This window comes from Panicum virgatum, chromosome 4K (genome assembly GCF_016808335.1).
Source record: "Panicum virgatum strain AP13 chromosome 4K, P.virgatum_v5, whole genome shotgun sequence".
Taxonomy (NCBI): domain Eukaryota; kingdom Viridiplantae; phylum Streptophyta; class Magnoliopsida; order Poales; family Poaceae; genus Panicum; species Panicum virgatum.
In genome coordinates, this window is record NC_053139.1 from 26,859,001 (window position 1) to 26,928,639 (window position 69,639).

General features: G+C 45.3%; 6 protein-coding genes and 2 long non-coding RNA genes across 10 annotated transcripts; 5 read left to right on the forward strand and 3 right to left on the reverse strand.

Annotated features, from left to right (window-relative positions):
* Positions 1 to 3,775: 3,775 nt before the first annotated feature.
* Positions 3,776 to 10,650, reverse strand: LOC120703569 (cyclin-T1-3-like). Of its 3 annotated transcripts, XM_039987687.1 has the most exons (8): positions 10,428 to 10,634; positions 9,741 to 9,790; positions 8,362 to 8,623; positions 6,993 to 7,074; positions 6,021 to 6,155; positions 5,558 to 5,733; positions 5,326 to 5,477; positions 3,776 to 4,815 (listed from the first exon to the last, which is right to left on the reverse strand). In XM_039987687.1, exons 3-8 carry the CDS (start codon positions 8,598 to 8,600, stop codon positions 4,115 to 4,117), a joined length of 1,485 nt encoding a protein of 494 aa, XP_039843621.1. In that variant the 5' UTR covers positions 8,601 to 8,623; positions 9,741 to 9,790; positions 10,428 to 10,634; the 3' UTR covers positions 3,776 to 4,114. The 3 variants fall into 3 exon arrangements, with proteins under 3 accessions (XP_039843621.1, XP_039843620.1, XP_039843622.1); XM_039987686.1 differs by lacking the exon at positions 9,741 to 9,790 and having other exon boundaries at positions 10,428 to 10,650; XM_039987688.1 differs by lacking the exon at positions 9,741 to 9,790 and having other exon boundaries at positions 3,794 to 4,815; positions 8,362 to 8,618.
* Positions 10,651 to 10,855: 205 nt separating this feature from the next.
* LOC120703567 (probable glucan 1,3-beta-glucosidase A) lies at positions 10,856 to 15,576 on the forward strand. Its single transcript, XM_039987685.1, has 10 exons — positions 10,856 to 11,216; positions 11,820 to 11,926; positions 12,015 to 12,134; positions 12,839 to 13,021; positions 13,141 to 13,299; positions 13,399 to 13,568; positions 13,684 to 13,836; positions 14,044 to 14,396; positions 14,630 to 14,809; positions 15,238 to 15,576. Exons 1-10 carry the CDS (start codon positions 11,147 to 11,149, stop codon positions 15,321 to 15,323), a joined length of 1,581 nt encoding a protein of 526 aa, XP_039843619.1. The 5' UTR covers positions 10,856 to 11,146; the 3' UTR covers positions 15,324 to 15,576.
* Positions 15,577 to 22,686: 7,110 nt separating this feature from the next.
* LOC120703570 (RING-H2 finger protein ATL32-like) lies at positions 22,687 to 24,566 on the forward strand. Its single transcript, XM_039987689.1, has one exon. The coding sequence runs from the start codon at positions 22,771 to 22,773 to the stop codon at positions 24,115 to 24,117; it is 1,347 nt and encodes a 448-aa protein (XP_039843623.1). The 5' UTR covers positions 22,687 to 22,770; the 3' UTR covers positions 24,118 to 24,566.
* Positions 24,567 to 26,136: 1,570 nt separating this feature from the next.
* On the forward strand, positions 26,137 to 27,777 carry LOC120703571. The gene is made up of 3 exons (XR_005687080.1): positions 26,137 to 26,497; positions 26,605 to 26,644; positions 27,061 to 27,777. It is a non-coding gene; the product is annotated as an uncharacterized LOC120703571 (long non-coding RNA).
* A 1,101-nt stretch (positions 27,778 to 28,878) lies between these two features.
* Positions 28,879 to 31,829, reverse strand: LOC120703572 (GEM-like protein 1). Its single transcript, XM_039987690.1, has 4 exons — positions 31,499 to 31,829; positions 31,301 to 31,402; positions 29,916 to 30,187; positions 28,879 to 29,402 (listed from the first exon to the last, which is right to left on the reverse strand). Exons 1-4 carry the CDS (start codon positions 31,812 to 31,814, stop codon positions 29,214 to 29,216), a joined length of 879 nt encoding a protein of 292 aa, XP_039843624.1. The 5' UTR covers positions 31,815 to 31,829; the 3' UTR covers positions 28,879 to 29,213.
* A 6,890-nt stretch (positions 31,830 to 38,719) lies between these two features.
* LOC120702054 (proline-rich protein 2-like) lies at positions 38,720 to 42,567 on the forward strand. The gene is made up of 2 exons (XM_039985828.1): positions 38,720 to 39,070; positions 42,262 to 42,567. Exons 1-2 carry the CDS (start codon positions 38,720 to 38,722, stop codon positions 42,565 to 42,567), a joined length of 657 nt encoding a protein of 218 aa, XP_039841762.1.
* Positions 42,568 to 53,804: 11,237 nt separating this feature from the next.
* LOC120703573 (cyclin-D3-1-like) lies at positions 53,805 to 56,281 on the reverse strand. Its single transcript, XM_039987691.1, has 6 exons — positions 55,703 to 56,281; positions 55,430 to 55,516; positions 55,234 to 55,332; positions 54,945 to 55,146; positions 54,726 to 54,847; positions 53,805 to 54,538 (listed from the first exon to the last, which is right to left on the reverse strand). Exons 1-6 carry the CDS (start codon positions 56,006 to 56,008, stop codon positions 54,314 to 54,316), a joined length of 1,041 nt encoding a protein of 346 aa, XP_039843625.1. The 5' UTR covers positions 56,009 to 56,281; the 3' UTR covers positions 53,805 to 54,313.
* Positions 56,282 to 66,869: 10,588 nt separating this feature from the next.
* On the forward strand, positions 66,870 to 69,335 carry LOC120703574. Its single transcript, XR_005687081.1, has 2 exons — positions 66,870 to 68,356; positions 69,047 to 69,335. It is a non-coding gene; the product is annotated as an uncharacterized LOC120703574 (long non-coding RNA).
* Positions 69,336 to 69,639: the final 304 nt, after the last annotated feature.

Consider the following 69,639-nt stretch of genomic DNA (forward strand, 5'->3'; position numbering starts at 1 on the left):
TGTTTGTAGTCCTCGTCAGTTTATTAGGACTTTGGGCGCCTTCTTACTTGACACAATCACGCGTATTCAAATGCAATAATCTTCTCATAATTGGTGAAAAGTTGAGCTCCGTCGGGTACGGCCCGCGCCGATGGGCGTGAGAAACAGACCACAGCTCACCAAGAGAGCCGCCACCAAGTGGGACCCGTCGCCAAGAGAGTCTAGTCGGGACACCGCACTATTTGACGGGGTGAAACCATCGAGATCCGGACCACACACATGGTGAAACCATCCTACACGGGGACTTCATAGGATAGAGAAGATTGTTAGCCGCCGCGACTAGGCTTTTTGTGCCTCCGTTGGCCTGCGGAGTGGTCTCGCCTGTGTCGATGTCCCAGTTCAACCGAACAAGTGTTGTCTCATGAGACAGTTGTGTGGCTTGCGTCGACGTCCCAATCTAATCAGCCTGAGTTGTTTGTGTTGTGTTGTGTTGAGTTCCGCACGTGTTGATGCTCCAATCCAACCCGTCGGTGTTGTTCTCGTGTATTTTTTTTTTATTTTCTCCTAGTTATGGCCTCTCAGCGACATAACCTTGTATTTTTTCCCCCGCTATATCAATAGAAACACACTTGTCGCGTGTTTTTCGTTCAAAGAAAAAAAAGTTGAGCTCCAGTGCTGGAACTCCACAATAGTTAAATAGTAATGCTTTCCTAATATTGCTTTTATCATATAAACTAGTACAGGGTTCTGGGTTTAGCAAAGTGTTAAAATGTCACCATCACAGTTGCGAAAACAAAACAAGCAAGCCGTGTAAATACAAAATGACAAGCATCTATCACCAACCACCCCCACTCGCGCAGTACAGGACGACATACAAATGAATCCAAAGAAACAAATAACAACCTCAAGTCCTCGTTCACCACTGGTGCCCCATCACCCACTCGTGCCCCATTTCAACATCACCACGCACTTCATCAGCGCATAGCATTGTGAATGCAAGGCCGTGGTACTAATCGCCACGTTCGATCTAGCTAATTAACAACAGTTAAGGACTCACAGCACCAGTCAAAGCAAAAGGTCAAAACATTAGCTTGCCGCCTGTCGTTAGCGAAAACTACTAAACCAGCCAACAATGTTTTTCTCTCACACCAAACCAGCATCAGCCAGCAGCTACTAGCCAGCCAGCAGTACTTTTCTCTCACAACAAATCAGCACCAGCCACCAGTCACAGCACAATAAACGCGAACAGAGTGTAAACTACTAGGCCAACTTTGGTAGTGTGGCCGTAGTAAACCAAGTCGTCGATCAGCTAACAAAAACTATGGAAAAGATGCCGCCGGCCGGCAGCACAGGGTTTGCCATTGGCACCATTCGGAAAACCCAAAGAAAGACCAGTAGTCAAATTCACTTGTCTTTGCCATTGGCGCTATACACGGGCGCACCGCTGCTATAGCCTCATTGTGTGTAGGCTTCTAGCCTTCTAGGGTAGCATCTCGTGTGGTAGTGACCCCACCTGCGAGCAAAGAGAGAGAAGGTTAGTAGGCTCAGCTCTAGACCGTTACTAGGCTTCTAGACCGTTGTTCTGTTCAAGCTCCTGCGTGCTCTAACCTTCACAGTTGGATTTGATGGCACGACGGCGACACAAAATCACAGCGAACAGTGGCGGCCGGGCCACACACGCACACGCACACCCAACCCAAGCGCTGCTGCTTCATTTTTTTTTTGAGAGTTCCCCGCTGCTGCTTCATGGCTTTCCAAGCCCAGATCGGGCAGGGGAGGCTGCCGGCTTTTTTTTATTTTTATATTAAAAAAACAAAATTTCAAAAATATATGCTGAATAGGGAAAATTTCAAAAAACAGGCACCCTGTTGCCCCTCGCCCATTAGGGGGGCGACAGGATCTAAATGTAAAAAAATTGCATTTAGGTTCTGGCGCCCAGAGCGCATTAAACAGTAAACTTGTAAAATCGATATAAAATTAAAGAAAAATAAAAAAAATACAAACTCAACTGTTATGGATTCTATGAAACAAGATCTACAACTTTTGTTACATAAAGTTTTTCATTTAATCAATGTATCTTACTCTATTTTAAATACCAGTTTAATGCACTTTTATTTAAATCTCAAGATCCATCCTTTGGATGCATGTCATCTTTGGCCAGAGTGTTGCATATGGTGAGCATAGGCTTGTACAAAATTGGTAGGCCCAGAAAACATTTCTAAAATAAATTTTTAAATTAGATCTTGCAATATATCTAGTTTAAATGGGTTATTTATCCATGCTGCTATAATGAGTTTTAGAAGTCATAACTTTTACAGTACCATTATTTTATTTCTTAAGAGCTATAAAAATTTTTGGTAAATTTTAGATAAGCACAACTAGATCAAATTAATTATTTCATATTTTTCTAGGTACAAGAACTATTTTTCTTGATTTAGTGCATTTACCTTAGTCATAATTCATTTGGTCCAGTTGTGCTTATCTAAAATTTACCAAACTTTTTATATAGCTCTTAGGAAATAAAATAAGACTACTGTAAAAGTTATGGCTCCTAAAACTCAGTATAACAGCATGGATAAATAACTCATTTAAACTAGATATATTGCAAGATCTAATTTAAAAACTTATGCTAGAAGTGTTTTTTGGGCCTACCAATTTTATACAAGCCTATACTCACCACATGCAACACTCTGGCCAAAGATGATATGCATCCAAAGGATGGATCTTGAGATTTAAATAAAAATGCATTAAATTGGTATTTAAATTAGAGCAAGATACATTTATCAAATGAAAAAAATTTATGTAACAAAAGTTGTAGATCTTATTTCATAGAATCCAAAACAGTTGAGTTTGTATTTTTATGATTTATATACGATTTTATATCGATTTTACAAGTTCATTGTTTAATGCGCCCTGGGCGTCAGGACCTAAATGTAATTTTTTTATATTTAGGGCCTGTCGCCAACTGGATGGGCGACAGGCACCCATTTTTGAAAATTTCCCTATTCGGCATATATTTTTGAAATTTTGTTTTTTTAATATAAAAATGAAAAAAAAGCGAGGCTGGCAGGGCATTTGGCAGATTCGCCCGGCCCAAACGCACGGTACCGAGACGAACTCAACTCGCATCCCATCACGGCCCGGATCGTCGCCGTCGGAGAGACAAGTGACCAAACGCCTCGCCTCGCCTAGCCGTGTTGCGTCTTCTCCTCTTCTTGTTTCTCCAGGGACCGGATGGAGGTGACCCGTCCGTCACCGGCAGCACGCTCATGCCGCACATCTCCGCCGCCGTCGATGCCACAGTGCAGCAGCAGCAGCAGGATCGAGTTCTCGGCTGGTGAAATGGGGCACGAGCGGCAGGACTGTGGGCACTGGGGTCCGGGCCGGTCTCGTCTGCCGACCGGTTCCATCGCCGGCCGTGTCACGTCTCCCAGTCGAGTGCCCAACAGTGAGCAGGCCGGCACGAGGCTGCGAGGGATTGAGATCCGCTGCAGTTGGGGTGGCTGACTTTGAGCCACTGCATGTGGGGCCCACTAGCGCTGGGGCCCGCTGGCAGTGACCCAATGTCAGCAGCCCCAACGTCAGCTGATCCGGTTCCGGCTGCGAGCAAGTTACAGACAGGTTCGTCTCCGTGTAGGCACCCCCCGCCATCTGTCTTCACAGCCGTTTGGCTTTACTTCCCGCTTAATCTCTGGAGAAAAAAAGCTGCAAATAAGCTATGCAAAACAGCAAAAACTCGGAGCACACAGCCCTATTACCAGAATTTAAGTGCACATTCCCATTAGCAGCATTGAAGTACAGACTAAAGACGAAATTCTTTTTCAAGGCAGAATCGGGCTTCCGAGGATGATCCTGATATCAACAATACAGTAATAGGGAGCATCTGGTTTGTTATCGGATGTCTCCAAACATACAACAATCTGTTTGCTATATAGACTACCCCCTCGGGGAGCTCTTACATCAATCTCTTACATCATGTACCACATTTCAAATCTCCCAGCATACCGAATGAGCTTGATGCTTATTCGACGCCCGTGACAGAAAAATAGGTTCTACATCAGACATCATATATAGCCTGAAGCCACGTGCAATACACTACAAACAACAAATTCCCCCGAGGGGGAGGGTCCAAGTCTCACGGCCTTAGCCTTTTAATGTCCCTTTCACCACGGTCGTAGTTCCGGTGCTCATGGACGTCATTCCTCCTCCGATTGTCAAGGGTTGGGGAATGGTGTTCTTGGCTATCAGTGGACAGCTCGCCCTCTTCAGTAGTTCCCATCACGCGGGCGGCCTTCTGCTGGTCCTCCCGGTGTGCAGAAGGATGGGACCAACTCTGCCTTCTCTCCTGCTTGACCTTTTCACCCTCAGCAGCCAACTCCACACCATGCTCCAGCTCCCTCTCAATAAGGTCATCATCATCCATCATGTCAACCTTTCTAGAAACATCACCTTTGGATTTCCTCCGCTTCTCCAGGGCTGCTTTCACCTTATCCTTGTCTATCTTCTTCATCGCGTCCATCATTGAGGACGACATTTTGGGACCGTCGTTGCTATTAACAGCACCATCCCTTGCGTCATTCTGTGGTGTCCTCTGGTTTGAGTTTTGCTTCTCTGGATCAGGGTGGTCATAGCCACGGTGGCCTGGCATGTTTTGCTGGCCCTGTCTGGATGCTTGATGGTGTTCATGGGCAGTAGGTGCACCAACACTTCCTGGAGCTTTCCCAGACGCACGGTGATTAGCAACACTAGCGGGGCTCCTATCCGTATCATTTCCTTGCGATGGTGGTGGCGCAACATTACTTTGCTCGTAGAGCTCCAAAATTTGGTTGCTAATCTCTGAAAAAAGAAATATCATAAATAAATAGTGTTAGCACTCCTTGACAACATGAGCATCAAAAGGTTAACATTTCAAGAAAGAGTCTGGAAGAGGCATTGATGGTGGCAAACAACCATAATAGTTCAAACAAGTGACAAGGTCTAACAAGACAGTTCTACCAAAAGATATCGCTAGCAAAAATATATCCAGTTTGATACTAGTAGTGGTTATCCAAATCCAGGTGCATTCCACTACATGTCATATCCTTGTCTATTCCAGAACACAATATGCTCAACAAGCCAGGAGACTCCCTTGCAGCGGCATAGCACGCAAAATTGTCTTCACCTAACCTAGCTCCACAATCATTTTGAATACCAGATTCCGGTGCTTCTATGAGATCTCAAGATAGCTAGCCAGCAGCAACAAAGGCTGCAACTTACGATGTTACAAAATACGAGCCCTTATCAAAAACGAATACCCTGTTAGTGCAGTGCAGGTATTCCCTACACACTTTGCATCCAGAGACAAACCTTCCAAATGCCGTGGGGTAACATCAAACTCTTGCCACCAGACTTTCTCGCCATCTGATGGAAGCTTGACTTTGAGAAATTTCGCAGCCAGGAAGATTGCACCGGCCGCAATATGGTGGGGCTTAAATTGCAGGCAAAGCGAAGTGCGGAGCCTGTACACCACTTTTAAGGCGTAGTAAATAGGCATATTTGAGGATTACTCTTTGTAACAAAAAGAGTAATTTTAGCATACCCATCATTGACAAAGTTCCAGGCAACTTGAGCAAGTGCATTTTGAGCAATCTTGAATTTCTTTATTGCTTCAACCAAGGGCTTATACGGATGGTGGATATTCAAGTCAAAACCAAGTGTTACAAGAACAACACGCTCCCCAAGTAAAATAAGTTCCTTCTGTTGTTCATATACTTCCTGAACAAAACAAAGCACAGGCAACCTCAATTTGGTTATGCAAGAGTAATTAGCAAACAAAACTGAATCAAGCAGACCAGTCCGATTTTATAAAAAGAATTATCATGATTAAGAAGAAATGGCTTCTGGGCAAGTGTTTGCGGGTAAAATTAATTATATCACTGCCAGTTGCAAAAAATGAGATTACTAATTACCTAAAAAAGGCGTACCCAGTGCGAAAAAGATTGCTAATTGCCTAAAAACAAAAATATCAAGTTGAATGCTATCAATCAATTCAACTATCTCACCTTCTGCTTGATTCGCTGAACCGCAGCAGGATCCTTTTTGTGAATGATCTCATAAGAAAGGAGTATGACATCCCTAAGAGGTCTGGGGGTTTCTTCAACTTTTCCCGCCAAGAACATACAAACTGTTGCAATTGTCTGCACGACATAATGAACATACATATCATAAGTTTTTTAAATTAACTGTTGACGGGAAAACATTAGCCCTAGCAAGTAAGAAATGTGGTACTACAAATAGAAAGGATGTATTGTACAACAACAACAATAACTCCGCCTATGTTGACTGGAAGACTCTCTCCTAAGTCGTCTCAGCATAGCCGGTCCCAAGCCCGGGTAAAGGAGGAGGGTTGCGTTAGGTTTTGGCAAACCAGCATAAAAAATAGCCACTCTAATGGATTTGAAAGGATGTATTGTCAACCAACTTAATTTTGATATGCATATCAGGAAACAATTTTGGTCACATAATAAAACAGAACTCAAATAGGTTGATATCTTAAACACTATGCATTAACCTATACATTAAAGACACGCAATTATATTAAAACCCATAAATTCATATCATAAGCCAGAGATTCATATTACAAGCCACAGGATGCGACTGTGCCAGTTACCCTATACTCCACAGGGCATCCTCATGCTACATGCATATGCACACAGAGATCAGTCCATGGAATATCAGCAAAGGTGAAGGTATTGTAACCTACCACAAACTATAGCAAGTAAATATATGATCTACATGCTACGAAAAAAAATCATCTTTATGTCTTCAACAAATGGGTGGTAACAGAACAGAACACACAGACAAGTTACCACATGCTATGATAGCCCAGGCTACATTTAGGCAAAGTGATTGATAGGTAAAAGCAAAATAACTTGTTGACCACTGAGTATCAGTATACAATTGTGCAAAAAACACAATGAAATAAAATGTTCCACAAACAGTACAAGCCCATGTATATTTTCAATAAGACTTACCCGCCTATCATTTTTTGCATGAGATTGACGAAGGAAAAAACGATGACAGAACACTATAGCTGTAGCAATCGTAACTTGAGGCCTACATTAAAAAGCATTTTGCTGTCAGAAGGGAAAAGTGTATAAACCACATAATTCATAAACCACAGCAAATAGAACAGATAGTACTCCCTCTGGTCCAAAACATAGGTTGTTTTAGATTTGTGCTAAGTCAAACTTTTCTAACTTCGACCATATTTATAGAAAATTATATTAACATCTACAGCACCAAATAAATGCAGTAACCAAATAAATGTTATAGATGTTGATGCATTTTTCTATAAACTTGATCGAAGTTAGAGAAGTTTAACTTGGGACAAAACTAAAAAAGACTTACATTTTGAAATGGAGTACATGATTAAATAAGAGAACTAGTACTCATTATGATTTGCTGAAGTATTAGTGGAAACCAGACAAGCTCACTCAATGCGATGGGAGAACAAATGATTAAATTGCTACTTGATTAGCCGACGTCACAAAATGTTTGGTTGCCTGCCTCTAGAAAGCCATTTTACGTAACATAAAATCTTTAGCTTCTGTTCCTTCTAAAGAAAACTCAACCTGCAGGGGGGTAAGAGTAATGCTAAGAGAAGACTTTCTAATGCAGATCATGAAAACCCCTGAACCCCTGCCCACCCTTACATCAGCACAGTAGATCATATATTTAACAGCATTAGGTAGATCTTGTATATTCAGAAAAATATTTGTAAACCTAATATTCTAACCAAAGTTTGCGAAAACATTAAATCTTGAATCTTCGCAACAAATGTCGTATCTATACAGAAAGGGCATCACCTAGGTGACATAATGCATCTTTTATGGCTGTGGGCCATGCTTGGTACGCAGTTAGGCCCCAATTCATGCAGCATTTTAAGCCGCTTAAGGATCAGATGATATTTTTCGTTGGGATTCTATCTTATCTATTTGATTATCATGATGCTAAGAGCCAATAAAATAAGGGCCCCGTTATTGCTAAAGGAAAGCAAGCAAGTATTTCCTCTTAATCCATATTTTCTACCTGCAACCAACCAGTCTAACCTACCAATCCAACCCACACCTCTAGCTATTTTTCTCAAAATGTCAGTCCAATCCAGAGGTTAAAAAAATGTTTCGTATACAAGCACTGCCGTGTAATTATCATTCATACTGCAGATGATAAGCACTAGTAGTTCTTCAGACAGAAGCAAATGCTTAATAGGAAAAGAAAAGGCCGCACTAGATAACAGGCCAAACAAACATGAAAAGAGTAATTTAAATATTACAGATGAAATGGCTGTTATCTTTTCAGGAATACAAGCAATGGCAATTTTTGTGGTAGATGCAAACTTACACTTGAAGCCTCATTCCCAAATCCTGCAGAAAAACGCAGTACGTCTTGCGAAGATGAGACTCCTTCTTCAGATCAATGCCATCTTTCCTGGAAAGGGAATTTTCTTCTATTTCTTTTCTACTAAAATACCATGAATTACCAAGTTTGCCGCCTTCTGCATTTCTGCTATACGGAATTCTATATGGGCTATTTTCTACAATTCCATGATGTGAAGAGTCACTTGTCTGCATGACATCCATGTAGGATCTGCCTCTTCTCTGCTCTGCGATCCGAAGAAGCAAAGAAGGCAGTGTTACTGTTTGCAAACTTAACAAGAACTAAGTACAGTTGTTAGAACATAAGAAGTGGCAAAGAGCTGAAAAACAGAAAAGCTCATGCAGTGAACTACAAGTTTCAAATGTCACATGACTTTGCAATTTATATAAACAACAAAAATATGGCACAAGGAGGATAATTAAAAATTGCTACAAGCTAAAACAAGTTGAAAGGTCTATACATGCAGGTCCAATGAATTGCCAGTCATTCACGGAAATCCAGTGATTCAACAAATTAGCAAATAAAGATGGTAACATCAAAACGAAGATCTTTTAATTTGCATCAAATAATTTCCATTCATACATATTTACATGCAAATAATTTCATTGAACTACACTTGAGACAAGTTTACAAATTATTTGTGACTTATTCAAGGTGTTTTTCTCACTATAAGAACAAACTAAGAACACATGCATAGCTGCTCTTCCTACTAGATAACACATGCATAGCTGCTCTTCCTACTAGATACTTGCTATCATGTAAGCTTCAAGATGCAAGCAAGAACATAGCCTTTTGTCCCGAGCAAGTTGGGGTAGGCTATAGATGAAACCCAAAAGAAACAAGGATAAAAGAAACACAAAAAAAAGACACAAGACAGAAGGTAGAGATAGAGGTAAACAGAAACAGAAGCAAAGGTCACAGTTCAAGCACGTTGATTGCTAATCTCCAAGTGCTCCTATCCATAGCTAATTCCTTGGAGATATTGCACTCCTTAAGGTCTCTCTTAACCGACTCGCCCCAAGCCAATTTAGGTCGACCTCTACCTCTCTTTACATTATCGACCCGCTTTAGAACACCACTATACACCGGCACCTCAGGAGACCTCCATTGGGCATGTCCAAACCATCTCAACCGATGTTGAATCAATTTCTCCTCAATTGGTGCCACCCCAACCCTATCCCGAATATCTTCGTTCTGGACTCTATCCCTTCTTGTGTGCCCACAAAATCAGCGCAACATACGCATCTCTGCTACACTCAAATGTTGGACATGTTGCCTTTTTGTAGGCCAACATTCAGCACCTTATAACATCGCTGGGTGAATCGCCATCCTATAGAACCTACCTTTTAGCTTTTGTGGCACCCTCTTGTCACCCTAAACCCTAAGCTTCAAGCTGCATATAAGAAAAATCCATTTCACCCTATATCCATGAGCAATCAACCAAACTAAATTGCGGATTAAGAAGAATCTCTCAAAACTAAGAACCATAAAAGTGCCCATAATTACCTACAGTGAAATTCATTAGGGAAATTCAGTTCCATTTTGAAAAAAATACCATTAAAAGATCGCCACTCCGTAAAATACCACAAAAAGTACAAACCGTTTTAGAATCTACCTTTCATGGGCAGCTACCTTTTAATGGTATTTACCGAAAGTGGTGATCTTGCAATGTTATGGAAGGAATTTTTTCAAATCATTTCGCCCAAACCTCGGAACACAGGGAAAAAAAAGTAAAATTTTATCACAAAATTAGCCCATACTTGCGATTTTAGGTCCATCAAAATTCAGGGGCAGTGAAATCAGACTCCGCCACCAGGAACCCTAATTACTCCCGCCAACCACGCAGCACAACCAAATAAGGCGACTCCGCCACCAGAAACCCTAATTACTCCCGCCAACCACGCAGCACAACCAAATAAGGCTCCGCGCAGCACCCGATCTCTCGATGAACAAGTAAATCGCGGGACCCAGAACCGCAGAAACATTTCGACCGAAAGATAAGTGGAAATGGGATCACATCGGATCATAACCTGAGATGTCGATACGAGCCCTCCTCTCACCGGGGGGTTGCTGATGCGCGCATCAAGGCAGGGCGAACGAACCGGGGTAAGCTTTGCCGGAGGGGAGGCGGCGGAGACGGTGGGCCTCGGCGGCGGTAGAGGCGTGGGGCGTCGGCGGTGTCGGGTCGCGGGGGCGAGGCTGCGAGCCTGCGTGCGAGGCGAGGCTGAGCAGGGGCGCAACCCTAGCCGGCTCGGTTTTGCTTGGCTGGTCTCGTCTCGTCAATTGGGCTCGCGGGCGGGCCGGGCCTGGCTGGACTCCCAAATTGAACCGAAAAGCTTCGAATACCCAGCCCAGCCCAGGTTTAGCCTGGAAATGGGCCACCCCACTCATCAGGCAACTGAGCCCAGCCCGACCAGGCCCAACTCGTCGGCTCAAAGCCGTCGTCTCCGAGGAGCATCTTCCCCCACCTCCTCCCCGCCGCCACGGCCGCTCTGCCGCGACCCGCGAAAAAAAAAACGCCTGGAGCCTTTCCTTTTCGTGGATCCCTTCCACTTCACCACGAGGCAACCAGCCGGCGTCAATTCCATTCCTTAATTGCCAATGGCGACCGCTTGGGCCAGTACGGCCTTACCGCGGGCGCCTTGGGATAAACTCTGCGGCAAGGAAGGCACCCGGTGCGGCCTTAATAGCCTCTTCAGTCCTCTCCCCGTGGCAGCTCTGGTCCCGCGGGTTGTGGTAGGGCACCGCCATGGGTGGTCTTGTTGGCCCTGGCTTCGTGCTGCTTTCGTGGGTGCTTTTCTCCCCCTGCCTGTGCTCAGGTGAGATGTCTTGATCGAGCACTTTTGAGTCGTGTGAGTCTTATGGCTTTTGGGGAGCAAGATTCTATTGTGAGATTTATACGTTTTGGAGCTAATAAGAGAGGCAAATACTGGACTGCAAGCTTGTTAGACAAAATACAAACGATCATTATGTCATACTTGTGAATGCATCTACAATTCCGAATGGACAATTTGGTATTGATGATCGGAGGAATAACACTTTATTCACATGTTTGAAATGAAACGAGGGAACCTCTTTTCTAAATAAAAAAAACACTTTATTCACTTCACATGCAATAGTTTCTTGGTTTCAGCTGTTCCGCATGTATTTCTATAAATGAAATTTGTAAAGAAATGTGCAATTTGCTGTACACACTGTGCATGGTGATTGTCTAGTTAAATATGCATTTGTAGTTGTGGAGAACACAGGTAGTAAATATTCACTGAAAATTACTGGTTGAGCGATTTCCTCGTCGAAAATGGTAGCCCAAGCTTCCAGTCTTTGGTTCTGTGCTGGTTCTCAGTAAAAGTTTTGCATAACAGCATAAGTCGTTATAGGACATCACTTATACCACTTACTGAGCATCCTCATTTTTTCTGCAGTGGATGGGCTGTCCAAGGTGAGGGCTGTTAACTTGGGAGGATGGCTGGTGGTTGAAGGGTGGATTAAGCCATCACTTTTTGACGGGATTCCAAATGGGGATATGCTAGTAGGTGGATTGATATTGGTTATTCACTTTGTGTTCTTGGTAAACTAATGCTTGTGAGTTTATAACCATCTATGTGCCACGTTTGCAGGATGGGACTCAGGTGCAGCTCCGCTCTGTTGTGTTGAATAAATATGTTAGTGCAGCCAATGGGGGTGGTTCGAATGTGACAGTGGAAAGTGATGTGGCCTCAACATGGGAGACATTTAGGGTGAGGATTGCATGGAACATATTAGTCTGGTTTAAAGAAGTATCAGTTTATTGACTTGTATACTTTACAAGTGATACGCCTCTGCATTATTACAGCTAGGGTATTGGATGAAATTTATCAATCTGATTTCAGAGAATTACGAAACATATTGGTCTTACTGTTTTGTGCAGGCTTTACAACACGTATTAAGTATTGTTTTATACTACTTAAGTACTAGTTAAATGCTATATTAATTTCACAACACGTCCACTGGGTACAAATTTTCAGCTATGTGATATATTTTTTTTCTGACTTGTTTTGCCCAGTTAACGAACAGTTTTCTTGAGTTCCTGTTATAATTAAATTTATGGCCACTGTGGTTTCACAATAGGATATCACATGACACTGATCACTTGACCAAAAGCAAAGTAACGGACTACTGAATGGTATAGGTGCAGGATTGGCGATATTTTTGTCTATCTGGTTAAAATGTTTGTTAGATTGCCACGAACAGACATGAGAAATCTAGAGCATATGTCTTAATATTCTTTTCTCCCTAAACATCAGAATCACACGTTTATTATCATTTGATTACCTGTTACTTCTATGGTTGGTATTGAAGCAACTGCAACTCATTGGATTGTTACAATGCTGTTATTTACATGTGCCTTTAGTACTTGTTGAGCTTAAGTGCTATCTTACTATTTTTTATCTTTATAAAATAGCTTTGGAGGGTGTCAGAAAATGAATTTCAGCTTCGATGTCTTGGAGGTGAATTTTTGACATCAAACAGTGAAGATGGTTTGATCTTGGCAACTGCAAGGGAACCATTGTCCACTGAGACTTTCTACGTCGAAAGGAATGATGAAAGGGTCCATATCAAACTTCTGAATGGAGGCTATGTGCAAGTATTGCTCAATCCAGAGTTTCATTTCGATAATTTCGAAGTGTTATATGTGATTGTCCCTCAGTCGCCTTCTTGCAAGTCGTGCCATTATTAAGACATTGCAATCTCCTTTTAACTTAGGCAACAAACGATCATCTGCTTATTTCCACTTATCAATTCCGACCAGGATGGGATAATAATTTAGCGACATTTGAATTGGTGATTGTTGCCAATGACCTGCATGGAGACTACCAGCTTGCGAATGGTTATGGTTACGAGAGGGCGAAGATGGTCTTGGAAGTATGTCTGAGGACCCTCATTTCCTTTTGAAATTTGCTGAACCAATCCATTTTTCTCTTATGCACAACACCTGTTGAGTCTTAATTTTGCTTTTTTAAGGAGCACAGAACAAGTTTCATAACAGCAAGCGACTTTGATTTCCTATCTCGACATGGAATTAATACTGTGAGAATTCCTGTCGGATGGTGGATAACACAAGATCCATATCCACCTTCTCCATTTGTAGGAGGGTCTTTGGCAGCTCTGGACCTAGCATTTTCATGGGCACAGTATGTCGTGTTTCCAATTTGTTCTTTGTAGTATTTGATATCCCTAATCCTTTCTAATTCTATAGTATTAAGTGTTCATTAAGTTCGTAACATGAAATTTCTTTTGTTGGATTAGATCTTATGGTTTGAAATGTATAATTGATCTCCATGCTGCTCCTGGTTCTCAAAATGGAATGGAACACAGTGCGAGCAGGGATGGTTCCGTGGACTGGCCCTCACCTGAATATGTCTCGCAAACATTAGAAGTTATTGATTTCCTGGCGACAAGGTATTCTTTCTTCTAGCATGTCATCTTTGAAATGGTATTATCTGCATTTTTCCTGAGCGGGTTCTCTACCATCAAAATATGTCAGCTAATTGATCTCCTCTCATGGAGCATGGTAAATGCATTTACTGCTAGTTTTTCTGATGTTCTTGGATACCCATACTGTCCTTGAAATATTATTGGTGGCTTTCTTGGCCTTGGATTTTGCAGGTATGGAGGCCATCCTTCCCTTTTGGGCATTGAGCTTCTGAACGAACCTTCTGCAGCTACCGTTCCTTTAGATGTTCTAGTGTCCTACTATACGAGGGGTTACCAAATTGTGCGAAACCATTCAACAACTGCATATGTTATTCTCTGCCAAAGAATCGGAAATGCAGACCCAATCGAACTGTTTCAAGCTGGTATTGGTCTTTCAAATGTCGTAGTTGATTTACACTACTACAACTTGTTCGATCCGTACTTTGCCAGCATGAACTCTACTCAGAATATTGAATTTATTTACAAGAATAGAGCACCACAATTGCAAGCTCTTAAGGATGCAAATGGGCCTCTTCTCTTCATTGGTATGATAGCAACCTTCTTACATTATTTCCACATTGCTGTGTCCATTTTACAAATTTTAGAGAGGCTGTGCATATGTTCGGTATTTGTTCCTTCATTTCCTTATTGTTGGAGTTGGGAGTTTGGGGTGTTACGAATAAAGACCCAATTTTCTGTTTATTTTATTCCAAGTATACTTGATTATCTCCATAGTCATTTTGCTGTATCTTTATTTGTATGTTCCTGCATTGTTCAGGTGAATGGGTTAATGAATGGGACGTGCAAAATGCATCTCAATATGAGTACCAGAAGTTTGGCAGAGCTCAGTTGGATGTTTATGCGAACGCCACCTTTGGGTGGTCATATTGGACACTAAAAAATGACAGGATGCATTGGGCCTTCGAGTGGAATATTCAGAATAAATACCTCCTGTTCAGTAAGTCACAGTAACCATGCTGACCAAGCTTGTAATGTCCATCCGGGCCATCGTGGATCCTGCAACTAGGAAGCGTCTGCCTATTGCTCAGATTTTTTAGTTATTCCGTAGCCGAGGAGTAGTCAGTTCCATAGAAGTAAAATTGATCATAGAATGAAGTCGTTTCAGTGCTAGTATTTCCATGAAATAACTGCCTAACTAATACTCATTTGGAGCTTGTTTTGATCTTACCTAGGGGTGCCAATGGGTGACCCTTAGGGGCACCTTCAACCCTCTTTAGATCAAAATATTGTACTAGTTTTCCAAAATGGAATATCATTTTGGAGAAGTAGTACAAAATTTTGAACTAAAGAGGGTTGGAGGTGCCCCTAAGGGTCACCATTGACACCCCTTACATATTCTTACCATGATACGCAACTTCTGTTCAGGTGGTTCCTCCCTGCTGAAGACGCCAAGCTTCCTTCTCCTGCTAGCACTTGGATGGGGAACTTGCCTCATCATCATGCCAAGATAACCTGGAACATACTTGGAAGGACATGCCAAGGGCCCTCTTGTTCCTGAGCCGTTTGCCCTGTCCTTTGTCCTCCCTGCGTTCACATCAGCAGGCAAGATATTCATTTGTGTACAGGGTGCCGATAGATCCCGACGCACTTTGGTTGTTGACTTGTAATCGCCAATCGAGCACCATCGTTCTTGTTCAGTACAGTTCAGGATGGGGACAGTCGCGTTGGGCCTCTCAGAAAGTACAAACGGGTGTGGCTGTTGCGTGTTGCCGCCGGCTGCCGGTGATGCAGCTCGGTGGCGATCGGCAACGAACACGACGCGCTCAGGGACGCACGACGTTGCACTCGGTCTCTCACGCGCGAACTTTGTGGATCTCAACAGAACACGAGAGAGTGGCGCTGCCAAACGTTGCAGCCTTTTCGGTTATGCTCTTTGCTATTTATTCTCGGTGCTTACACGGTCTGAGACCCACGATCACCCCGCCACGCGCGCTCGCGCTGCGACGCGCCCGCCTAACGCGCGGGAACGCTCTTCATGCACGACGTGGCGGTGACCACTCTCGCCGCACCGTGAACGCAGCACGGTTCTGGCGGAACACCACACATGCAGCTATCTAATTGTGGAACACAAATATGCATCACTAAAACATGTAACTAAACAATGCAATGCATGATCGTGCACGGGATTAGTTCAACATTTCACCCCCTTAATCCCGCTGCACCGCCACCACTCCCAGCTGCTGCCTCAGCTCAATGAACCTGACCTTCCCGAGCGCCTTCGTCAGGATATCAGCAAGTTGGTTCTGCGTGCTCACATGATCAATGTCGATGCTCCCTTCTTCAACACAGTCTCTAACAAAGTGATACCTTGTGTCTATATGTTTGCTTCGTTCATGGTGAACCGGATTCTTACTCAAGGCTATAGCAGACTTGTTATCAACTAGGAGATTCACCTTTGGAGCTTTGATCCCTAGCAGTTCTCCAAGCAACCGGCTGAGCCATACACCCTGACAGGCAGCCCCTGCACTTGCAATGTACTCGGCCTCACAAGAGGAGAGTGCCACGACCCTTTGTTTCTGTGAAGTCCAGGTCACTAAATTCATGCCAACAAAGAAAGTTGACCCACTGGTGCTCTTCCTATCATCAACATCACCAGCTAGATCACTATCACTGAAGCCAATCAGTAATGGTTCTGAATTGCCCGACCTTGTGTACTTGCAGCCATAATTCAGTGTCCCTGCAACATATCTCAAGATCTGCTTTACTGCTGCCCAATGAGTTGCTCTTGGCATTTCCATGTACCTGCTCACAATACCCACAGAATATGCAAGATCTGGCCTTGTATTTACTAGGTACCTCAAGCTCCCAATAATGCTCCTGTACTTTGTAGCATCAGCAGGTGGTGACTTGTCTTCTTTGCTCAACTTCAGCTTATTCTCCATGGGAACCTGACAGGGGTTGCACCCTTTCATTCCAGCTTGCTCGAGAATTTTGAGTGCATAAGCACTTTGGCACAAAGTTGTGAACCCTTCCTTCTGAACCACCTGAATGCCCAGATAATATGTAAGTAACCCAAGGTCACTCATACTGAAACTCTCCATCATTTGCCTTTTGAATGCATCAATGCTCTCTTGCCTTGGCCCTGTTATCACAAGATCATCCACATAAACTCCCACAATCAGAAAGTTGCCACTGCTATCACCTCTTCTGTATACAGCATGCTCATGAGGATTCTTCTCAAAGCCAAGCCTCAGTAACTCTTTATCAAGCCGTGCATTCCATGCCCTGGGTGCCTGACGCAACCCATACAAGGCCTTTCTCAGTTTCAGGACCTTGCCACTTCCATTCTCAACTACAAAGCCTGGAGGTTGCTGTACATATACTTCTTCGATCAAATCTCCATTTAAAAAGGCTGATTTAACATCCATGTGATGCACTTTCCATCCACTCTTAGCTGCCAGTGCTATGATCAACCTTACTGTCTCAATTCTAGCCACTGGAGCAAAAACTTCCTCAAAGTCCACCCCCTCACGTTGGGCGTATCCCTTGGCCACCAGCCTTGCTTTGTGCTTGACAACGTTGCCTTCAGGGTCCTTCTTCACCTTGAAAACCCATTTAAGACCAATAGCACGGTGACCTGCTGGCAAAGTTGCTAGTTCCCAAGTTCGGTTGGACTGTATCGACTCCATTTCTGCAGTCATGGCTTTTCTCCAACACTCCTCTGTCAGTGCCTCATCAACACTCCCTGGCTCTTCTGCAGCTACAAAACACACTCCACTGTATTCAAACCCATGAACTTCTTCTGTTGAATCATTGAGATCTTGCAATGTGCGATATCTCAAGGCATTTCCCTCAGAGTCCACTGCTCCTTCAGTTGGAGGTGTTGCAAACTGCACATTCGGTGCATTCAGAGTTACAGGTGGTGTCGACGGCTCTGGTGACTGCATGTTCTGCTCATTAAATGTCCATGGACTGCATGAGCCATTGTTCTGAGTGGGAGACCCTGGATCCATCACTGAAAATCCCGGTGCTTCTACTGACTGCCCAGCTGTATCCACTGAATCAGCTTGCACACTGTCAGACACTATTGTTCGTCCGGCAATAGAGTAGAACTCCACTTCCACTCCTGTTTCAGTGCTTCTGTCTTGGTTTTTCTCACCCCAGCTCCATCCACGATGTTCTTCAAACACCACATCGCGTGACACTTGCAGTTTCTTAGTCACCGGATCATAAACCCGATAACCCTTTGTGCCTGTTTCATAACCAACAAATACCATTGGTGTGGATCTGTCAGACAGCTTAGTCACTCCTGGTCCTGTTTTCTTGACATGGGCCACGCAACCAAATGTTCTCAAATGACCTACACTCGGTTTCTTCTTGTGCCAAGCTTCATAAGGTGTCTTCCCTTCGAGACTTCTGGTAGGAGCTCTATTCAATAGGTACACTGCTGTGTGAACTGCTTCTCCCCAGAACTCACTCGGCATTTTCTTGCTCTTGAGCATACATCTGGCCATCTCAACTATGGTTTGGTTACGCCGTTCCACAACACCATTTTGTTGTGGTGAGTAGGGAGCGGTGGTAAAGTGCTTCAGGCCTTGCTCATTGCAGAACTCAGTAAACTGAATTGAGTTGAACTCACCACCTCTGTCAGAACGAAACGCCCGAAGTCTGCACCCACTCTCTACTTCTGCCAATGTCTTCACTTGCTTGAAACACTTGAATGCCTCAGCTTTTGTCACCAGAAGCTCCAGCCACATGTACCGACTGAAATCATCCACCACAAGCAGAAAATAATTCTTGCCTCCAGGTGTGCTTGGCCGGATCTGACCACACAGATCAGTATGCACCAAGTCGAGTGGCTTCTCACCTCGATAGTTTGCTACCTTTGGAAATGCATGACGATGCTGTTTTCCCAATGCACAACCATCACAAAATTCCTCAACTCGGTCAATCACTGGCATGCCCTCCACCATATTCTTGGACCCAAGGTCACGCAATGCTCTGAAATTCAGATGGCCATACCTCCCATGCCATAGCCATGCCTTGTCTTCCTTCATTGCCACCAGACAAACAGGAGTGGCAAGCTGCATCTTCAACAAATAGAGACGGTTCTTGGCCCTAGGTGCTCTAGCTAGTAGACACCGATCAACATCATACAGATTGCAGAAACCATTCTCTATCACAATTTTACAGCCTCCCTCCTCTAATTGACCAAGGCTAACTATATTACTTTTCAACTTGGGTATGAAATAGACAGATGTGAGTACCTTGTGACCCTTGTTCCTGGTCTGGAGCAGCACCGATCCCATGCCCTTGATCTCGACCAATGATCCATCACCAAAACGGACTGTACCTCCCACAGATGTGTCCAGTGACGCGAGCACCGCACGGCACCCCGTCATGTGATTGCTCGCACCCGTGTCGAGCACCCACGTGTCGTCATCGCGATCCGCTGGAAACACCTCCTCCTCGTTGAGATGCACCACATGATGTGGAACGTGCACCCCAACTGGTTCAGCCTCGCGCCGTGGCGCGACAGTGCGCACCGTGTCGACCGTGGCGAGCATGAGCGCCGGCTGTTCCTCGTCAGCCCGCACATGATGTGCCTCCTCACGCCGCTCCTTCCTGGGACGCTTGCAGTCCTGCTTCCAGTGCCCGTAGATTCCACAGTTACGGCACCTTCCCTTGCGTCGCGGTGTGCCCTCCGATGTCAGTTTGACGACGGGCTCCTTCTTGTCACCTTGCGACGTGTTCTTCGGCTTGGCCGGGGAGAACCCGCCTTGTCGATCTCCTCCACTCCCGGATGAGGATCCCTCCGGAGCGAGGCGGTGGCGGTATTTGGCGAGCCACTGATCCTCGGACAGGTACAGCTTCTCTGTCTTCTCGGCGACAGTGTCGACGTCGAGACGATCTTCAGCGGCGCGCAGACGCCCCACCAATTCTTCCACCGTCAGAGTGTTGATGTTCAGCAACGTCTCGATCGACACGGCGATTTGGTTGTACTGCTTCGGGAGGACACGGAGGATTTTCTTGACGACGCGCGTTTCGCCCACGACCTCGCCGAGACCACGCAGCTTCTCAGCCAGCGAGTTGATTCGCAGGCCGAACTCATCAATGAGCTCGCCATTCTTGAACTGAATGTTCTCGAATTCTTGCAGCAGCTTCTGTGCATGTGATTCTTTGACACGATCTGCACCCTGCCGCATGCTCTTGACTGCATCCCACGCCTCCTTCACCGTCTTCTTCGCCCCCAACCAGTGGCGGAGCCACCACTGGGGCGAGCTACGGCGGCCGCCCTAGGTCCTTAGGGCCGAGCTCCAGAGCAGATCCCCGTTCCGGCGGCGCTTGGAAGGTGCCGGTCTGCCGGACGCGAGGAAGAAGGTGGAGGACGGCAGGACTAGGACGCACCGTAGGAGAGAGGCGAGACGCGAGAGGCCTTCTAGGCCGAGTTTTGGGCCGGCCTGCGGTTCAGCCCAGCGCGTCCCACACTCCCACCCAAGTCTCCGCGTTGTGGACTCGTGGCGTGGCCGAGCTCGTCATCCACACCCCGCACCGCAGCCCGCCCCCGCTCCGAGTCGGCGCCCCTCCATTCGCCGCCGCCGCCCGCCGGTCTGCCGTCCCCGCCGGAGAGGATCCAGCGCCGCAGCTGAGCCCTCCTAGGCGCCTTCTGCTGGCCGCGCCGGTGCACCTGCAGCTGCAGTCCGCCCCCGCCTGGCTGCCTCCCGCCGACGCCCGGCGGATCCCGCGCGGGCGCGGCCGCACCTGCAGCTCGCGTCGGCGCCTCCTCCCGTCGTCCGCGCCGATGCGCCGTGCGCCTGCCTTTCCTCTACCTCACACTCGCCTCGTCACACCTTCCTCTTCGCGTGCGCGCCGAGCGCCGTGCGCCAGAAGGACAGAAGCGAGCTGAGGTCGCCATTGCCGACCTCCAAGCCTGCGCCGCCCCCTTTTCGATTCCACCTAACCTACTCTGTCAAACTTCGATTCCTTGCATCTACAGCTTCACCCCGAGGTCCTCTACGATCTCAGGCCACCGGTTGCCCAAGCCTCGGGCTGTACCAGCTGCGCGACGGCTCGCCGCCGTCGCCATGGTTGCCGTTGACGACCTCGTAGGTGAGCTCAGGTGATATCTGTCCTTCGAGCCCAACCAACTTGCAAAATGAGTTCGCCTTGAGGTGCTGATGATGATGCTCTCGGTGGTTCATGGTTTTCGTAGCAGGATCAACGGAAACGCGGAGGTCAGCGCCACCGGCCCAACGTCACGCATGAACGTGGCTTCCTCCGCGAGTTCCGGCCACCTTGGTGCTACAGTACCCAGCCCTAGGTCATTTCTGGGGCTGGCTCCGCCACTGCCCCCAACGTCGTCCACATCTCCTTCGGCACCGAACGCAGGAGTGCGCTCATAGCCAGACGATCGTGGGCGCGCTTCACTCCCTTGCCGCCCTGCTCGACGACGTCCCAAACCTCCATCGCCTCGAGATTGCACTGCATCAACATAGCCCACTCGGAGTAATTGGACCGATCGAGCATCGGCCACATGAGCGACCCAACCGGGACGGCGGTCTTCCCAGCACTTGACCCTGCGTCGTCGTCGCCCATCTTCTTCTCCGGCTGCCTTCTCTTGGGGATGATGTACTTCTTCTTAGCTGGCTCCCTCGGTGGACTGACGGAACCGCTATAGAACATACACTAACGGCTCTGATGCCAATTGTTGCCGCCGGCTGCCGGTGATGCAGCTCGGTGGCGATCGGCAACGAACACGACGCGCTCAGGGACGCACGACGTTGCACTCGGTCTCTCACGCGCGAACTTTGTGGATCTCAACAGAACACGAGAGAGTGGCGCTGCCAAACGTTGCAGCCTTTTCGGTTATGCTCTTTGCTATTTATTCTCGGTGCTTACACGGTCTGAGACCCACGATCACCCCGCCACGCGCGCTCGCGCTGCGACGCGCCCGCCTAACGCGCGGGAACGCTCTTCATGCACGACGTGGCGGTGACCACTCTCGCCGCACCGTGAACGCAGCACGGTTCTGGCGGAACACCACACATGCAGTTATCTAATTGTGGAACACAAATATGCATCACTAAAACATGTAACTAAACAATGCAATGCATGATCGTGCACGGGATTAGTTCAACATTGCGAACTGGCGCGGTGTCGTTATGGGTGCCGGATGATCCCCCCGGGTTGGACCTCGCGGGTGCGTGTGGGTGGGCTGGCTGCCTTCCGGCTTTGCGTCGTGTCGGAGGCGGACGGCTGGACCGGGTCTCGGAGCCTGCTTCTCTGCCTGCGGTCTCCGCACGCAGCCGCGACTGCAAATGTCAGCTGATAGTTGCGTTGGTCTGGGAAAATCTTTTCCCTACTGGCCTCCGTCGTGATACGCTGTCACATCAAGATCGAAGCCATCCTTAATAAGGAAAAAAAATAAGTCTGCAAAATAGCAAATAGAACGGTGCAATCTTCTCTTTTCTTCGTGGACGGACGCAACGCACCCACAGCAGCGACCGTGGTGATTTCAACCAAGAAGGAAGACGACCAAGAACAACGAGCGGTGCCGAGATCTCGCTTTTGACCGCCGAACCCCGCGGCTTTCCTCAGGATTATGTGCGTGTTTGGATGGGAACCCTCCGGAGGTCCACCGGAATTCCAGTTTCCAGCCGTGCCTTATTTCTAGCTGGTACATACACCCCAGATGACGAATTCGTTGGAGGTGCTGATCACATTTGCTCGTCACCGATCGTACAACGAGCTCGTACAGTGTGCAGCTCATGAATCGTACCAGCCCAGTTCGCCGGTACACCACTTCACACTTGCGCGGCCTATCTCATTTGATTAGATTGCTCGTCACCGAACCCATCGATCCTGACGTGCCATCCCGCCTGCTCGCCGCCACGACCGCACCATGTCCTCCCTCCACTGTCCACCCCACGGCCGTGACTCGAGCTGCCAGCCGTTTATATGCACCTGCGCGCCCCGCACGCCAGCGACTGCGTCCAAGAAGCGCACCCCGCCCCCGCCCGCCCAGCGCCCACCCACCACCGCCGCCAGATGCCGACACCTCGCCACCATGCGCCGCCGCTCGCCGCGCTCACTCTGCTGCTGATGCTGCTCGCCGGGCCCGCCGCGGCGCAGCCGCCGTCGCGGGACAGGGACAACGGCGGCGGCGGGTACGGCATGCCGAACCAGCCGACGGGCTTCAGCACGCCCATGGTCGTGCTCCTGGTGGCGCTCATCGCGGCCTTCTTCTTCATCGGCTTCTTCTCCGTGTACATCCGCCGGTGCGGGCGGGGCGCCTCCGCCTCGGGCGGGCCGGCCATCCCGGCCGCCGCGCTGCTCGCGCTGTCGCGGCAGGAGCAGCGGGACCAGCAGCAGCAGCAGCGCGGGCTCGACCCCGCCGTGCTCGCGTCGTTCCCGACGATGAGGTACGCGGAGGCCAAGGAGCTCCGGGTGGGCGGCAAGGACGCCGCGCTCGAGTGCGCCGTCTGCCTCAGCGAGTTCGCCGGCGGCGAGGAGCTCCGGCTGCTGCCCCCGTGCAGCCACGCCTTCCACACGGACTGCATCGGGGAGTGGCTCGCCGGCCACGTCACCTGCCCCGTCTGCCGCTGCAACCTCGACCCCGACCAGGAGCTCGCCGCGGCCGAGGACGAGGTGGTCGCGGAGCAGGAGGCCGCGGATCAGGTGGCCATCGGCGTGGCCCGCGAGGGCGCCGAGGACGAGGAGGAGACGAGGAGGGAGGAGGCCATGGAGCTGGAGCGGATCGGGAGCCAGCGCCGCGCGGTGCGGTCGCGGTCGGGGCGGCTCGTCCCGCGGTCGCACTCCACGGGCCACTCCCTCGCGACGCGCCTCGACGGCGACCTCGAGCGGTTCACGCTGCGGCTGCCGGAGCACGTGCGCAGGGAGATGGTCGCCGCGGGCGAGGAGAGCCTGCGCCGAACGGGGCCCCGCCGCGCCGGCGCCCGGAGCGCGCGGCTCGGGCGGTCGGACCGGTGGCCGTCGTTCATCACGCGGACGTTCTCGTCGAGGGTCCCGTTCTGGTCCGCTTCGCGGAGGGCGGCGCCCGGCGCGGAGGCGGCCGTGGCAGCAGCGGCGGGGACGGAGGCGTCCGCGGCGACGGCGAGGACCAAGCGCGAGAAGACGGCCACCGCGGCGGACGGCGGCGCCGTGACCCCGCCCAAGGGGAGCGTCCGCTTCGACTGCCTCGGCGGCGGCGGCGCCGCCGTCTCGGGCGCGAGGGTCGGCGCCGCGGCCGGCGACAGCGAGACCGAGGACGACGACGAGGAGAAGGCCATCGCCCGGCACGCCTGACTCTGAGCGGCAGCGCCGACGAGCGCGGGAATCGCGCCACCACGTATCGCCACGTGCTCGTCCACAACTTCGTTCGGCGGCGCACGGCACAACTGGTAGTAGTGGTAGCGTATCAACGTGCGGCGAGACGACCGTGGCCATGTGATCCGCGAGACGAAGCTGCTCGCGCGCGAATGGGAACGCGCAGCTGACGCGAGGATTCCGTCCCGTTGGAAACGGTGCTCCCTTCTCCCGTTTTCCTCTTCTGCGTGCAAGTAGTCCTTGTTTAGAAAAAGAGAGAGAGAGAGAGAGAGAGGATAATTCTTGATTCAATTTTTTCGTTGCCGTTGAAAAAAATGGAGCGAAGCCGTTGTAAGATAGTGGTAGGTGCTGAAGTTGGGCTTGTTAAAAGCACTGTGAAAATATTTCAATAGATTCAAAATGTTTACTACGAAGTTAGTATTGACTAATTCTCGCGCCTTTTCTTCCCCACTGGCCCACAGTTTTATCCTGCCTCAGATGGGGATGGTTGGTGTCGAAGCTGTGAAACAAACCAACCAGTCCTGTTTGTTTCAGATTATATTCTTGATGAAGGCTCGATTTTGAAATTTTCAAAAAACTGTAATTTTTAGATTTTTTCAAATTCGACCCATGAAGATTGGCCAGAATCTAAAACAAATAGGATCGTCGTCTCATCAGCTCTCAAGCGGACGGGCTTGACCAATGACTTGTGATTCCACATGGTGAGAACAATTTGGTCCATGTGAAGTTCACCCACACAAAAAACAAACCAAAGTTTCTTCACGGCACGAGCCACAAAACGGATAGGTCCGCTTTAGCTCTAGTCCCCGAGCTCGATCGCACGGTCGATGGTGGTGGTGATCGACGGAGCCATGGAGGGGGATGCGAGCTCCACGCCAGACGGTCCCGTGCCGACGCACAGCCTAATCAATTCCTGCGTCCACGCTGCAGCGGTGTCCGTTTGACTTCAACCTTCTGGATGCTCGCCACGCCACTAGACGATTAAACAACGGAGTCATGTGGTTTGAAAACGCCGACCTTCTCGATGCCCGGTGGTGGTAGTACTCGTTACTCATTGACGGAGACTCGTCACCGGCCATGGTTCCTGATCCTGTGCGAGGCTTTGTTGAGATGTATAAAGTTTTGGACGTAAAACACTATAGCACTTTCGTTTATATTTGGTAATTATTGTCTCGCCATGGGTTAACTAGATCAAAAGATTCGATTCGCAAATTATAGACAAACTGTGTAATTAGTTTTTTTGTTTAGTTCAATTTAATACTTCATGCGTGCGTTAAAAAATTCAATGCGATAGGAAATCTTGTAAAATTTTGAAATTTTGAAGGGAACTAAACAAGACCCGAGATTCACGTTGCATCACGCAATCACATGGAATCAGACTGGGTTTTTTTCTCTCTCTTTCTAATAAACCCCTGTTCTACAGAGAAACAGAGACTACCAGTATCTAGTAAGACGATACTGCATCCTCCTCATCTAGTAAGACGGGACCTCAGAAACCATCGTCAAGAAATCAGAACAACGTGCCCGGTAGAGCTAAGCGTCCAGTCCATAACAATCAAACCAGAATCCCAATACATGTTTCTCGAGTCAAGATCTGACAAACACCAGCAGCAGACTAAGAGTTAACAACTAGTTTGCACTAACGAGTGTACGGCACGCACGTTGCGTGGAAATTTTATTATTAGGCTGGAAATCAAGAAAAGACTGAAGCTAAATGCGCCTGGTCTATGTTAAAACAGTGCGAGTGATTTTTCGAAAAGAAAAACCAATGAGACAGAACAATTATCCCCAAACGGAAAATCGTCTGGATTCGGAATCCGGGAACCTCGGAGTCATTCCGTGAATTTGACTAGTTTTTTTAGCGGAAAGTCTTGATTTTTTGGGAAAAAAAAAGAAAAATATCCATTTCTTTTTTTTTGATAGGAGAAAAAGTCTTTGATTTCAAGCGCTATAAAGTAGTGCCCCATCAAACCCACGACGTTGAGTAGAAAGCCACTTCAGCCATTGCGGCAGCCCACCTGCCGCTAAACCCCACATTTCATTCCTTTCTTCGCCTCCAATCCACGATCTCCTCTTCCTGCTACTCCTGCATCACCGGGGGTGGCTTGCCGGGCTTCTCGACCCTGGATGCTTCTGGAACCTTCTAGAGCCTCCTCCACACCGCCCTGATCCTCCTTAGGCCTCGCCACTCGCCAGCCCGGGCAGCCGCGCCTCTCCCCCGTGCGCACCGGAAGCTCAGTCACCGCACGCCCGAACCAACATACCTCCATTGCGCGCCGCCGCCGCCGCCTCGCCCCCCATGGACCAGTTCGGGTGGCTCCGGCACGCCTCCAGGTCTCTCGTGCTCCGCTCAGGAGAGGTGAGGCAGGATCGCTTGCATTTTACTGCCTTGCCTATTTGCCTCCCTCCTGGTCTGGGGTTTTGCGGTGTGCTAGTTGTTTACTCCGTTTGGGGCTTTTCTTGCAGGTGGCTGCGCAGAGGAGCACATGGATTCGACCTAATGCACGTAATTTTCCTCCCATTTGATGTGTTTTGTTTGATCACTTGCTGGTTTGGGGTTTGAGAGACATCTTGCTGTTTCTGATGGAAGTTCATTGTTAAAACTGTAGATAATTTGGCGGAGTTTAGGAACAATTCATACTCGTGCATTCCTGGAAAATGTTTTGGATAGGAACAACTTCTTAGCCCCTATATTATGTGTGTTTCTGTGTATATCGGTGGGGAATATTATATATGCTACGGATATAAGATAACTTTTGATATCTGCAGGTGATAGATGTATGTTTACATCAAACATATACATTTACTGGTAGCAATAAATTTCAAAGTGTTGCTCTATTATCTTAGAGTAACATTTTCTACTTGTCAGTACTTCTCTGGTCCTTATCCTTGTTGATTTTGTTTTCATCTGGACTACTGCAGCTTGCAGCTCTACTGGCATGTATATTGGTGATAGGTACTATGGCCGATTCATGCTTTCATCATTTATATCGAGCATGAGTTTTCATGCTACATGTTAATATGCTCGGTTTAAACGTCATAATTACTTTTGCAATGAAATTTTAAACAGGCTTTATCAGCAGCTCTCTACTGGCTAATACTTACAGGTGGGAGCTAGTCACAGAAAATATGACGGGGAAAAGTGTCATGATCGGAGCTGGCATCCTCCTACTGATTCACCTGATACTGAGCAGGTGAGCTAAGGCTTGGAAACTGCACTGTTGCTGGGGCAGTGGGGCAACATCATAAATTCTCTGAAGATTTGGCTTCACACAATAGAACATAGGGTCACGATTCCTTAAAGATTCTTTGCACCCTTGAGAGATCACAATTTTGAAAGAGGCGTCAGCTAGAAGATTTGGGGGGGTCCCTAGGGGAAGAATAATCATAATAAGATATTTTAGCATCACAGCTCCGACCATCTGAGATTGTCATTTGAGCTGCCTAAATTTGGTTGTGGTTTCTCTTCAGTGGTGTAATATAGATGCTTGACCACTGCAATAGTTCAATGTTTCAACCATGTTAGGGTGAAACTGGCTGTAACTTCTCTTGCGACTTGACGCATCCCTTTCCCTTAATCATTTGATCATGTTACTTTGTACATATATACCCTGTCAGCCCGCCAGGCTGATGTGGGCAAGGCACCTCCCTGGCTGCAGTTGTTGCTGCTGCTGCTGCTGCTCGGTTCCAGACTTCTCAAGAGTGGAGGTTTGGATTATTTTTTAGTCAATAGTTTTCTCACCATGTTCGGAATTAGTTGGGACTGAAGTACGCGTTTTGGGGTTGATTGTTGATTATTTTTTCCTTGGAAGGGGCATTGCTGCCCCCCTAGCTTGATCTTTTGTGTTGAAATTGCTGCTTCCCAGCGCACCACTCCTTGGTTTCTTCCGCTGTTACCATACTAGCAGCGCACTACCGCACACCGCGCCATCATAGCTGTTGCAACGTGCCGAGTGCCCCGTAACCATAATCCAGCAGACAAGCACGACCCAATTCGGCCGCGTGACCAACCGCAACAGCCTCGGCTCCAGCTCACTCACGCTTTACCCATGTCCCGGCACGCTCATGCAGTGGGTGCATAAAAGTTTGTGGGCGTCTACGAGGAGAGGGTTTCTGGATAAGGTTCCGTCGAGACCCCCTCTGCCTCATACCGCGTCGCTGGACAAGAAAAAGGAAAAAAAACCACAGCAATGTCATCTTCTTCCCTCTCTTGTCTCCTCCGCCCGACCCCTCTTGCCTTTCTCGGCCCCTGCCCGTTGCCGACCTCCCCTTGCCGGCATCAGCTCCGACACTGGCGAGAACCACCTCCCCTACCCCCTCCATCCTTCACACCACCGCCGCCGACCTCTCCTACCCCACCGCCAAATTCCCCCGCCACCAGCCCCACCCAAACCCTGTCCTCCACCACTCGACTGGCCGCCGACCTCGCCATCCACAACCCGGAACCACTGCCGGGCTTGCTACAGTCGGCGGCCATCCCTCTATACCCTAACCCCGACGGCCTCCACCGCTACCCACTGCCAGCAACGACCTTCCCTACCTTCAAGAGGTCGTCAGATTGATCGTTGGAGAAGAGAAGTAGCCAATCGATTTGTTACCTTCCCTACCTTCTTCCCCTTTGTTACCTTCCCCTCCCCCTTTGTTTTTTCTACTGTAGTACAGGTAAAAGTTTTAGGTCCTGGTTTTGCATGACGTCCTTCTAGCTCGGCCAAAACACAATCTGAAATAGCATCAGGTAGCTGTTTCCTTTGACCACCGATTCCATTCACCTTTCCTAGGCCCTTGACATTCAAGTTCTCAACAAACATTCAATACTGTCACATTTCAATGTCGGTAACTAAGGCACTCAAGTGGACAGGCGCAGTGCTTTCCCGTATATATCTCATGATTACAACACAGGCAGGAATAACAAACATTTCCGGTATGCAAGCTAGTGAGTGTATCTTGTCAAAAACTTCAGTGCAAAGGATTCGAGACAGGACACACTCAGAAGCCAAGGAATCCTGGTTCCCAACTGGAGACACCCAATGATGTCGGTGGAGAATGATGTACCCGAAAACTTCCATTTGATGTTTTTATGGTTGCAACTCACGAGCACTAGCCAGGGCTTCTTGAAGACTGGCGGCAGCTTTGTCGTACATCAGAAAACCCATGAACCAGAACTCGTGACCTTCAACAGAAACAACCTGAATGTACTTCTCTGCGGGATTTATTTTGCTCACTGAAGGATTAGCTGCTCTTAGCTGGTGAAGAGGAATGACCACCTGTTTTGCATAGTGAAGAAAACATATTGTTAATGAAAACAATCATCCGCTCTTGAAGTTCTGCCAATGTTTGAATACCAAAATGGATCAAGCAGCCACTGAGCCAAAAGGCACAAGCTAACTAAGGAGTGACAAATTAACATGCATCATCTTCGTAAGTCACAATCATTGCTTCAGCATTCACTCCAGTTTCATCCAGGGACATGCACGATGGTAAGCACTTTATCCTCAGTTCCTTTTGGTTTATACTTTTATTTTTCTTCAGAATGGAGTGGAATTGGAGAGCATCATTACACTCAGCTCCAGAACCCATGCCAAATTCACCAGTAACAAAATAGGTTTACACCTATTCTTACATAGTAATAAGTTCCATTCACAAATATACAGGAAACAAACTAACAATGACTCAATGATCACTAATAGCAATCAAACACACAATGAAATGATGTGCAAAGAAATTATTCATTTCAATAGCAGTAGTTATATGGTACAGAGGAAGTGGAGGGCCTTTACCTTGTAGTAACTCCATTCAGTTTTGTTTCCAGCTTTGTAAGAGAGAGGGTTGTCACTGCAGAATGCGATCTTAGCTGTAGAAATGTACAAGACTCCCATGACAGGACCGGCCGATGTTGAGAGATAACATGCATAGCATACTATCAGCTGCTCATCTGGAAGAGCTTCAAAGGTCTGCTTAAATATTTTTTCATAGCCTCCTTCTGCTAGAACTTTAGTTCCTTGAGCTAGGCGTCCCATAGCAGCTTCAGTTAAACTAGGTCCAGTCTTGACTGTTAGGAAAAATGGCATATCATCACGTAAAGAGCAAACCATCTGACAGAAGGCATTAAGTTTATTTTCCACAACTTCATTTAGACTTGTAGGTTGATACCGGATCTTGCAGGTTGGTTATCAATTATCTGCCAAATGTCTCACTTCATCATGATCAACCTTACAGATGTGAAGTAAATAAGGTGGATGGCTAAACAATACACATGCCACTAGAGTGACAGTATCTTCTCTTCTATTAATACTTATTTTTTAGAACTACAGCTTATGTGACAAGCGTGAAATGTTTACCCAAGCTCGTAAGTTCTTGAAACTTCTGCTACAAAAACATTAAGTTTTTGCATGACCTCCTAAAGCGCTAGTTCCATAGAAAATTGGCACAAAATACATCACTTCTTCTGTGAAATCAGGTATTTAGCCTATTGGTACCTAGAAGGTAACAGCTAATCTCAGTGTTGTAAGATTTGTCCTAAGGTGCTTCTGTTATTCCTAAGGATTTTGTTCAATGTGCGTGCAAACAGAACTTTACACATGCATTTGTATAAAAACCTGATGTTTTGAAATCTCTAATATTTTGTTATTATGAACATTCAGTCAGCAGAAACACCACTAACGGATGAACTGAAGATAAAAAAAAAAAATCTTTCCCTCCACAAATGATTAATAAGCATACTGCAAGACAGATAATATGCTGTGACTAATGAATGTCTGATAAAGATCAACAAGATTATTGGTAGAATATAAGTTCTCGGGTAACAGTGCTTCAAATAAGTGTTTTAAATCACTAGTAAACTTATTATCAAGATACCTTGCCTACAAGGCATAAAGCATATGGAAAGCTACACCAAAATGTTCAAGTATGCATCTTTCCAGGGGCCAAAGGATCAAGTATCCTGCTACCCCTCTCTACAACCCCCAAAATATTTCTCGAAAGGGGTGTAGCACAGCTTTCACTTAATGTTTTGCAACTTTATTTATCGAGATGCTTTCCTTTGATCCTTAGAAAGCTAGCGCATTGTACCAATCCGTGCACCTCAAGGAATGAATCTCGCAAACAAACTAAAACAGATGATTCTCCGAAAGAAGAGAAGGCTAGTGGGGTGCTGAGATCTCACAGTGCTGCCACGTGTCTCGGCTGAGGTTCTCGACCATCTTCGTCGTCTCCCCCCACGACTTCCCCCACCTCAACAGCGTCTCCTTCATCGCATCCACGGCGCCTGATAATGGCGCAAATCCAGAACGAAATCAGAAACCAAAACCCTTCCTCTACAGATTATACCTAGCTAGCTAAGCTCGACGCGGGGGTGTTTTACCCTTGGACGAGGAGGCCGGGGGGCCGCGGGACACGTACTGGCTGGACTCCGCGGCGGCGGCGGCGTGCACGTGCGTCGGCGAGTCCGACGTGAGCTTCTCGCTCCACGTGACGGTCTTGGGCGCCGGGGCGGGCGGCGGCGGCGGCGGATCGGCCGCCTCGGGCGCCGGCGCCGGCGGGGGCGGGGCGGGATCGGACGCGGGGACGGTGTCGCTGGCACTCGCGGCGGCGGCCTGCGCGGCGTCGGGCTGGGGCGCTGCTGGGGCGGGGGCGGGGGCGTCGACGGCGGGGTGCATCTCGGCGAGCGGCGGCTGCATCTGAGGGATGCGGGGGGCGCGGGGGTGGGGTCCGAGGAAACGGAAGGGTGGAGTGGGGATGGAATGGGGGTGGGGGTGGGGTTGAGTGGGTTGCGCGTGGGGTTGGCGACTAGCGGTGGTGGGGGTCAACCCGTTTCAGTTTGTTGCTCTGGGAAAGTCGCAGCTCCCACGCGGCGCTGCAATTGCAACGGGCAAGTGCGATCCGGTTCGACTCCGTGCGAGTTTTACAAGCGGGCGGCAGCTGGGCCGTTCGGGCCAGGATGGAGATGTTTAGGGGTGTAAATGGGTGACCCTTAAGGTACATTTTTAATTTTCTTTAGTTCAAAATTTTATATTAAATTTCTAAATTAAAATATGATTTTGGAAATTTAATATAAAATTTTGAATTAAGGAGAATTGGAGAGGCACCTAATGGATAGCAATTGACACCCCTACAGAGATTAGATAGGGCCGGGCCTATAAAAGAGGCTCGTGATGCAAGTTTATGGGTCGTACTAGCCAGCGGTCGGCCATGTGGTTGGGGTGGGTGGGTGGGTGGTTTCTATATATGTTTGGAAAGATTTTGTGAAAAAAAATTCTAGAACTTTCTATTAAATAGATTTAATTTAGAGAAAAATAAGAATTATTGCTAGAACTGATCTATAAAGGAAATTTTTCATAAGAAAATCAGAAGATGGATAATTATATTCGAAAAGATGGGGTGTGACACCTTGCGAGGCCTTCAGATTTTTTCTTTGACATAGAACTGATCTATAAAGGAGCCAGCACTCTCTGGCCATTCAATTTAACAAGTACACTTTCGCAAAGAATAGACCCCATTTCAACAACTCTTCCGCTCATGAGGGTTGTAATATCCTTGTCGACATCGTTCATTTTGAACCTTAACAAGGTCGGGTTGAAAAGTTATTTCTATCTAGTTTTCCTCTAGTTTGCGGTCATTAATCTCGGGATCTGTCTGGTAACTCATGTTGTCCGAGAAAAACCTACACAAACTTTTAACACATATACCATCATATCAAAAAATTTAATATTATTAAGGCATCCTTAAATCATAATTTCCATCCACAACTTAATTAACTGAATTCATTAAAAAAATTGTATACTAACTAACCAAAGTACAGGCCTCACGTTCCACTAACCCACTTATTTGCCATATCTAAACCACATCATGCCCTTTTGAACCAGTACAATATTGCACACTTACTAGTCAGGTTAGCTCTAAATTGTAGATGCTCTTTGGAGTTTGGATATTAGTCGGCTACCACTTTTGAAAACATCATTAGCCCTGTTACCACATAGAAAAAATTAGCAATATATTTATTCTTAAAGCACACTACAACATATTAGCTTAACATTCTCCCAAAAATCCAAGTATCCATCATCATAATGCTAAAGTAAATCCAAAGTTTTTCACCTGACGATAATGGTGGTGGCCGTCAGCAATTTAGACCTCGAACTTGGTGGAGAATATTCGTGAGTTTCGCACCATAGCTATTCCTCCCACTGTGATGTTAGTGACGTCACTGTTGAAGTTTTCACCGATCTGGAAGTGGATCAGGATCTTTTTAGGCATATAAATATTCCTTTCTTTGATGAAGTATGATAAGGATTCCAGCTTTATTGTTGTAAATCAAGATTGAGCATGATTTGCTGTCGATACAAACTCTTGTTGAAGTTTTCACCGGTCTGGAAGTGGATCAGGATCATTGTAGGCATATAAATATTCCTTTCTTTTAGTGAAGTATGATAAGGATTCCAGCTCTATTGTTGTAAATCAAGACTGAGCATGATTTGCTGTCGATACAGACTCTAAGGGTGTTCATCCCCTAGTCGCACTGCCTATTGTCAGATGCATTAACAAAAATTTCATCAAAAATTCTATACAGACCGGGTGAGTAAGTGATGGAGCGCTAAACCAGCTCGTCACTGTTGGACCTTGAAATCACCAACATTGACCACAAGAACTTTTCTTTTTCTAATACTTTATATATCTATTTATTATTCTCTTTCTTTTTTATTATGAACCTTATGCACCTAATCTAGATTTGTATTTTTAGTTTGTCTTCTATAATTTATATTAACCATGTTTGTTTCAAATGTTAACAGATCTATACTTACCCATTAATATAATATAAATATTTGTTCACATTTACTAGCGAGTCATGTTAAATGTATACTAATTTATTTATATTTAGACTTATAAGTTGGGGCGTGAAATAATTTATTTACTTTATATGTTAATAACTTATTTAGTACATGTATATATGCTTATAAAAATACTTTTTATGATATAAATGTATTTGTCTTCATGTAGAATTATTTATCTGCATGTAACAAATTTGTTGGCAACACCAAATTATTTGGTCACTCTACAGTTTAAATTATTCTATGATGTTGACTCATTTGTTTGTGATATTAGTTTTACATTATTTATCCTATACAATTAAATATTCACAATGCATAATATTTTGTTCGTTGTACATTATTATTTATTTGTTATGTTCGTTGTACATTATTATTTGTTTGTTATGTTAAACTTTTGTTAGTAGAAAATCATCATTTGTTCATATTATTAAATATTTATTCTCAGTAGCCGAAATTTATTATTGAGTATGGAAAATATATTTTTTAAATGTCGTGTAAATATAGGCAAGTCTGGTCTTATTTTGAAGATCTTATCATAAAAAAGATAATGGTGCAGTTCAAATTTAATTTGAATACACAGTTGAATATTTATATCTTTTTAAATTCTAAATTTTTTTGCATGTGGGATGATATTTTCAGTTTTGACTTTTTTTCCATGCATGCACCAGTCGTTGCCTATCTCGGACCAGTGCACCCGACTGAGCCTACGATGGATAAATTAAATAAACTGTGTGATGCGTCTAGGGACCCGGGGTCCCCAATGGTCCCACAATAAGAGCAAGTATTATGAGGCTGATTCAGCTGGCGAAATACGACACGGGGGAGAGAGAAGGTAGGAGAGAGAAGAAAGCAGGCGACTCCCTTCACGCCGGCTCAAAGCGGGCGATGCACAGTTGGGCAGTTTTTGAGCTGCCATCACCATTCCTTCGTCGCCACGTTGCTGCTAAACCTGCAGAGCATTTAATTTTGTGTGGGGTCCGCCACCACCGCTTCGTGACATGGCATCTCTCCCAGCCGGCACTCGCGTAACCATAACTCATGCTCTAACGACAACATTAGGTGCGACCATAGGCCGCACTACCGAACTAACGCGTGTAACCAAGCTCCAAGCTCGCTTAAGGGTCCACGTGGCGGCCTCCCGACCATAACCCAGCTCGCCCACGTGGGCAATAGGACTCCCTGATGCGGGCCAAGCCACTGTGCCCTCGGCCCTGTTTGGTCGGTGCTTGTACAAGGAGTACAGAAATTTTGACCAATAATTAAGGGGGTGTTTAGTTAGTGAAAATTTTTGGATCAAAGGTCACATTGATTGTTTGATCAGATGTCGGGAGGGTTTTTCGGGCACTAATTAAAAAACTAATTTCAGAACTCACTTGGAAACCACGAGACGAATCTTTTGAGGCCTTTGACCGCGTCATTAGCACATGTGGGTTACTATAGCACTTATAGCTAATCATGCACTAATTAGGCTTAAAAGATTCGTCTTGTCATGTACATCCAAACTGTGTAATTAGTTTTGTTATTTAATTATATTTAGTGCTTCATACATGTGTTTAAAGGAGAGGTGAAAATTTTTGGGAACTAAACGGCCCCTAAGAGTACTAAATAAAGTCAATTTGCAAAACTAACTCCACAACTCTGCACTACTTCGCGAGACGAATCTAATGGGGCCTTTGACCGCACGATTAGAGGATGGTTACTGTAGCATTACTGTAGACAATCATCGATTAATTACTGCCATTAGATTCGTCGTGAAAAAAATTTGCAAATAAACTTCGTTTAGTACTCCATGTAAAAATTTTTTTTCAAAAATTTTACGTGCTACTCGTACTAAACAACCAAACAGGGCCGAGAGAGGCAGTCAATTCATGCCACTCCGCACACCGTCATCATGGCTACTCTGCCACCACTCAATTATGCTAGGGGTGCGACAGGGCAGGGCTCTCCACAGGCAAAGGACACCCTCTCAATGGGAATACCGCCTCCGACTGAGGACCCGTCTAGATCTAAAAATCCCCCACAAAAACCAAACTTTCCATCACATCGAAATATTAAATGTAGCAAATAACTCATGTATAGATTACTAAATGTAGGTAAATAAAAAAAACTAATTGCATAGTTTTGATATACATTGCGAGACGAATTTTTTGAGCTTAGTTAGGTCATGATAGGACAATATCTAACACAAACAAACGAAAAATACTACAGTGTGCTATAACGTTTTTTCACCCGCGATACAGTGTTTTCAGAGGAACTAAGGCGACCTCCAACGGTGCCCCCATCCCTCCCCCCACCCCATATCGGGGGAGCTATAGGGGGAATCCGATCCAACGGTTCCCCCTATATACAGGGGGAGTTGAAACTCCCCTCACATATAGGGTGAGTTCCAACTCCCCTATATCTCTAATCACACCGTTTCTTCGCGATATTAATTCCGTTTGAGCCCCGTAACAGGATGATAATGCGTATTATGACAGTATAAATATTGTATGATTTTTTAAATTCAAAAACATTAAATAAATAGTTAGTTAATGAGTGATAGTATATAGGGGGAATAGATATGGGGGGAATGGTTGGAGAGAATGAGTTATAGGGGGATGAATTTTTTGGAGGGAGGTAGTAAAATATAGTAAATAGTATGTTTGGGGGGAGTTGGATGGGAGAATGGTAAGAAGGCCATGCCGAGCAGGACACTGACCATCATTCGGGAAGTCTTGGGGAACCGACGACCATACCTCTGGCTGAAGACGAGGCCTCCCCGACTGACCAAGACATGACGACAGCGCGACGACCCGTCATCCAGCCCAGTCGGCAATTGCCTCCCTAGTCCGACTGGCAGCGTGGACCGCGCCGACTGACCAAACCAAAAGACTTCCTCCTCAACAAGACCCCACGACTGACCTAGAAATATGTAAGGGGGCCCACCTTGAGGTATAAAAAGAGGAAACCCTCCACGTAGATAGACAAGAGATGCATAGTTCATATTTGTACTCAAAAATTTGTAGCTCCCCTTTCATTTGAGCATCTGGGTTTGAGCAACATGAACAGAGAACTACCCCCTCACTGAACGTAGAGCACTTTCGGTCCGAATTAGTCTAAATTCTCGAGTCATTGAGTGTTAGACCATATCCGATCCGATGCATGACAAACACGCAATCGAGTAGATTATCTGTCAGTTATTTTCGGAACCGACACTGTGCATCTAAATTATTGGGCTAGCAGCCCACTAACCATGCGCGAAAAATACTTCTCTGAAGTGATGCATAACCGGGGTAAGACTAGTCTCAATGGGAGTTTTATGGAGGGTTTCATGACATTAAATACTATCATTTTTGCTGACATGGAAAAGAAAGAGAAGGATGAAGTATTAAAGGATGTGAGGAGAGTTTTATCACCGTGAAACCCATCTAGCACAGTATTTAGTTCTCAGTCTATTTAACTGTATCTATGAAACTCCCACTGAGACTGGCCTAATGCATGTTATCCTAACCGGGGTAACACATGTTACCCCGTTGACGGTGGGTGGGTCCCGCTAGCAGGGATTCGTGGGAACTCCCGTTTAGAGATTCGGTCAAGAGATGAACATGCTGTAGACTCCTACAATAATTTGTGAGAGAACGAAGAACACACGGAAGATTTTTACCTAGGTTCAGGCCTCCCAGAGAATAACAACCCTACGTCATGACTTTCTGTATATTTTGTGATAGTGTATAAATCAGAGAATACATGGGCAGAGCTCGTGCACAAGCTCTGTAGTCTTCATGGGGGGGGGGGGTCCCGAGCCTCCTCTTTAATAATTGAGTTAATTCCTTCTATGCCATCGAGAAATATAACTCATCCCCTATGTGTCATTGAAAAATAGCTCATCCCTTCTATGCCACTAGTTTTAATATTGCATCCCTTATGTGCCATTCCGTTACTGTGAGCCGTTAGTTGGGCGTTAGCTGCTGTGGCCCCGCTCGCCACTCCCCTCTCCATTTCTTTTTTTTCTTTTGAAGAAATCTCCCCTCTCCATCTCCATGGCTCCCTTTTCTCTCTCCCTCCATGGCTGCCGCTCGGCCTCCTCTCCATGGCTGCGGCTGCCGCTCGGCCTACGAGCGCACGCCGCCGTTGCACCATCGCCGCGCGCGCATGCTGCCGCACCGCCCGCGTGCGCATGCCGCCGCACCGCCCCCGCGCGTGCGCGCCTTGCCGCTCGGCCCGCGCGCGCGCACTCGCCTGCCGCCGCTCAGCCCGCGCGCGCACGCTTCGCCGCCGCGCTCCTGCCGTCCGAGCTCCGCGAGCTCGCCGACCTCAAGGCACTGCTCGCCAGGCACCCGGACCCCTCCCGCGGCCGCGGGGCGGGACGGCACGACGCCAGCCGCGGCGGGAACGTGCGCACGCGATGCCGCACGGACTGCGGTCGATGTGGCGGCGGCAGCGGCGGCGGCGGCAGGCGAGCAGGCCTCGTCCTCGCGCCGGCGCTCCGGCGAGGCCTGCGCGCCGTCCTCCGCCGCTGGCGGCCCGTGGCGCAGGTGGGAGGAGCGCGCGTGACAGCGGCACCGGCGAGCGCCCCCTGGAGCTTGCAGCCGCGCGCAGAGGCCTGGTGGGATCTTGGACGGCGCTCCAACAAGCTTGGCGGCCGGCGCCCCTCCTCTCTCCCCTGTGGCGGCGGGCGGGCGGCCTGCGAGCTCGAGCTCGGCTGCCGGCGCCCCTCCTCCCTCCCCTGCATTGAACCCCAAGATCCCGCCGCCCCTGGCTCCTCTCCGTCTCCTCCGCCCATGGCGCTGCCGGAACCTTCGTCCACGCGCTGCTCCACCTTGGCGCCACCTCCGGGTCCGAACTCGAGGTCGCCGCTGCCTCTCCGCCTCGCCGCGGCCGGCCTCGAGTGTTCCCCGCCACGCGACGTCGCGCTGCGCGGCGGCCTCGCGTTCACGCCGCCACGGCCGCTCCGCCTCGGCGCGGAGCTGCGAGGGGCGCGGCAAGGGGGCCGTGGCGAGGGGGCAGGGGAGGGAAAGGACGGTGCGGCTCCGTGGGTCGCCGGAGTAGGGAACAGGGGAGGGGCCGTGCTCCATGGCCGGTCGCGCACCTCACCGAAGCAGGGGCCGCCTGCTCACCGCCGCCGCCGCCCGGCAAGCGCGCCGGCCACCGCTCGCTGTCCCGAGCTCAGCGCCGTGGAGCTCGACGCCGCCGAGCCCAGATCCAGCGGCGCTCGCGGAGGAGGGAGGAGGGAGCAGGCGCCGCGGCGGGAGGATGCGGCGGCCCTACTCGCCACCGGTCCTCCCCGCCGCTCGGATCCGCTCGAGAGGAGGCCGCGAGGAGGCGGTGGAGGGAGCAGGGGAGCACGGTGACCTCCCGTGCGAGGGAGGGTGGGCCGCTCGGGAAAAAAAAAGTAACTGGAGAGGGAACAGAGGGGTATTCTGGTCTTTTCGCCATACCCTTTAACGGATCTGTTAGGGAGACTTAACAGCAATGACATGGAGGGGATGTAAAATTATAAACGATGGCATAGAAAGGATGAGCTAATTTCCAATGGCACATAAGGGATCATCTCAATTTTCCAATGACATACAGGGAATTTACTCTTAATAATTTAAGAGAGATCCCACATCGAGCTGCATACAGAGAAAATAGGTGACGCGTCCCCGCAGAGGGGACCTGAACTTCATGAAGGCCCATGATGCACCACTGCGAAGGCGACGTGCCCCTTCACGCACTGCTGCCTGTGCCACCTCCTCCTTTTTTAGGGGACTAAGTGTCAGACATGCTGGAAAAGCCTCTTAGAGTGTGTTTAGTTTGCGAAAAATTCGTGAAAAAATTATTTTAGTATATTTTGGTTTTATTTGGTAATTATTATCTAATTATGAAGTAATTAGTCTCAAAAGATTCGTCTCGTCTTTTACAACCAAACTGTGCAATTAGTTATATTTTTTAATTATATTTAATACTCCATACATATATCCTAAAATTTGATGTGATGTGCGTCAGTGAAAAATTTTACGAATTTTTCGCGGAAATAAACACAATCTTAAATGCTTTGGGTGCATGCACCACGCATGCAGCTGCCCCTCTACGTGCCTTGCAAGTTGCACCATGTGTGTGGCAGAGCTTCCCCTAGCTTTGAATGTGTGTAGCAAGATTAGGCATTGATGGCCCTACAGCACCTAATTGCATGTGTGTGGCAGCCATCCTCCTTTCTTCTTGTCTGTGTGCTGCCTGGGCCCTGGGGTGCTAGGCTGCTCCCGGGGTTCGTCTCAGGGTGCTAGGCTGCTCCCGGGGTTTGTCCCGGGGTGCTATACTGCTCTTAGGCTGCTCCAACAAAGGTCGTGTTTAGATGTTTTGTAAAAAAAATTTGCGATGAAATCTTGATAATTTAAAGTACTAAATGAAGTCTATTTATAAAATTTTTTGCACAGATGAGTTGTAAATCGCGAGGCGAATCTAATGATGCTAATTAATGCATGATTAATTAATAATTAGCGGATGGTTACTGTAGCATCACTGTTGCAAATTATGGATTAAGTAGCCTCATTAGACCCATGCTGGTTTGGCGGTCGTGCGGGGTTTGGCGGTCGACCGCACGGAGCGCTCCGCGCGGTCGACGCGCTGCCCGCGCACGTGGGAGTGCTAGTGGCTCCGCTTTACATATGTACTCTGCTCTTCCCGACTTCAATTTTCACATTTTCTTTTTAAAATTTTATGTGTTCTAGTTTTTATCTTCAACCTTTTTTATTCCTTTTGAATTTTTTATCTCGAAATTTTATATCACATTTATCTCCAATTTTTCAATCTCAGATTCTTTTGCTTGGACTTTTTTGGCTCCCTAATTTTTTCTTGTACAAAAATTTTGCACCACGACTTTTCTCTTCAAAATTTATCGATGTCAAAATATTCTAGTCCAAACTTTTATGTGTTCTAATTTTTTAGTCTTCAACTTTTTTGTTTCTTTTAAATTTTTTTATTTTAAAATTTTGTGTCAAAACATTTATCTCCAATTTCTGTATCTCAGAATCTTTTGATTGGACTTTTTTAGCTTTTAGTTTTTTCCTTGTACAAAAATATTGCACCACGACTTTTCTCTCCAAAATTTTTTTATCTCAAAATATTCTAGTCCAAACTTTTATGGAAGCTTTTGTTTAGAGTTTTTTCTTTCAAATTTGTTTCTAAAAGTTTTATTTAGAATTGTTTATATAAGTCTGGTTCAGTTATTTATTTGTATAGATTAGGTTAGTCCTTTTTATAATATATAAATATAGCACTATATATCATTTTGCTAGAGAGGGGGAAGCGAGACAAGGTGACGTGAGCATCTAGGACTCTGGAGACGGTGCGGACTGAAGCACCGGACACATGCTAGGATTGGCCGGACGGAAGGAATCACGTGTGCTTACAAAATTAGATGGCCCGGACGGATCGATTCCCCGCGCCTGCGGAAAGAGAACGCGAACTGCAAGTTGACGCGGTCACGCGGGGCTGTCGGAAATCGACCGCATGGATCCATTCCGCACGGTTAACCGCAAATTAGCGGTGCCCCTCATTAGATTCGTCTCGCGATTTACAGCCTATCTATGTAAAAAGTTTTATAAATAGACTTCATTTAGTATTCCATGCATGTGTCGAAGTATTCGATGTGACATTTTTTTTTGTGTTTACGGGATTTATGGAGTGAGATGTACATGTCCATATGGAGTGAGATGGACATGTCCAAAGCTAGTCCGGGGTGTCTCGCTACTCCCAAGCCTTTGGGTTAGGCGGCGCCACTCCTACGGACCACCCCTTCAAGTCGTGGCAGCAAATACACTATTTGGCACTGTAGATGCACTGTTTGGCACTGTAGACAGAGAGGGCGTGGGAAACGAGGAGGGAGCAAATTTGCTCTTGCTCCCTCCGCTATGGTCAGCCTAAGGGAACTCCGTTTTCTGTACGCCGACACCCGTGTTGATTTTTTTTTGAACGAACGGGCACGAGACACCCGTGTTGATTGGTCGCAGAAGGTACGGTGAGGCTGTTTCCTCGTTAGTTGGGCCACTAGTAAAAAGCCAGGTTGTCCCAATATATCAATTCACGATGAATATAACAAAAATGGAAATATTTTTTTATTGCGAAACAATTTTATTATTACTAGAACAATTATTCCGCTCTATATTTATTCTATCAATAAAAAATTATTCCGCTCTATATGATGGTTTCACTACTACATAAATAGTTTATGGGGGGCGAGTAAAAAAATAATTTTAGAGGCGGATGGCCATCCGCCCCTATATTACACAACTAAAAATATTAATTTACAGACGGGTAACATAACCCCTAAAAATGCATTTAGAGGGGTGGCCCCGCCGGCCGGCACCGCGCCACGAGCCCACGACCCCGCCCGCTCCGCGCCGAGGCCCCGCCGGCCGGCACCGCGCCCCGCCCCCGCCCGCTCCGCGCCTTGGCCCCGCCGGCCGGCACCGCGCCACGACCCCGCCCGCTCCGCGCCTTGGCCCCGCCGGCGCCGTGCCGAGGCCCCGCTGGCCGCCGCGCGCCGAGGCCCCGTCGGCTGCCGGGAGAGGAGGCCCCGCTCCGCGCCTTGGCCCACGCCGCCGGCCCTGCCTCGCGCCTTGGCTCCGCGCTTGCCGGCCTGAAGTGACGAGAGAGATGGGGGAGAGAGATAGCAGTGAATGGCTGAAGAAGGCGGGAGACTCAGGGGGAGTTTTCCCAAAAAATTTTGGGTGAAAAATTTTAGACAACATTTGACCACTAATTAGAAGTATTAAACATAGATTAATTATAAAACTAATTACATGGATGGACGGAAAATCACGAGATGAATCTATTAAGACTAATTAATCTGTCATTAGAGTTTGGTTACTGTAGCACGACATTGTCCAATCATAGTCCAATTATGCTTAAAAGATTTGTCTCGCAATTTCACCTGGGGGTTATGGAATAGATTTTGTCGGTTATCCACATTTAATACTTCTAAATAGTAGTCAAACGTTGTCAGTTACTATAGCACTCAAAATTTTTTGGAAACTAAACGGGCTCTCAAGAAGATGAGGTTCCGGCAAACACCGAAACGCCCGCCCTCTGAATTCAATTTTTTAGGGGCGGTGGCGCCCCCGTCCGCCCCTAAAAATAATATATTTTTAAGAGCGGTTGAGGGGATGATTCGTCTCTAAAAATTTATTTTTAGGGGTTGGTCGGTTGCTACAGTAACTCTGTATATTTGTAGCAATGGGTTACATTTCGGTCCGCTCTTAAAAAAAATTCGAGGTGTTTCTACAAATCATTTTTGTAGTAGTGTTTGACTAATATTTGCCCCCATTAGGCTGTGAGCATATTTTTCATTCGTGGTGCATATGGTTATGATTTTTTTTCTTAAGAAGTAAATTTTAGGATGTAGTACTACTTGACGATGGAGGGAGTACTACTTTTGCTTTTAAATATATAGTGGTATATAATTTGTGCAGTCTTCATTTAACTTTGACCATCAGTTTAAAGTAACATTTGAATTTGCCATATGGACAATATAATTGTATTTCTCATAAAACATACTTTCAGAGTATGTCAGAAGGTTTAGCTTCAAAAAGAGTATATAACAAGGCTACCTTCACTTACAAAACTACTTCGAGATAGCTTTGCTGACTCCTGAAGCGATTATGGCCGTGTTTAGATGAAACGCAAAATTTTTTTGCGATGAAATTTTGCTAATTTGAAGTACTAAATGAAGTTTATTTACAAAACTTTTTGTACATATGGGTTGTAAATCGCGAGACGAATCTAATGATGCTAATTAATCCATGATTAATCAATAATTAGCGGATGGTTACTGTAGCATCACTGTTGCAAATCATGGATTAAGTAGGCTCATTAGATTCGTCTCGCGATTTACAACCCATCAATGAAAAAAGTTTTGTAAATAGATTTCATTTAGTACTTCATGCATGTGTCTAAATATTTGATGTAACGTTTTTTTTTAATGTTTATGGAGTTTACGGGTTGTGATCTAAACAGGGCCTATGTGTCCGATCTTGTGCAGCTGACTGCCTGACTCCTGCTGCTCAGTTCATTGTGAGGTTTAGCTTTAAGCAGTATGTGTCTGGAATCGCTTGCTGACTCCTGAAGCGATTATAGGACTGATGGGGCCAAGCTCATTATTTCGTCGAACTATATATTTCGGATTTTAAAGCAAAAGCAATAAAGCGGAAATGAACGAACTGGAGGACTGGAACGATCTAGGTAATGGAGCAAACAGGAGTCTTTAAAATTATTTTAAAAAAGAACGTCTACATTAAATCGTGGCCACGAACCTCTAAGAATCACAGGAACAAAATGGTTAGCCACTTGTTATTATTAAAAAATTGTATTGTATTTTTCAGCATCATGTTATGATGTCCATTATCATCTTGCAAAATTTTAACTTAAAACTCTGGTTGTGCGAAGAGAATAAAATAGACAAATCTTATTAAGAGATAAATTGGACCAATCTTATTAAAGAGACAAATCACACATGGCCTAACACTCAATTCCACACGAAATTGTCTCAAATCTGAGCACAAACTGACAAAATTAAAAACCTAACAAATAGCCCCGCAAATCAAAGGAATTCACAAGAGGATAACTAGGAGGGAATTAGAATATCACATATTTGTCAAAACCAAATAAATGAATTGGATTGACAAGAAATAGGTTCATAAAGTCATTAGGCGAGTGGACAATCTCCAGCTACCCATAGACTAACTACTAGATATTTATTTACCCAATAGGAGCACACAGTCCAATATTTTATCTTTCATCGAATTAACATGGTGCCTTCCTCACAATTTTGCATTCACCTTGACATAATAAGCTTCACCGTGGTGCCACGCATCCTTCAACTCGCCAGCCCCGATTTTGGGAAGAAACTGGACAACTCTTAAAGCACGACTACTCTCACTTCTTACGTAACTCATAAGAAAGTTTCTTGACATATGTTTCCCGCCTCATAAAGTCATACAATAATGCTTCACGGTTCTGCCATTGGGCCACCTCTTCATTTGCATGTGATGCCCACCTATTTGACTTTTCCAACATCATGTTCAATTCCAGGGGTGAAGCTAGAGTAAAATGGAGGGGGTGCAACAATAAAAAAAGAATAAAACTTTTTTTTACAAAATTGAGAAGTCCGCTAATAATATTTAATAAGTTGGTGTAGCATGAACAAAATAACATTAATATAGGCAAAACACATCAATTTGACTTCAAATCTTCAACATCATCGATGATTCAACAGCCTACAAGAGCAAATAGATGATTCATAAATCAATTTAATAGCATTTTTCAAGGAGAAAAAGAATGTTGCAAATTAAAAGAATACAATCCATTACCTTTAATCTTCATCATCAAATCTATGACCTTGCATTTTCATGAAGCGACTAAATGTAATGTTTACTACTACTTGTTTTGTTTAAGAATCAACAATAGAAATTTCATAGACAAAAGGATAGGATGATATGACATACATTCAAGTAGTACCTTCAAGGCTTTACTTTAAGGCCCTGTTTGGTTGCCTCTTGTAAATTTTTTGAAAAGACATTTTTCTACATTTTTAGTACTAAACATAGACTAATCACAAAAATAATTACAGAACTCGTCTGTAAATCGCGAGACGAATCTAATGAGCCTAAGTAATCCATCATTAGAGGTTGTTTACTGTAGCATTACTGTAGTAATTTGACGTCTGATTACAGCCTAATTAGGTTCATTAGATTCGTCTCGCTATTTACAGACAGCAGTCGCAATGCGTTTTTTATTTCGTTTAGATTTAAGTCTCCATGCAGATGCCGGAAAAAAAAATTGGAATTTTGAATTTTGTAACTAAACACGGGCTAAATTTTGTTATGACAATCTGACTTGCAATCACTCCAATGTCTCCAGGCTCCAGACCTCTATGATCGTTCCACATGGATAACAAACATCATTTATGGACTTCCAAGTTTTAACTCAGGACTGCAAACAAATAGATAAATTGAACAAGCATTAAGCATGTAGTAGTTGAGTACTTGAGTAACTCCAACCTTGAATCCTTGTTGCAAGTATCTTGCGGAGTTATTGTTGGCTTGTTGCGTGAATGATGCGTCCACAGGTGAATCCTTGTGGCGGTTTGGGATTTGGTGCAGGAGGTTCTGCTACTGGGTGATGGCCCGGATTTAATCTCCTGGAAGTGGACAGCAGATGGTACTTATTATTCAACTAAATCAGCCTACAATGCTCAACTAATCGGCTCGTATAGTAGTGCCAGTATAAGAGGAGGGAGCGGGTGGACAGCAGAAATGGCGGGTAAACACAAGTTTTTTGCCTGGCTACTTTTTTTTTTTGAAGTAATTGCCTGGCTACTATTACAATGCAAGATCTTAACAGCGGACAAACTATTGGCTAGGCAGTGGCCCTGCAACCCAATCTGTGCTCTCTGCAACCAAGTACAGGGGACAACAAGTCAACAACTCACCTCATTTTACACTGCACTTTCCGGTCAAGTTTGAGCGTTGTTGAGGCTGTGTTCACTTCCTCCAAACTTTCCATCACATCGAAATCACATCGAAACATTAAATATAGCAAATAATTTATGCATGGAGTACTAAATGTATGTAAATAAAAAAACAAATTGCATAGTTTTGATGTACGTTGCGAGACGAATCTTTTGAGTCTAGTTAGCCTATAGTAGGACAATATTTACCACAAACAAACGAAAAATACTACAATATGCTACAGTGTCCGATGTGACTTTTTCCTCCAAACTTTCGCGAATCTAAACACAGCCTGAGTAACTGGACGCCAGTTGCCGACTCAAGACATGGAAGTCGCAGATTGGTGGGAGAAGGAGTTGGCAGGAATTCCGGAAAAAAAATGCGAAAGCTCAAAGCAACCATGATGATATATAGCGCTTGGAATATATGGAAAGGCACATAACAGAAGGGTGTTTGACTAGAAGATCTTGTCCCCGGCGGAGGTTTTGCATGAGATCAAGCAAGAAGTGCAGTGTAGGACTGCAGCGTGTGGGAAACCTAGGTTATCCTTGTTTAATGTTTACTCAGTACTATCTAGAGTTCGAGTTGTCAATCTTTTATGCAATATCGACATTATATGAACCTTGATCCTTCTCTTCTCTACTTTAAATGACAAAGCGGAGCTCCCGCAATTTCTTAAAAAAAAAAAGAACCGCTGTCCAGTAGAAGCAAGCGACGAGCAACCAGCGAGGGACAGACGAGACCAGCGAGCAGCTGCGAGCGAGGGTGGAGGGCCGGTCGCCGGACGGCCGGAGGATGTAGCTACGTCGTGCAGCTCGCCTTGCCGTCCTCCGTGGCGTGGCCGGCAAGGCGGCGATCTGAGTGGAGGGAGCCATTCCGGCATGAAGCGGGCAAATACGAGGAATCGCAGTAGAAAAATTGAGGTGCTCCCACCCCATAAACTCAGTAAACGTAAAAAAAAACATCACATCGAATGTTTCGACACATGCATGGAGTACTAAATGAAACCTATTTACAAAACTTTTTACATGGATGTGCTGTAAATCGCGAGACGAATCTAATGAGCCTATTCAATCCATGATTTGCAACAATGATGCTACAGTAAACATCCTCTAATTATTAATTAATCATGGATTAATTAGCATCATTAGATTCGTCTCGCGATTTACAACCCATCTGTGCAAAAAGTTTTATAAATAGATTTCATTTAGTACTTCAAATTAACAAGATTCCATCGCAAATTTTTTTTTGCAAAATATCTAAACCCTCAGGCTGTTGTTTGTGATCTCAGTTGGGCTGCAAAGGCTACCGCTGAACTGCCAAGCCTGTGGGGTGCAAAATATTGAACCGAGGGGGTTGCTTAAAATCTAGGTACAATAACTGATTTTTATTTTTACTGGGCTTCGCCCCAGTTCAATTCATTACCTTCACTTGCCCTTCACTAGCTACCCTATTGTGGACTGCTATGGCATATCAACATATCTGCACATCACAAGCTAAGGGACATGTTTCTTTAACAACCTTATCTTAGTTCCATCACAAGTTCACCACGGGCTAGTTAGCCATAACCATAAATGTGCAATACACAGAGCCAATATGCTCGTGTTACACCAAAAGCCTCAAACTACTTCATCCAATGTGGATCACTCATCCGCAACCTTAGAGGCCGTTTAGTTACCAAAAAAAATTTCACCCAAAATTTTTTACCTCTCCTTTGAACACATGCATGTAGTATTAAATATATTTAAAAAATAAAACTAATTACACAGTTTGAATGTGCACGACGAGACGAATCTTTGGAGCCTAATTAGTGTATAATTAGCCATAAGTGCTACAATAATCCACATGTGCTAATGATGCAGTCAAAAGGCTCAAAAGATTCGTCTCACGGTTTCCAGATGAGTTCTGAAATTAGTTTTTTAATTAGTGTCCGAAAAACCCTCCCAACATCTGATCAAACAGTCGATTTAACATCCAAAAATTTTCATTTTGGAAACTAAACAGCCCCTTAGCTGACCCAAAACTACATACTGGTATATATCACCATCTGCATTCATAGCACCACTGATGCGTGATACTACCCGGCAGCAAGCTGGAAGCGCACCGCTGCTGCCTGCTGGTTTGATTGCTGCGCTGCGACTGCAGGATCTGCTGAGCCTTTCGGAAACCGCTACTGCTGCGGCACAAACAGCTCCCCTGCAAAAGCCCCTTCCGCTAATTGAATTCTTCCCTCTTCCACAACGGAACAGCTTGCTCTCCAGACACGTGAGGACACGCCGGTAAACATCAGGCTGAAGGCGCCCCCCAAGATGCAGAGAAGAACCTGAATTCCTTGTCTTCTGCAGCAGAAGAGCAGATCGAGATGAGAGATGAGAGACTCGCTCCGCGAGGTCCCAATCCGGTTGCGCAAAATCCCCAGGGGCTGTCATGTAATGTAACATCAGGCTGTTTTTTACAGGCCTAGGAATAATGTTACTTTTTTTTTTGTTACTTGACAGATCAGAGTATCGGATCTGACTTTTTTTTGTACAGGTCACCGTGTTTTGGCTTTGACTGTGGGGAGATTTGTGTGTCTCCTTGTTCTAGAGGCTTAAGCGGGACTCTGCTGGATTGAGTTTTTTTTCTGCGCATCTACTTTTTGAGTAGGAATCTAGGTAGGGGACTTGCTGGAGTTGTTCTACCAAACTCATATTAGATGTGTGGACAGTCTTCAGCTACCTATAACACTAACTACTGGATATTTACCCAATAGATGCATACAGTCCAAATTGTACATCATTTTGGTAAATCTATATACAAATATATATTTAGATACATATCAAAATCTCTATATCTATATTTGCCAAAATGATAAACAATTTGGAACTGACGGAGCAGCACCGGTGCGTGCTGCCGGAAGCGCACGCTGCTGGTTCCATTGCATGATTACTGCGCTGCGACTGCAAAATCTGCTGAGCCTTTTGGAGACCGCTACTGCTGCGGCGCAAGCAGCTCCCCGCAAAAGCCCCTTCCGCTAACTCCACAGGGCGAGACAAAAGCCTCGCCGACACCGCGAGGCCATCTGCCGGCCGGGGCGGGCTTGTGAGCTGTGTGTGTGATCACGATCCTGTCACCATGGCCCCGGGGTCAATTGAATTCTTCCATCTTCCGCAGCGGAGCAGCTAGCTCAATCTCCAGACACCTGAGGACATCGGCAGCAGTAGCATTGTACACGGTGCACAGGTCGTTGCTGAGCGCAAGCGCGCAGCTGCTAGCAGCGGGCACGGGCGCATCAGCCATTAGCCTGTATCCACAACGCATCTGGTCATTGCGTTTGTCCTGGTTAGCAATAGCATTGTTGCCTATCGTCCAGCGCTGCTTGTACGTCTAGTATGTGTAACACCCAGATGTTAATCACTAAAAATTAACTCTAATCACAGCCATTAGTTTAAATTTATGCGACCGAACCACCCATTTAAAATTTTGGAGTTTGGTCTGGGCCGGACCGGCTGAACATGTGATGACAGGTGTGGCCCACAATCATTGAAACAAGTCTCTTTCTCTCTCCATCACCAGTCACTCTCATTCTCTCACAGTTAGCCCTTCCTCCCTCACTCTTTCCTGAGCTCTCCCTCCCCCAAACCCTAGATTTCCAATCCCTCACTCCAAACTTCATTCAAGGCCAAGGGAGCCTCAAACTGGCGAGGGGGACCATCTTCTCCGCGTTCTCCTCCCCGGGGAGCCTTGGATTTCGAGTGTTTTGCGCGAGAAGAAGCTCACTCAAGGTATTAAAGTTTGTGACGGCCGATCTCTCTCTAGGAGGTTTTAGTTGAATTTCTCTTGTCAAACATCTTTAATGGCATCCCTGAACTAGTGCCCAGAAGAGTTTTAGAATTGGTAGGCGGATTTCACCGCGACAAGAATTCTAGTTCTTGGTCTCGGTAGGACCGGTCTGACCGGTTGAATGGACCGGTCTGACCGGTAGTGTGGCCAGTGCTAATATAGGACCGGTCTACAAGCAAAATCTGCTGAGCCTTTCAGAAAGGAAAAAGTCCAGATTACCCCCCCAACTCTGCAGAAAGTCTAAAACTCAACCCTGAAGTTTGAAACCGGATAAATTACACCCCCAATCTCCCGAAACCAGACGACGAACCCCCTCGACCTCAAACCAGTCTGGTTTTTGACCACGTTAGCAGCCACGTTGGCAAGGGGCCAATACAATAGCCGGCTCTCTGTTCCTCCAATTCTCTCTCTATCGTTGGCTTTGTCTTCCTCGCCCTCTCTCTCGCTGTTGCTCACGCACGGTCTCCAATTCATTTGTATGTGCTAAATATTATTCTATCATAGACTAACTAGGCTCAAAAGATTGTCTCGCAACGTACATCAAAACTATGCAATTAATTTTTTTATTTACCTACATTTAGTACTCCATGCATGGGTCATTTGCTATATTTAATGTTTCGATATGATGGAAAGTTTGGAAAGTTTGAAGGAGTTGGGAGAACTAAGGCTGTGTTTAGATTCCTGGAAAAGTGGGAGAAAAAGTCACATCGGACACTATAGCACACTGTAGCACTTTTCATTTGTTTGTGATAAATATTGTCCTACCATGACCTAACTAGGCTCAAAAGATTCGTCTCGCAACGTACATCAAAACTATGCAGTTAATTTTTTATTTACCTACATTTAGTACTCCATGCATGAGTCATTTGCTATATTTAATGTTTCGATGTGATGGAGATGTGATGGAAAGTTTTGATTTGAGGGGGGGTTTGGGCCATCTAAACACACCCTAAACACACCCGCAGAGAAAAACCCTGATTTCTTTGCTTTCGCAGCAGAAGAGCAGATCGAGATGACAGATGAGACTCGCCCCGCGAGGTCCCAATCCGGTTGCATAAAATCCCCAGGGGTTGTCATGTAATGTAACATCAGGCTGTTTTTTACAGGCCTAGCCGCTAAGGAATTATGGCTTTATTTAGATCCGTAAAATAGTGGTAAAAAGGGTCACATCAAACACTGTAGTATACTGTAGCATTTTTTATTTATTTGTGATAATTGTTGTCCTACCATGATCTAACTAGGCTCAAAAGATTTGTCTCGTCGTGTACATCAAAACTATACAATTAGTTTTTTTATTTACCTACATTTAATGCTGCATGCATGAGGCAAGAGATTTGATGTGATAGGTGAATAGTGAAATTTGGAGAGAGAAATTTTGGAACTAAACACAACCAATGTTACTTGACAGATCAGAGTTTCGGATCTGACATTTTTTTTTGTACAGGTCACCGTGTTTTGGTTTTGACTGTGGCAGGTTGTTTGTAGCCAAGCGATGCCATTAGGTGGCGGTCCACAGTAACAGAGCTGCGGGAGCGAGTACACTTGGTGACCGTACCGTGTCTGAGCTGTAGTTTTCCATGGAAAGTTGCACTGGTAGCAAATGAGATGAAGTAGCAAAACTGGGGTTTAATTTACTCTGTTCTGCAGTCACTGGCCTAACAGCTTTCTACTGCACATTTGCCTTTGCAACACTGATGCTCATTGGCGGGGATCATGACTAAATATAGCAAGAACACTTCCTTTTTCCTCCAAAAAAAAGAACATCTCCTTTCCTATTGGCCGATCTAGGTGACAAAGGGTAAGAAGTACCACCTGGAGAAAGCTCAGATTGTAAAGACTGCAGATGCACCTTGAGTCCTTGACTGCACTGTCCAACATACTAGTGCATTCTTGGTGCTTCATTATTTCAAAAAAAAAACTAAAAAAAAGCTCTGCTCTTCTCACAACAAGAAACGAGAGAGGACGATTTCTGATCCAAACTTTCGTGAAATTTTTTTTGCATCTTTGACCACTAATTTAGAGTATTAAATAAAATCTAATTATAAAACTACCTCCACACCCCCGTGTAAATCACGAGACGAATCTAATGAGACTTTTGACCGCGTGATTAGAGGATATGTACTGTAGCAAATCATCAATTAATTACTGCCATTAGATTCGTCGCGAAAAATTACACCCATCTTTAAAAAGATTTTGCAAATATTTTATTTAGTACTTCATGCGGGCGTTCGTTTTTTTGTATAAACTTGATTTGACGGCTATCCAAACGCGCCATGTTCTTTACCAATCATAGCCATATATGAATATGAGCCACCATTATCGTTCAAAAAAAAGCCACCGTCGCATCACAAGCCATGTTCGTCAGTCCATCACGTGTACGTACGTATACGCAGTACACGCTGGGCCCAGAGGCCGGCCGTCGTCTAGGTACAGGCTCGAGAAACCTTGCTCCCTCGCCCCGAGCAGCTCGGTCGTGATCTGGTTAGCGTAGCTGTCGCAGAGATTTCATCTGGCCCTTTCAGAGCTTGCAATCCTCTCGACTTTTTTTTTCTGTCTCCAGTGGTTTCGAATGCTCGGATAAGGCAATGGTAAATCCACTACGGGACACACCAATTTCATGTGCCGATCGGCATCAGGACACAAGCTTCGCCAGAGAATTGCAGCGGCAGGATCCGCTGATAACATCGCAATCCGGGGCTTGCGAGCTGCCTGACCAGCCGCGATCCCGTCGTCATGGCCCCGGGGCAGATTCAATTCCCCATGGCAGCGGCTCCGCCGTGGGCCACGGCGAGGGGCAGGGGCCGGCGGCGGCGGGTGGCCGGGATCCGTCGCCACCGGTGGCGTTGAAGCCTGCGTAGGATGCCAGGTTGGGGCAGCATGGCCACAACTGATTATGGCACGCACGCTGCACACAGACACAGGCCGATACTGAACAATGAGGGCAGGTGCCGGAGTGGCAACTGGGGCAAGCCACTCTGCTTGAAGATGCATGCAGCCCGGTGGGGGCGCTGGTGGATGAATTAACAGTGCAGGACAAGCGTTGGTGAAAGATTATGTTACTGACAGGTCAGGATGGTGGATCTAACACCAGTCAAGAACATACACTTGGGGCAGGGGTTCATGCCTGAACATCAAGAACATTTGCACTAACTAATACAGAGCGTGGAAATATTTACGAAAGATTGAACAAGCAATTTTCTCTTGGAACTAGCACAAGTTGCAAGGGTGCGGATGCACCTTGACTGCAATGTCCCACTGATAAATCATTATGTAACACGACTTTTCTAAAAAAAAATGTCCCACTGGCTGACTATTGTATTGCTCTGAGCATTACCATCTTAGCATACACCAACATGGTGGGGGATGACGAAGATGCAGAATGCTTGCTCATACACTGCATGAATTAGATCTTGAGCTTCAGCTTGAAAAGGAACAAGGTTACAACCTGTTTTTGTGTGCTCTTGTTTCTCGGTTATTTGAGCAGCAGAACAAAATATCCGAACTAGTTTTCTTTCTTTAATGGGGTTTACTAGATATAAGTGAAACAAGCCAAGCCTTGTAGCAGCCTATCATTAGATAGTTCCAACAAATTCATTAACATTTTAAGGAACCAAGACATAACTTTCCTCCTCAATTTGTTTTTGTTTTCTTCCTTGTATTTCCATTACCCACATCAAAGCATCCCTCTCCCAGGTTATCACAAAAGCAAAGAAGTGAGCATGAATACAAAATGCAACAAAAGAACTCTCATCTCTACAGCACTCGGAGTTCATGGTTCAATTCCGCTATCTACCTCAACCAATCAGCCAATAACCAATACCATCACCGGACCATCAAATAGTTTTGCACGCCCAAGACTCATGTAAACTGCGAAAAAGCTAAAACTCCGCTGCAAGTCAATTGGCTTTTGCCATTAGGGGGGGGGGGGCAAACACGGTCCATATTTTCTCTTGCTTCTTTGAATCCTCAAAACAGCCTGGACATACCAATTCTTCCGAGTGGCTGAATTAGATTGACATGCTTGAAGCAATAGTTGGAGAGTGAAGCACCTGGCCATGAGACCAATCATCTGCAAATCCTTCTCCTTTTGCTTGCTGATGGAGCTTCATCGCGTACTAGAGCCATTCCTACACTGACACCATCATTTTGTTGGCTTTCGCATGCAGCTACATCCAGCACACCTATGGGGCTATGCTGCTCGGGGAAAACGGGAGAGCCAGTTGACTTGAGAATAATGTTTCCCATAACAATCTTTTCTTGAATCACTTCATAGCATCCTAATATCCTCTCCTACATTGTATGAGTGCATGCAGGCAGATCAGGAAGCATCGAAGTATACTTGAAATCAAGGCATAAGCTAAGAACTTCATAATTGAAATCAAGGCATAAGCTAACAACTTTAATATCCTACTTTCTATAATCCAACAAACCATATTGCATTTCTGGATTGTGGACTGTGGTGACGTATATGCAATACCTTTCTTAATTGTTTGCAACAAGTCACCACACTCTCAAGTATTGAACTGTCATATTTCCCCAATGCCACAAGAGCCACACTTGCGGCAATCTCTGACGGTTTGAATGCCATGAATTCAGCAGCTGCAGACCAAAATTTGCCCATCTTTAGGAATTGATCACCATCTCATTCTACTAAACAAGTGCTGAAGGGTACACACACTTGTACTAAGAATCATACCTTTAGATGTGCTCAAGATAAGTTGAATTGAGCGAGCAAGTACGATTTCGGATACTGCATCACCATCACTGAATTTGTGAAGATAATAGTCAATAAATGAGCAAGCAGTCACAGCTTGCATCCTCCAACTCAGGGTATTGAGCACCAAATGCTCCATCCTGTGCACAGTCGTAGGATCAAATACATATTCCGCATCGACCACCTATCAAGCCATTGACTTCAACAACTTGAGAAATGAGAAAACACATAATATATGAAGATGTGTCGCATAATCTATAACTGCACTTGCCTGCAAGTCTAAAGGATCTAGGACAATAGTTTCCTCCATTTTTGCAGCCAAGGACAATACAGTCACTGCTAAGAGTTGTGTCACCCAAGCTTCCCCTAGCTGCAATCAGAAGCATTTGCAAAATGACTTGGCATTTATCTCAGCAAAATCAAGCTACCCGGACTTGGACAAGAAGAAAAAAATGCAGAGTCCTTACCGCAGGATCGAACAAAGAGAGGAACCGATCTAGGTAGTTCACAGACAAGACAACCGTCAAAGGTCCGAACTTGTAATGCTCATGGACCTATTCACCATATATACATTACAAAGAACAGATTCGATCAATCACGCTGAGGACAGGTAAATCAACAAGTACCAAATCAAGAACAGACAGCACAATGAGGCATTAAAGGAGACAACTTTCATCCAGATTCTCCGCATCGCATCCTTAACACCACGAATCAGTGAAATAAGCAGGGAAATGGGTCACCTTCCAAATCCAGTCGATGGCGGCGCTCCTGACGGCCACCAAATCCAACCCGCCAGGTTGCTGCAGGAGCCGCTGGGCGTAGCCCTCCATGGGCAGGTGCCCCTCCTCCCTCTCCAGGAGCTCATCGATGAAGCTCTCCGACTGCAGCGGAAAGTCAATCAGCAAGAACCCAGAAGAAGCGTCGGCGTGGCGCGACGGCGGCCGAAGAACCCACGAAATGTCCTCGCTCTCCTCCTCAAGGTCGAAAATGGCGGTGCTGTCCTCTGAGCAGAGAAGCATGGATGCAGCGAGGTCGAATCTTGGCATCTTTCTATAGTGCCCAAGAACCACGCTGCTTGGTCGTACACGCTAATGCCGCAGGATTGCAGAGTGAGTAATCTACTGATATTGCTCTATTGCTTCGTGGTTCTAGTCTCCGTTTGCATCTCCTCCTCCCTTCCCTACTAGCTTCTCATCTACTTACTTTTATTCCAGACGCCAAGAAAAGAATCTCTGATCTTCTTTTTGCTTGTGTTCTTGCCAGAAGAGAAGGGGAAGAAGATGGGGGAGGAGAGGCGGCCACTGTAGTAGAGATGGAGAGGAGTGGAGAGGGAGAGGCAGGGTTTTGTAGGACCGCTTTGGAGCGAGAGGATCGCTTGTGAATTTTGCCATGTCAGAGGTCCCTTCCGAGAACTATTTTGCACAAAGTTTCAAGTGCAGGTGAAAATAGGGGAACGTACAGGGGGTGGAACAAGAAAATTTTGGGGGTGTTGTTTTGTTTTGGGGCCTGTTTGGTTACTCCAGTAGCATGAGTAACACAAATTTTGACCAATAATTAGAGGTACTAAATAAAGGCAGTTTGTAAAACTAACTCTACAATCCCTATGTTATGTCGCGAGACGAATCTAATGAGGTTTTTGATTGCACGATTAGAGATTGGTTACTGTAGCATCACTGTAGTCAATCATCGATTAATTATCGTCATTAGGCTTGTCGCGAAAAGTTACACTCATTTGTAAAATTTTTTGTAAATAAACTTCGTTTAGTATTTCGCAAAAAAAAATTTGTGCTAGTTGTGCTAGTGTCATCCAAACGGGGCCTGGATTCTTCCGAGGTGAGCCTCTGCCTACGCCCTTGTTGGCCCGGATCCTCTGCGCGCTCGCGTGGTGTGCGCGTATCTCGCGGTTTCTTCATTGCGCACAGTACGGCCGTGTTGGCGAATTGACAACGTGATGGCGTATTCCGTAGTACAGTACATGTGTGTATCCATTATTTCTTTACTGATTTATTATGTACTCCGTGTTGTATTCATGAGCAGAGCAGAAAAAACTTTGCTTCATTTTGCATTCTCTCGTCCGTGCCCCCCCCCCCCCCCCGGCAAAAGACACTGCACTTCATCGCACCCGGCCGTTGCAACTCGCCGGGGCATGTATGGAGCTGAGCTGAGGTACGAGCAGCAGCTAGGCATTGACCCAAATCGTCATGGCACATGCTACTAGGCGACGAGATGTGCTCGTCTTCATCAGGGATTCATCGTGCAAACAAATTCTCTCCACTCCAACATCATGCTCATCAAGTCTCCTCCTACTCATTGTTAAATAGTAGTGGTAGAAAAATCCCAACCCTACCGAATAGGTGAGGCGATCACCAGAACTGTAGAAACGGAGGACGTATGCGTGAGTTGCAGTAATAAAAAAATTACAGTATAGGTAGAAGATGTTTTTTTATAAAAAAATACTGGAAGATGTGAATTGCAAGTGCCGAAGGAGCTGGAAGAAGCCGCGCGGGCGTCGCGCCAGTCTCCGTCTCCATGGGGGCGCCCTCCTGCCCGCGGGCTGCAAAGATCGACGCGCACAGGCTGCAGCCTCTGGCCTCTGCAGCGGCCAGCGGAGCACTCCTGTGCGAGGGCGAGCGCCTCTTTTCCCGCAGCGCGCGCGGTAAAAGTGAGCAGTTCCATGCTTTCCTCTGTTGGCGGCGTCATCGACCTCTTGTCCTCTTGTCACCAGACGGGTGAAGGCGTGAAGCAAAGAGAGCAGCAATCTTTTCGCTTGGGCAGTTTTTCTTTTGATTTTAAAGCAATCTTTTAAATATGACAAGGATCAAATTTAGCGTAGCTAGTAAATTTGATCCTCTTTAAAAAGGGAAAATAAATTTGAGCGCATGTAAAAGATCAGTTTGACAGTTTCAGCCACGCGTGCTATTGGCGCGGATGAATATGCATTTTCCATTTTACGTAGAGCAATTTATGTATTCTAAAAAATATCGCTGAAATATATGCATGTGGGGTATCATATTTTGAAAGTCTCGTCTAAGAAGATAGGATTGTGCAATCAGAATTTAAATTAAATGGATGATTCAAGAACTGATACTAACTTTTTTCTAAAAAAATAAAATTGCTTGCATATAGCACTACATTTGAGCAACATGTCATTGAACAAGAGTTCATTGACACTGTATACTACAAAAAAAAGGATTATAAGATTTCACGCTATACGGTCTAATTGATGTGTGATAAGCATGGAAAAGATGCCTGCAGCCGTATATATGGATAAAATTACGGCTCATTGTAGGGAAGTTATTGCTATCATTTACAGTGGACTAGAGCGACAAATAATAACAAAATCGCACTTCCTCTATTTTTTTACAATATGTATTTTATTTTATTAGGACAAGACTTTGATCAATTCCATCATATGTCACTATGCAATACAAAATTATAATCATAAAGTATTTTCAACACTACAAGAAATCTGTTAATCTATGACGAATTTTCTGTGATATTTTTAAAAAACGTCACAATGACGCACCATCTATGACGATTCTCTGATTTCTGTCACGGATCTGAAGTTGTGGGTTCTACCCAAAACTTTATGACGTTTTATCAATTTCGTCATGATCCGGCCCACTGCGTAGTGACATTCTATAAAATTCGTCATGGATCAACATGAGGGCAAGCAATACATAATGATGTGGGTGCAATGCTAGGGAGGAAAAAAAAGGAAAAGGGATATAGAAAAATTTTCTATTAAATGATAAAATATATTGGTATATTTAAGATAATTTGTTTTGCAAGTTATTTTACGAGAGTGGCTTAATTAGTTCTTTTAAAATGAAAACCATTTTTTCATAACAAGTGACAACCTAAATTTACAGTACTTATTGATAGGAAGGTGAAGGCAAGGGTGTATACAAATTTCAAGTTTATATGAGTAAGAAAAAATATTATATGGAAATTCAAAACTATATAATTTTTTATATGATTAGAGGCTACTAAATGTGACAAAAAATAAATAAAAGAAACAAATGATGGGAGAATTGACCCCTTAATCTCTCTCAACAAAAGAGAAGTTTTATTGCTACACTAGGCAAGGGTGTATCCAAATTTCAAGTTTATATGAGTAAGAAAAAATATTATATGGAAATTCAAAACTATATAATTTTTTATATGATTAGAGGCTACTAAATGTGACAAAAAATAAATAAAAGAAACAAATGATGGGAGAATTGACCCCTTAATCTCTCTCAATAAAAGAGAAGTTTTATTGCTACACTACATAGCTACTCCCTCCGTTCTTTTTTATATAACACCATTGACTTTTTTCTTCAACTTTGACCAATATTATTTAATTAATCAGTTAGTTAAATGAAGTGAAATGAGTACTTTTACGTCTATTATCAAGAGTCTCTGGAATCTAACTTGAAGATTTGGCTATTTGCATAAATATTTATAGAAAAGACGTATAGTCAAACGAAGAAAAAAAGTCAATGGTGTCATATATTTAAGAACGGAGGGATTACTTTTTTATAATATTGAACGTTATTATTGTTTTTGTTTAAAGTTTCAGCCCATTATTGAGTATAGAACGGAAAAAAAATGGGGCAAAGGAAGAGCCGAACCGATGACCTCCCACTAAAAAAAGTGAAGCACATAGAATCGAACAAGGGTATAAGGGCACTGTATGGTTTTATCTGCTCATTACAACAACAACAACAACAACAACAACAACAACAACATAGCTTTTTTTCTAAGCAAGTTGGGGTAGGCTAGAGATGAAATCCGAAAGAAATAAGTTCAAGGTTCAGGCACATTGATAGCTAGTCTCCAAGCGCTCCTATCCAAAGCTATTTCTTTAGAAATATGCCAATCATTAAGGTCTCTCTTAACCGATTCATCCCACGTCAGTTTAGGTCTACCTCTATCCCTCTTTACATTATCGACCTGCTCAAGAACCCCATTATGCACCGGCGCGTCAGGAGGCCTTCGTTGGACATGTCCAAACCATCTCAGCCGATGCTGGGTAAGTTTCTCCTCAATTGGTGCCACCCCGACCCTATCCCGAATAACTTCGTTCTGGACTCTATCCTTCCTTGTGTGCCCGTAAAACCACCGCAACATCCGCATCTCTGCTACACTCAGTTGCTGGACATGTCGCCTTTTTGTAGGCCAACATTCAGCACCGTATAACATCGCCGGACGAATCGTTGTCCTATAGAATTTGCCTTTTAGCTTTTGTGGCACCCTCTTGTCACAAATGATGCCATAAGCTTGCCGTCATTTGTGACACCCTAGGTGTCTGCACAATAGGAATGCATTCATTTTATGCATCATGTGCTCATTTTACTTGATCAAGGACCTTATTGCAAAATTATAAGGTCAAATGTGTAATTATGATTTAATGTAAGGTCTTTTCTATAGTTTATTTGAATAGGGAGAGCAAATATTGCTTTTGTGGAGGGTTTATTTGAAAAATTCAAGGTAATCATTACATGGCAGCAAACTTTACTTTTTAGTCTAGATTTAAAGTGAATTTGCCTCGAAAAAGACAAAAGTCCTTTGAATTCAAATCCTCCTTATGTTTTCAAAAATAACTCTTTAACCTTTGATCAAATAAATTTTTGCACAACATCAAAGTTGTAGATCTTGAAAAAGTGAGCAATTTTCATGTTGGGCACTTTTCCATCTGAGCCCTAGATTAAAAGTTATCTTTGTTTTACAGTGGAGTCCCTGGAATTTCTGAAATTGCAAACTAGTCCTCTGTCTTCCACCTCCTGCCTGCCTCTCTATTCCTCTCGCCGCCAGTGCTGAACCACGCCACCCGCCGCCGAAGGAGGGCCCCCGAGCCACCTCCTGCTTCTGAGCTTCCCCACGCGTCACGCCCGAACCCTCACCGCCGCTTTTGCCTCGCGCTGTGTCTTCTGCTCGCTCCGCCACGCGCCCAGAAGACCACCGCCGGCCGCCACCTCGCCGTCGCCGTGGAGAGCTCGGGACAGAGCCCCAGAGCCCTATCTCTTGCGCGCATCGACACTACAAGAAGCCCCTCGACCCGTTCCCCTCGCCCTTTCGCCATTTCCCCAACCCTAGACCCCGGAACACCACCGCCGCCCCTGCTCGCAAGTGGAGCCACCCCTCCGCCAGGGCTCGACCTAAATCGAACCCACCAGCACCTTCATCTTGCTTCACTGGTCCTCCTCGGCCTGATCTCCTCCGCTCTAGCTCACCGGAGCACCGCCTCCGCCTCCACCGACCGCCGCCGATCGCCGGAGCTCGCGGAGCCATCACTCCCGGCCACCCCGACCTCGATCCCGGGCATCTACAGGTGCGCCTCGAGCTACTCAAGCTCCCTGACCACTCCACTCTCGCCGCCGCCGATCCCCCTCGCCGGATTTGGCCGACCTTCATCTCCTCTGTCGACAGCCATGGCCAAGGGCCTATCTACAAGGAGCTAAAAACCCCAGGGACCTATTTGCTTAAGTTCAAAACTTTCCAAGGGTCTATCTGCAAAAGCTCTTTTTCTTGCTATGAACTTTGAAAATACCTAGAAATTCGTAGAAAAATAAAAAAATACAAACCCAAATGTTTTGGAATCCTTGTTACAATAACTACAAGTTTTGTTACATGCATATCTTCATTTTTGGTCTGTATTTTAATCCAAGAAAAAGGAAAGAATAAATAGACTTTATTTGTTCCATGAGTTCTACTCATTAACTGCATGTGATTTTTGGCTTGATTGTGTCTTGTAGTGTTACTAGTGTCTCGTAAAAATTTGAAACCTTTTTAACATCATTAGCTAGGTCAAAGTTTCAAGATTCTTGAATATACTAGTTTTGTTAATTCATTTGTGCTGGTAGAAATATTAAAGTTCTGTGTGTAAAACTTTTTCCATGATCATATATTACTAAAAAATTATTGTTGCCCAAATGTGGGTAATTTTTGATCTGTTTAATTATTTCTTTAATTTAATGCTTATTAAGTAGACTTTAATTTTGGTAAATAGTTTCTATTCATAATAAATCATGCAAATATTTCTGAGTGTTCATTTTGAATAGATCAGCTTGTTCATAAAGTTTGAACAACAGTTCATGACTATAATAGAAGCTAAAAATGAATCTTGTTAGATTTCTGTCAGTTTTGTTTATTTTCTCAGAATTAATTATCTACAGTATAAATCCTGAAAAATTTACAGTAGCTAAGTTAGATCTGTGTACACTTGCTTTTAAATTTCTAGCTTCAAATTTGCTCTGGTCTAACCTGTGTAATTCAATCTTGTTCTATGAGTTGTCTGAATAAATGAATTGTTCTGAATAAATGGCTGCATGATTTGGTATGAAATTTGCAGGATTGTTACTCTGTTTACCTTATGTTTGATTTAATTTTTTCTGAATTTACTACTGAATGTGTGCTGAGTTAGGTATTTATTAGCAAACCATGAATTGCAAGCTATAGGAATCTACTACAATTTGTTTATGAAGTTAGTGAGCTTCTTTTGTGCTGTTGATCATGATGCCTTGTGTAGTTAGAAATATTAGTTATCTACTCCATAAATGACTGCCCATGTGTGTGTTAATTTGGTTTGCTTAGTGTTAGCTGCAGCTTCACCTTATCGTGTGTATGTTTACAGTATTGTTCTTGCATCACATATAGATACGACTGTTCTAGCTGACGGGACGTACGAGCTGATCCCGGAGTCCGAAGAAGGTGATCCCAAAGCCCAGGTGAATGCCGCTATATTGACTGAAGCCCCGGACCAAAGTCCGGAAGAGTCTAAGGCTAACCTAGCTAGAGACTACCGAGAAGGCAAGCCCCGGACATAACCCAGATTTCAAATTATTACAATTTATCGTTGTTACTTACTTGTGCATTTGCAGTTCTTAGGATTTGAATTGAAACCCTAGATGCATGATTCTAGGAACCTATATACTGAACACTAGACCTAAGTTCGAATAATTGCTAAGCTTATAGGACCGGTAAAAGTCGAGTGATTGCCTGTCACTCACGAGCTCTATAGGAATTGCTTGTTTACTTTCTGCTATCAATATAAGGACGACGGACGGGGCCATGTTCGATATCATGACCTTGTGTGAGACCTCGTCTGTGTTGATGAACTTGCTAAGGTCGCGGTGTGTGATAGTGCTGGTTAAGTTTTTGAACGTACTAGCCACATGCCGTAAATATAGTACGCGGTAAGCCTAGTAGCCGATTGGACCGGGGAGTGGATATACCTTTCACTCTCTCTTAGGGATAGGTTTTATTTATGTTTATGTTGCGCGACACCGCGGCTACAGGGACGAGGTTGGTGCCTTGTAGTCGGGGAGAGTGACCCTATCCACAAGCCGGAAAGAAAGGTAAATGGTTGTTTGGGAAATACCCAACGGTGTTCCAAACGTGTGTGTTAGGTCTGCCTGGCCAGGTTAACAAATTCGATTCGAATCGTCCGCTTCTCACGGTTTGGGACTGCTTGATCTCTTTGCCACACAGAGTAATAAGAGCAATATTATTATGATCAATCTTGATGTTTGCTTAAAGTTCTACCATGGTTGAATAGTAGTTGCTTACGTAGAATGGTTAATCAACTAGAATCTTGAAAGCTAAAATTTGAAAGTAAGGACCTATTCTTTATTGCTTTTCAACAAAAGGAAAACCAGAGCCTCACAGAACCCTGCATAGTCTAGTTAGGTGAGCTATGTATACCCATTGACGGTTAAGTCTTGCTGAGTATTAGAATACTCAGCCTTACTGTTGAAACCTTTTTCAGGTATGAGTTTTGTGGACCAGATCGCTAGTCTGTCTTGGCCCTGCTCTTTGCCTACTGGCTGGTCTGTAGAATGGGATCCGTTTTCGGCCAGCAATGACCCCGATGAGTGATACATTGCTTGTACTAGCTTGGTATGCTTTTGCGACGTGTTGTAGCCGTCGTGGTTTCTTTCCGCTGCTTTAAACTCTGAATTCTAAACTTATGGCTTGTATAACTGTTTTACTAAGTTTGGACCTGTAATTTGGCGTTGAGCTGGTTTGTAATAACTGTTGTGCTTGTGTTGTAAAATATGTGGTTCTAATATCTCTAGACTCGGCTTCGTGCGGGGTATGCTTGTTCGATCCGAGAACCGGTGGTTGTATCGGGACGTTAGCCTACAGACCAATAATTGTTCCGTTTGAAGTGCGTTTGTGTCGGTGTTGCCTTTATGGTGATGGCCAGCGAACTTGAGACGGGATAATTCAGGTGTTTCTGCCACACCATTTCAACCAGCCAGCTAAAATTCTATGCCTAACATCTTCATCAATGTCGCCATTCTTTTGTAGTACTGATCCTAAATACCGAAAAGTATCCTTCTGGACCACCATTTGCCCATCTAGACTAACGTCTCCCCCCTCATGCCTAGTCGCGCTAAAATCGCACATCATATACTCGGTCTTGGTCCTACTAAGTCTGAACCATTTCGACTCTAACGTGCGTCTCCACAGCTCTAACCTCCTATTAACCCCTGCCCTACTCTCGTCAACTAGCACCACATCATCAGCAAAGAGCATACACCAAGGGATCTCACCTTATATATCCCTTGTGACCTCATCCATCACAAAAGCAAATAAATAAGGGCTCAATGCTGACCCATAGTGTAGGCCTGTGTTAATAGGAAAGTCAGTGGTGTTGCCATCACATGTCCGGACAAACGTCATCGCATCTTTGTACATATCTTTAATGAGGGTAATGTACTTAGTTGGGACTTTGTGCTTCTCCAAGGCCCGCCACATGACATTTCTCGGTCCTTTGTCATATGCCTTCTCAAGGTCAATGAGGACCATGTGCAAGTCTTTCTTCTGCTCCCTATATCTCTCCATCAATTGTCATATTAAGAAAACCGCCTCCATGGTTGACCTTTCAGGCATGAACCCAAATTGGTTTTGGGTCACACTTGTCACTCTTTTTAGGCGATGCTCGATAACCCTCTCCCAAAACTTCATCGTATGGCTCATCAGCTTAATCCCACGGTAGTTAGTACAACTTTAAACATCGCCCTTGTTTTTGAAGATAGGTACTAATATACTTCTCCTTCATTCTTCCGGCATCTTGTTTGACTGAAAAATGAGATTAAAAAGCTTAGTTAACCATACTATTGCTCTATCTCCTATGCACATTGATAGCTAGGCTCCAAGCGCTCCTATCCAAAGCTATCTCTTTAGAAGTATTACAATCTTTAAGGTCTCTCTTAACCGACTCATCCCACGTTAGTTTAGGTCTACCTCTACCCCTCTTAACATTATCGACCCGCTCAAGAACCCCATTACACACCGGCGCCTTAACATTATCGACCCGCTCAAGAACCCCATTACACACCGGCGCCTCAGGAAATTCGTTAGGTCTACCTCTACCCCTTTTTACATTATCGATCCGCTCAAGAACCCCATTATGCACCGACCCGCTTAAGAACCCCATTACGCACCGACGCCTCAGGAGGCCTTCGTTGGACATGTCCAAACCGTAGCTACGCACCGGCGCCTCAGGAGGCCTTCGTTGGACATGTCCAAACCGTAGCTGTTATCAAGAAAAAGTAGCTACGCACCGGCGTCTCAGGAGGTTTTCGTTGGACATGTCCAAACCGTAGCTGTTATCAATAAAAAGAAGCTGCAGTCGCTGGGAGTCGAACCTCGACCGCGGGCTTAAACGAGCAAAGCACTAATCATTGAGCTATTACTTCGTATATGACAGCTGTTGCAAACTATTTTAATAGTATCTTAGACAGAGGAGTTAGAATAGGAGAAAAAGAGAAAAGCGGAGTAAGAGGGTTTCGAAAATGGGTCACCAACATAAGACCAGGACGCCCCACCAGTGCGTCGGGCCTTCGTTTGTGAAGGTCGTCGATAATAAATGTTTATACATACTTTTGAAACTTGACTCTGCATTGAAAAACACATGTGTGATTCATCTTTTTCTTTTTAATCCGGAGTTAGATTTTGTAATCGGTATTTATCCCTCATAAGAGCTCCAAATTTGATGGTTCTTTTTTTGTATTTCTCTAAAAATCAGAATATTTTATTTTTTGGCTTTTTTTATATGTTGATTGCTATATCTTAATTGTTTTCATATGACATGTTTTATTCCAACTAAATAGACCATTGAAAAGTATATTTTTGCATAACAAATGCCAATGTCACTTGGTATTCTTCAATGTTATGGTCAACATAAGATGGTGTCCAATTTTGAGATGCATACGAGTTAGAACATGTTATGAGGTAATCATATCTCAAAGTTTTGACTTGAATTACAAGAGACTGTGAGAGAGATGTATCATTTCGTGTACAATGTATAGTGCCACTTTATTAAAATTATATGAAAATTTTATTATAAGCTTATGGACCTAAAATGTAATGGCATATCAATTTGTAGATTTTTCTGATAAACTTTAGATATTATTGTAATTATCATGTGGTAATTTAGAGAAATAACATTGAATTGTCCCTAAAAAATAATTGAACTTTTATCTATCTCCAAGACATGTGCCACAATGGAACATACAGTTCCAAATATAATTTTTTATAACTTTTGGAATCTTATTGGAGGTGCAAATAGTTCAACTTGGAATTATTTTTGATAAACACGCAGAAATTCATTTAATTGATAGAAAACAATAAATCTGTTCAAATTTTTTTGAAACTTCTACATGACAACTTAGATATTCTCTATTATATTTCAAAAGTGTATTGTGTATTCAAGATATTTTATTTTACAAGTTACTTCACAGGGTGCTCTAAATGAAAAATGAAAAAGAAAAATATTAAGATGAGACAGTTATGGGCCATTTCTGGCTTTCTCTTCTCGGCTCAATTATTTCTAACCATTCATCCACAATCCAACGGTTAGTATCACGCTCACACAGTATAAAAGAGTCGCCGAGTCTCCATTGCCCTAGCTGCTCTTCCACCTCCCGCGCACCGCGCCGCCGCCTCTACTCTACGCACCCTGCTCCACCCACTCCCGGCCGCCACTCCTCTCGTTTCCCAAGCTCCCCGCATGCCTCGCCGCGCTGCTCCACTCCCCCCTCCTGTGTTCCCCTAACCCGTCGGCAGCATCTCCACTTCCTCCCATACCCTCCTCCCTCCCTTCCTTTCCCCCTCCCTACCCCCTCAGATCTGCTCGGGGCGAACTCCGCCGGCCGGGCGAGCGCAGCGCGAGCTCCACGCGGGCCGGGCACATGGCCGGGCAATAGATTCGCTCCGCTCTCCGGGCTGGAGTCCTGGCCCGGACCGCCCGGTGGCGGTGAAGGACAGCGCACGCAGCCGTGGAGGTGGAGGTGGAGCCCCGGGGACACTGCGGCAGCAGCTCGCATCGCGTCGGCCCCTAGAGGATGGGGAGGCGGAACGCGGTGGCGGCACCACGACCTTGGTCCACGCAGTCAGCCCCTCATCGACGGAGAGGCGGGGCGCATGGCTGGTAATAGAGTGAGGCTCCCGTCCTAGTCAACTGTGGTGTGCAGGACCAACTCCCCTCCCCTTCCCCTTCTTGGTATTGTTGAATCATTTGCTTCTCGTTGGCCGACCAAATACAAGCATGGTTTAGTAGTTTAATTTGTGGTTTCTAAACATCTGTGCAGATCAAGAATTTGCGTGATTTAATTGGATACGTGGTCTTAGTGGTCTTAGTTAAAACATATGTGTCCCAACTGTTTGTTGAAATGCCTCGCTGGAATGACTAGTGTGGATTTTTGTATACACAGCAAGCATGTCTTTACTGCTTAATCAAATACAAGTCCCTGAATGTGGAGTGTCGCTTCATCTTTTTTTTGTTGTTCAGATCTGCGTTAGGCTAGTGCTAGACTGCTAGTAGATTGGGTTTTTTTTATTGGATAGTATTGTGCAATTATTCTGCATTAGCATTGAGTGCTCTCTTTGCTTGCATGATGACTAGTATCTTGCTTGCTAGCTAATTTAGCTTGTGCTGCTAGACTAAGTAGGTATTAATTGAAGGTAGCTGGCAACTCATCTGACAGCATCTCCTATTCAGGTTAAGTAAAAAAATAATTGCTTCTTCATCTACTATTTTCCTCTCTGTTCTTTCAACTTCGAGTTGTTAAGTTTCTAGACACATAACTAAAATTATTGCCATTTTGCATTGCCTGCAAAGGTTTTTTATTGGAGTTGACTCTTTCAGTATATTCCGGACAGTTGCAAGGTTTTTAGAATCAGTTGGTGATATGAAAGTAGAGGTAATTTCTTTGTCAATAGCACACAAGTTTTAACTATGCGCGGACTTAATAGATTTCGATCCATTCTATTCCTATGTGATACTGTCCTTTTATGATTAGCTTTTGTATGTGCTGATAGTTTTCAGCGTTTGGACTGGCAGATGCAAAATCCAAACTGCATGGTGATGGTTGACAATTGTTATGGTCGTCTTCTGCCAGGTGAGCTGAGATCCTCAATTCTCATGTAATTTTCACTCATGGTCCTTGCGTCGTTTGATCTCTCATTTGCTCTGTTATGTGCAAGTGGTTCAAGTGAGTACACAATCTGGTGCTGAAAATCAAGTAATCACGAGCTACTTGTTTTAGCTTTATATTCTGATAGCACTAGTTTACTGTAGTGTTTTCACGAGCTTTGGACAGCTGCAAGCTTCTAGCTTTCTTGTGCATCTCTGTTATCTGTATCCAGAAGCAAATTAGATATGATGGCCAAGCTCAGCTAATGTTAATTTGTGAAAGGTCTTTTCTTGAAATAATCAAAGTACTGCTTGCTCAAGGATATTACTTATTTATCTTTTTGTTTGGTTCTCACGCATGATTGTTTAAGCAAATGGTTAGTCATTTCTTTGGTTCTGTTTACTTGACAAGCTCGGCACATTAACAATTTCTTTTGTGCGACTGCTTCATGACCCTGTTAGAGCTTCTGTAGAGTAAGCATCTTATCTATTCATGTTTGAGCTTCTCTTTGGATAATAGCACTAATTTATGTGGATTGTCTTATTTATTAGTAGTGTTGTGTTGCAGGACTATATGTTCTTTGGTTCTGTCTAGTCTCAGTTCTCCATGTCTCCCTGCTTTATTCACATATGTTCAGCATTTAATTTGTCCCCATGTTTTCTCTGGTTCATGCAGAGGGGGAGATAGTAGACAAGGTGAGAGGGAGGACAACACACCCCATTGCAAGAGATTGAAAATGTCAAGATGTCAACTAAGGGGTTGATCCATTACTTTTTTTTGTTACCTTCTAATTTATGATGAAATATCACTACATATTTTCTTTTATTTTGTGAAAATTTGTGTTGTAATTCTGAAGATGGGTTGTAACAGCGTATTGTGATTTCCATTTTAATAAATGGGCCATGTGTAAAGCTAAATTTGGTTAGCTGATAATTAATCTTGGGCTGAAATTAGATCTGATTTAGTGACCGACTTTGAATTGGGCCCATCCACTCATGGGCTGTGCTGCTGATGCCACATCGATTGCCACGTTACATGCCATGTCAGCAGCTATGTCATTGTCCACGTCAATTTACATGTCATCATTGCCATCCATGTCAACAACCACGATATTCACCATGTCATTAATGTGTGACATGGCAATTGAATCTGTAACGAAAATTATATAGTTTATGATTATTTTCGTCATAGAAAATGGGCTTGGGTTGGACTTCAGGGGCTTGGGGACAGCTTGGGGACATTTTATGACAATTTCAAAACGTCATGGA

Excerpts from the sequence above, each read along its gene's own strand:
- LOC120703569 (XM_039987686.1), bottom strand. The coding sequence starts at position 8,600 with ATGGATGTCATGCAGACAAGTGACTCTTCACATCATGGAATTGTAGAA. Across the intron at positions 7,075-8,361 it reads TTGGGAATGAGGCTTCAAGT|GCCTCAAGTTACGATTGCTA; the intron begins GTAAGTTTGCAT and ends TTTTTAATGTAG. Across the intron at positions 4,816-5,325 it reads TACCCCACGGCATTTGGAAG|AGATTAGCAACCAAATTTTG; the intron begins GTTTGTCTCTGG and ends TTCTTTTTTCAG.
- LOC120703567 (XM_039987685.1), top strand. The coding sequence starts at position 11,147 with ATGGGTGGTCTTGTTGGCCCTGGCTTCGTGCTGCTTTCGTGGGTGCTT. Across the intron at positions 11,217-11,819 it reads CTCCCCCTGCCTGTGCTCAG|TGGATGGGCTGTCCAAGGTG; the intron begins GTGAGATGTCTT and ends TTTTTTCTGCAG. Across the intron at positions 12,135-12,838 it reads CAACATGGGAGACATTTAGG|CTTTGGAGGGTGTCAGAAAA; the intron begins GTGAGGATTGCA and ends TTTATAAAATAG.
- LOC120703570 (XM_039987689.1), top strand. The coding sequence starts at position 22,771 with ATGCACCTGCGCGCCCCGCACGCCAGCGACTGCGTCCAAGAAGCGCAC.
- LOC120703572 (XM_039987690.1), bottom strand. The coding sequence starts at position 31,814 with ATGCAGCCGCCGCTCGCCGAGATGCACCCCGCCGTCGACGCCCCCGCC. Across the intron at positions 31,403-31,498 it reads CCCGGCCTCCTCGTCCAAGG|GCGCCGTGGATGCGATGAAG; the intron begins GTAAAACACCCC and ends CGCCATTATCAG. Across the intron at positions 30,188-31,300 it reads CCGAGACACGTGGCAGCACT|TCAAGACTGGACCTAGTTTA; the intron begins GTGAGATCTCAG and ends TTTTCCTAACAG.
- LOC120702054 (XM_039985828.1), top strand. The coding sequence starts at position 38,720 with ATGGCGCTGCCGGAACCTTCGTCCACGCGCTGCTCCACCTTGGCGCCA. Across the intron at positions 39,071-42,261 it reads CTCACCGCCGCCGCCGCCCG|AGGGGTGGCCCCGCCGGCCG; the intron begins GCAAGCGCGCCG and ends AAATGCATTTAG.
- LOC120703573 (XM_039987691.1), bottom strand. The coding sequence starts at position 56,008 with ATGCCAAGATTCGACCTCGCTGCATCCATGCTTCTCTGCTCAGAGGAC. Across the intron at positions 55,333-55,429 it reads TCTCTTTGTTCGATCCTGCG|CTAGGGGAAGCTTGGGTGAC; the intron begins GTAAGGACTCTG and ends TTCTGATTGCAG. Across the intron at positions 54,848-54,944 it reads TATCTTGAGCACATCTAAAG|CTGCTGAATTCATGGCATTC; the intron begins GTATGATTCTTA and ends TTTGGTCTGCAG.